Genomic DNA, 58999 nt, shown 5'->3' on the forward strand with positions numbered 1-58999 from the left:
CACCTCTGGGGTCCCTTCTTCTAAGGACATGGTTCTGTGGGATCAGGTCCCAGACTTACAGTCTTATTTTGGGGGGAGGGAGACACAATTCAGCCCTTAACGACCACTATCTAGTTCTAGAATCTTTTCATCATCCCCGGTGGGAACCCCAGACTCATTGGCAGTCACTTCCCATCCCACCCTCCCCCAGGCCCTGGCAACTGCTCACCTGCTTTCTTTCTCTATGAATTCGCCTATTCTGGGGATTTCATATAAATGGAACCATGCAAGACATATGATCTTCTGTGTCTGGCTTCCTTTACACAGGATCGGGTTTTCACAGGTCACCTGTGAGTCTCAGCTATTTTTAGAGCCCATTTGTACAGAGGAGACTGAGAACCCAGTGAACCGTAACGTCTCCTCTTAAAGCTTGAACCCTGGAGTCAGGGGACATTGTTAGCACTCTGCAAGGTTGAAAAATAAATGAGCAAATGACTCCCCTTTCTAGGACACATCCCTCCAAACTGGGGAAGGAGAATGTTAGGTCACCAACAGGCTCCCACGTGGTGTGGGTTGGGAGGCTGGGGGAGGGACTCAGGTGGGTGCAAGTGGCCCTGGCAGTCTCTGGGGGCAGCCTTAGCGTTTGAGGTTCCCCCAGCAGCAGTCTCAGCTTATTCTGAGGGGCTATACCGCCACCTGGTGGTCAGAAGCAAACCTGACATGAAACAGCCTGGGTGGCCTGTAGATTTCCTTGTAACTGCATGGAAGAGTGAGCTTTTTATGTGGAGCACCTGCCTTCTGCCCAGGACCCTTCACAAACAGCCTCAAACCGCAGTGGGTGTGATATGAGATGGGGACTCAGAGTGCTGGGGTCAACACATTTTTTGACAAGGAATGATACTTATGACTCATTGGAAAAGATCGTGGTGCTGGGAAAGACTGAAGGCAGGAGAAGGGGACGACGGAGGATGAGATGGTTGGATGGCATCACCAACTTGATGGACATGAGTTTGAGCAAGCTCCGGGAGTTGGTGACGGGACAGGGAAGCTAGGCGTGCTGCAGTCCACGGGGTTGTGAAGAGTCGGACACAACTGAATGACTGAACTGAACTGATGCTTATGACAATTTGTTTTGTGACAAGGCAAAAAGAAGAGTGTATGGTACAAACAGATCTTTAAAATGTCAATGTGTCTAAGTTCTGTTGTATCTGACTGCAGAGGAAACAAATGCAGGTGTAAACAGTGCTCAGCTTCCTCGGGTGTTGAAGGGGCTTAATGAGAAAATGCATGTGAAGTGCAGAGCAAAGGCTGGGCTGTCCAGCAGGTACCAGTTGCGGTCAGGACTAGAGTCACATTTGTCATCATTGTCAACATCACTGTCACCTCTGGGTGATGGAAATATTTTTCCTTTTCACTTCTTGTATTTTCTGATGTTTCTGTTTCATTCACTTAGAAAAAAGAAGAAATTAAAGAGAAGAGGGTGGGATGGGCCCCTGCAGAGGTGAGTTTTGTTTCAGGAGCAGGTTGGTCTCTGGAAGCCCATCAACCTCCTGGCAGATGAGCCCTGCATTCTGGGCTGGGTCTGATCCTAGTTTTGGGGTCAGTAACTCACCCGGAACCTTGGGACCCAACCTCCTGGCTGGGTGGAACTGGGCAAGTTCCTTGACCTCCCAAGGGGGTCCCTTTCCTCATCTGTAGATGGGGAGGATCGCAGGATCTCCTTGAGTGTGTCATGGAGTTTAAAAGAGTTGATGCTGGTAAAGCGTTTCCATTGTCCCTGGCACAGGACGAACACGAAGCTGCTGTTATTCCTGGGCACATCCCCTCCCAGCTCAGGGCGTCTATCCGATGAGGGATGCAGACTACAGCAGAGCGTCTTCAACTACTGTCCTGACAACCTGCCTGAGAATCACCTGGGAAACTTGATAAAATGCAGTTCCTAGGCCTTGGCCCTGACCAAGAATCAGATGTGGTCAATTTGATTTTGATAGCAGCAAAATGATAAAGATCTGCATTGTTAACAAGACTTCCCGTTGACCTCACAGAACTCGGAGACCCATATGGAAACAGGATATGATTCCTAAGGTCCCATCCAGCTCTAAGATGCTGGGGTGCTTCTGAAGACCTGCCCAATCTCTTGGCCTCTGCACTCCAACTTTGTAATGAAAGGCTGTTCTTGGCCCTGGAAGGATCTACAGGAGCCTAGTCATGAGCCATCTAGAGTGCTCACAGGGCAACAGAACCGTGGAGACCTCATCCTGTCGTCAGGATACTGAAGTCCAGAGAAGGGAGGGCATTTGTCACACGCCGGTGATGGAGCTGAGAACACAGTCCAGGCCTCCTGACTCTGGGGCCAGTGATGTGCACGTGCACATGTACACACATACACACACACACACACACACACAGGCACTCATTCGCGCCGTGGATGGCCATGTTATGTGTGTATCACAAAGTCAAGGCCTGGTGCACCGCAACATAATCCCCCACTTGAGGACACACTAGCAGGCTTCCGCACATTTCACCACTCCTGAGTTCTTCCTCATTTAGGTTAAGACTTTGGGGCAGAGTAGTAAGGGGAGAAAGAAAGAGGCAGGAAATATGAATTTTAAAGATTTGGTTTTCATTTTTTCCCTAAACTTTTATTTAGGTCAAACTATTGTCCCAGTCATGCAGATTTATTCAAGGATGGTTACCTTGGCCTCAGTCGCCTCCAACTCTGAGACCCCATGAACTGTAGCTCACCAGGTTCCTCAGTCCATGGGGATTCTCCAGGCAAGAATACTGGAGTGGGTTGCCATTCCCTTTGGCAGGGGATCTTCCTGACCCAGGGACTGAACCCGGGTCTCCTGCACTGCAGGTGGATTCTTTACCCGCTGAGCCCCCAGGGAAGCCCTACTTTGGCCTTGGCAAATCTTATTCTTTGGGCCTTGAGGACGGGGCAGGGAGGGGCAGAGGCTGGAGAGCACCATGAAGACAGAGGAAAAGTCATCCAGGAGAGCACAGGGCCTTGATCACCGAGGAAGGTGGCCAGACGGACCCCGACCTCACCAGGAGCGAGCTGTGTTAGAAACCAGAGGGCGGCTGCTCCCTGCCAGCCAGGCTCCGCGCCCTGTGTGCAGGAGCAGAGGGCAGGGCTCAGCAGGGAAGCTGGACAGAGAAGCTGGAGGGCGGACCAGAACACGTCAGCGCACGGGGTACAGCCTGGGAAGGAGGTGGACAGGAACACGAGGGGTGAGGCGCTGTGAGAAGATGAGCTCACCAACGGGCTGGAGGTTCTGGTGGGCATGAAGGGCTGCTGGGGCTGGCATACTAGGGAGGAGCTAGAAAGAGGTGGTGGGGATGAGAATGGGAACAAGCGAGGAGGCCCAGGGAGATGACCACCCATATGCGACTAGGGCTTCCCCCATGGCTCAGTGGTAAAGAATCTGCCTGCCATACAGGAGACGCAGGAGATGGGGGTTCGATCCCTGGGTTGGGAAGATCCCCTGGAGGAGGGCATGGCAACCCACTCCAGTATTCTTGCCTGGAGAATCCCCATGGACAGAGGAGCCTGGCGGGCTGCAGTCCATGGGGTTGCAGAGTTGGACATGACTGTGTGTGCTTGCTCGTTTGCACCAGAGGTCAAGTTTCAAGTTCACAGTCAGGCACGCCCCCCGCAAGGAGACCTGAGGCCTCAGTCTTACCAGCTACACGTCCTTGGGCAGGTCGCCAACCTCCCAAACCTCAGGCTCTCCCATCTGCAGGGCGGGGATGATGCATGCCGCTCCAGCCTTGCGGGACGGCGGTGCCCTTCAGGCTGGGGAGCGCCAGGAACTGAACCTGCACCTGACTTCAAGGCTGACTTCCTTGAAGTGTTTCCATGGAAATCCTCACCTAATGTATGTTTCTCTCTCAATGGCTGTATTTCCAAGCCAGCGCTGATGACGACAGTATTTGGAGGTGTCCTTACGAGCCCTAGTCCTTTGTGCGAGCAGCTCTAGAGGCCAGTGACTTCCACTGTCCACATGTGTAACTACAGTTTCACGCACTTGCTCTCACTCGGAAGCTCCCTAGACAGCACTACAAGGCAACTCACCCTGCGGGGGCCAGCGCGGCTCTGCCGGGCGGCTGAGAAGAAGGATGCATTCAGAAGCTGTCGACAGCCAGGCCCTGGGCAGGTGTTTTCAAGTGGATGAGGAGATCATTTGAGCCCTGTAAGACTACCGAAAGCTACTCACCTCGCACTACAGAAAAGTGGGAGAAGGCACTGGCAACCCACTCCAGTATTCTTGCCTGGAGAATCCCATGGACAGAGGAGCCTGTCAGGCTACAGTCCATGCAGTTGCAAGAATCGGACATGACTTAGTGACTAAACCACCACAGAAAAGTGAACCCACAGAAGTTTCTGGGAGATTGAGGAGCTTGCCCATGACCTGACTGGGATGTGGCAGCCAGGACCCAGGCTCTGATCTGTGGGTTCCTGAAGCCACTGTCCAGGATGACGGAAGAACTGAACCAGGTATTCATCCTCAGGGTGAGACCTCCTGGACGCTTTTTATTTATTTTTGGCTGCACCGGGTCTTTGTCGCTACACACGGGCGTTCTCTAGTTGCGGTGAGTGGGAGCTTCTCTCTGGTTGCGGTGTGTGGGCCTCTCATTGCAGTGGCTTCTCTTGTTGCAGAGCGCAGGCTCTAGGTGCACGGGCTTCAGTAGTTGTGGCCTGAGGGCTCAGTTGCATGTGGGATCCTCCCAGACCAGGGATTAAGTCCATGTCCCCTGTGCTGGCAGGTGGATTCTTAACCACAGGACCACCAGGGGAGTCCCTTTAAAAAAAAAAAAAAAAAAACTTTTTCTTTTAAGCTTTCAATTTATTTATTTGGTTCTGACAGGTCTTCGTTACACATGCAGAATCGGGGTGTGTGGCTTTTCTCTGGTGGCGGCAGGCAAGCTCTCTAGTTGTGGGGCACAGGCTCTGTAGTTTGGCTCAGTTGCCCTGAGGCATGTGAGATCTTAGTTTACAGACCAGGTATCCAACCTGTGTCCCCTGCATTGGAAGGTGAATTCTTAACCACTGGACCACCAGGGAAATCCTGATGTTTATTTTTATTCCACTATCGGAGAAGGCAATGGCACCCTACTCCAGTACTCTTGCCTGGAAAATCCCATGGGCGGAGGAGCCTGGTAGGCTGCAGTCATGGGGTCTCTAAGAGTCAGACACGACTGAGTGACTTCACTTTCACTTTCATGCATTGGAGGAGGAAATGGCAACCCACTCCAGTGTTCTTGCCTGAAGAATCCCAGGGACGGGGGAGCCTGGTGGGCTGCCGTCTATGAGGTCTCACAGAGTCGGACACGACTGATGTGACTTAGCAGCAGCAGCATGGTCTTTAGGTTAGGGCTTCCCTGGTGGCTCAGTCAGTAAAGAATCCACCTGCAAAGCAGGAGATCTGGGTTCCATCCCTGGGTCGGGAAGATCCCCTGGAGAAGGCAATGGCAACCCACTCCAATACTCTTGCCTGGTGGCCTACAGTCCATGGGGTCCACAAGGGTCAGACAGGACTTGGCAGCTAAACCACCACCGCCACATGGTCTTTAGGTTAATAAGAATGTTGGAGGAAACACAATAGTATGCAGAAAGGCAACTTCCATTTATTCAAATTAAATTATTGTATGAGTTCCCTATACAAATAAAACCTTTTTTGTAAATAAAAATACAAAATGCTACAAATTTCAACCATGTAAAAATGCAAAAATAGTATCTGGATTATTATAGATGTGTATTTTCCCTTTACCATGACCAAAATGTGCGGCGTTCCCCGCAGTCCATACCGCCCGGTCCATGAGCCTTGTTCAGTCCCACGTGCCCCTCCGCGAGGGGCCGGGAGGCTTTCTTCCGCACGCTGAGCTCAAGGTGCTGGGGCGCTCAGCCCCTCCAGGTCAGGATCGGGCTCTGTCTGGAGCTGGTGAGAAGGCGTCCTGCCCCGAAGCCCGGCCCCAGCGCCCGACGCTGAGTGAGACCCGACAGGGGCGTCATTGGTCTAGCTCGCTTTCGTTCTGCAGCGTCTTCATCGCCAGCCCCCAGAGGGTCATGCTAGAAAAGAACTGGCCCTCCGAGTTCCTGTAGGCGGGGGCAGCGGCGCGGCTGCCCAGGGGGTCGGTGCAGGGGGGGTGGTCCAGGGCCGCCAGGGACGATCGCAGGGCGGCCACGCCGTCGGCCTGCAGCGGCTCAGCGCCGGCTGGGGCGTCCACGTCCGGGTAGCCGTAGGCCTGGTGCTGCGCCGGCGGCACGTGCGGGGGCTTGGCCAGCTTCACCGGCTCCAGGCTGAGCTTCTCTGACTCACTCGGCCCGTGCTGGGGCTGAGCCACCGGCTGGAACTTACAGGGGCTGTCAAACCCCGCCACCGAGTCCTCATCCACCGGGTGCGCGGGGATTTTGACGGACACGGCGGGCATCAGAGGCACGGACACGTCCTGGGAGAAGGAGTCGGAGCTCTGGGACCGCTCCAGGTCCGGGGCTTCGATGGCCCGCGCGAGCGCCTCCAGGGCGCCCGGCCCCTCGTCACTCGCCCGGCAGTGCGTCTTCTTGTGCCTCCGCAGCACGGCCGAGCGTGTGAAGCACTTGTTGCACACGTCGCATGTGTACGGCTTCTCCCCGGTGTGCGTGCGCACGTGCCTGCGGAGGTCGCCCGACCCTCCGAAACACTTCCCTGCAGGGACAGACAGGGCGCTCTTCAGAGGAGGACGTTCGGGAGGATGTCCCCGCCGCCCCCAAGTGCCAAACGACCCCGCTTTCCTGTGAACTCGGCTGCGCCCTGCTGTCACCCACTCATGCCGGTTCCAGACCCTTCCACGCCCCTCCGCTGCAGCCCCCCAACCTGCAGCCTCGGTCTCCACGTGCCGTGTCACCTGAGGGCTCCGGAGCCCCATCCCCCTGTCCAGGAGCATCCCCTGGGGGGCTGGGCGCCTGCCTGACAGCCCACGCTGGGAAACCACATCAGGGCTATTCTGCTATCCCCAAATCGAACACAGCCAATCGCTACTTGAGAAGCATCTTTTCGAAAGTTACTTATACACTCCATTTTTAACGTAATTTTACGCTCCTTCTCCAGGTACTATTTCCTTTCTCTAGGTATAAGCTAGAGGTAGGTGATCTAAGGCCTACCATGAGGTCAGAACACCAGAAGAGAAAAACCAATACATAACCGTATAGAAGCCATTTACAAAGGACTGAAACAAACTATGCTTTGTTTGAAAAGACGCTTGCCCCTTGGAAGAAAAGTTATGACCAACCTAGACAGCTTATTAAAAAGCAAGGACATTACTTTGCCAACAAAGGTCCGTCTAATCAAAGCTATGGTTTTTCCAGTAGTCATGTATGGATATGAGAATTGGACTATCAAGAAAGCTGACGCCGAAGAACTGATGCTTTTGAACTGTGATGTTGGAGAAGACTCTTGAGAGTTCCTTGGACTGCAAGGAGATCCAACCAGTCTGTCCTAAAGGTGATCGGTCCTGAGTGTTCACTGGAAGGACTGATGCTGAAACTCCAATACTTTGGCCACCTGATGCAAAGAACTGATACACTGGAAAAGACCCTGATGCTGGGAAAGATTGAAGGTAGGAGGAGAAGGGGATGACAGAGAATGAGATGGTTGGATGGCATCACCAACTCAATGGACATGAGTCTGAGTGAACTCCGGGAGTTGGTGATGGACAGGGAGGCCTGGCGTGCTGTGGTCCATGGGGCTGCAGAGCCGGACACGACTGAGCAACTGAACTGAACTGAAACAAACTACATGATTTACATGGACACACCTTTCAGAACTTATCACGTAATCCTATGTCCCTGTATTTGAATTCTCAGCTATCCAGCCCTGGTCAAGCAATGGTGGGCTGTTTGGACTGCTTCCAACTGTTTGCTACTATACCTGAGGGTCAGCTCACATCATCCTTCCCCTTGTTTCCTTAAGATAAATTCTCAGTAGTGGACATTATGTGGCAAAAGGCGTCAAAGGATATAAATTTCATTTCAGCCACAGGAGAGTTCCCTAGAGAGGGGAAATGGGAGGAGGAGTCTTTCCTTTGTACAAGTCAAGACAGGGGCTTGATGCGGGTCCCTAGGAGGTCACAGTGGAGCAGCACCTGCCTCCGGCATGGGGAAAATGGAGACAGCTCGCTTACTGTATGGGCGGCAGACAGAGAGAGAGCAGACGGTCACCTCTTCACCCGCGTGGGCCTGCAGACCCCAGAGCACAGAACGTGAGTATTTCCACAGATCAGACGAGGGTCATGCTTGCAAGGAAGCCAGCCTCAGAACCTAAGAGGACTGCCCAGAGGGGCAATGGGACCCCAACAGAGAAAGCCTCCTCAGGATGAACGGCTACAAAACCGAGGGCTAAAGGAGAAAGTCCAGCCAGAAGAAAATGCACCTTTCCATCCTGCAAAGTGCAGCTAAGTGCTGGGGAAGGAGAACAGCATGTAAGGGGGAGGCTGTCTTACAAAGAAGGTGAAGGAGGAGGGAGGGAGGAAGAGGCAGAGAGGGCGGGAGGGGGAGGAGGAGGGAGGGAGGAAGAGGCAGAGAGGGCCCGGCTTTCAAGTCAGCAAAGCTCAGACTGTGAAGCCACCATGAAGTGGAAACTGTCTTTTGAATCCAAGAAAACGAAAACATACACCCACACATACACTTGCATGTGAATATTCCTAGCAGACGTGCTAAGTGAAACGAAGTCAGTTACAGAAGGCCACACATCACAGGATGCAATTTCTATGAACTGTCTGCAACAGGCAAACCTAGGGACGGAGAGCAGGCCAAGGGTTGCCGAAGGAGCGGGTGTGGAGTGACTGCCCGTGGGCACGGGGTTTCTTTTCTGGGGTGATGGAAATGTTCTAAGACCGTGGCGAGGGCAGCATAGCACTAATACACCCCAACTGCTGACATGTTCACTCCAAATGGGTAGGTCCCATAGACAGGACTCAACTCAGGAAAGCTGTTACTACAGATCCGAACCGGTCACACAGAATCACTCTCGCTCCCTTCTTCTCCCTGCTTTCCCCGAAAGCTGACCTCATCTGGGTCAGAAGCCTCAGGCAGTGAGCAGCGGGGAGGGGTGGAGATGAAGGACAGGGGGAGACAGAGGCCCGTTGCGCTGCCTCTCCTACAGGGTCATAGCGGGCAAAAGCAGGTCCTGGCTGGAAGGAAGAGAACAGTGAATCTGAGGTCAAGTTCACAGTCGTAATAATAATAACCGACATCCTACACTAGGGATTTGAGACTGCAACTGTGATTGAAAGTGATGCAATTTTATCCTCTAAGAGGGAGCAGACAAGTCACGGAGCTGCCGATACTGGTGTCCAGGGGATCTGACCCAGCTTAAGCGGGAGACATGAAGGAAGCTGCCTCCAGCCACGTCCCACATATCCTGCCCTATTTTAGGGACCAACCACAATGAGAACAGAGCCGCTCCGAGGATGCCCCAATTCCAGGCTCCCCACGGCCTGACTCTGAGCATTTTTCCTCTTTGTTCTAACCAGGTAATCATAAAAATGGTTACTCACTCATTCAGTCCACATTGCCAGTGGCACACATGTACACGTGTGCGCACGCGCGCGCGCGCACACGCACACACACACACACACACACACACGCCCTCCCCTAGTTCTTTAGAAGCTCCAACACTCTGTGATCACGGGTACTTAACTCGAAGCCCCAGTTCCCTGGCCTGTGAAGTGATGTGCCTGGAAACTGAGCCTCCCGATGACGTCACTGATGCACTAAATGCTGCAGAGGTGACCTTTGCTTTGTGACACGTGACACGATCTCAAGAAGCACCCCTCCCGAGCCCACTGTGTGCCCCCAATGCCCCGCAGGCCACTGTGCCCTGGCCCTGCAGCTGCACCGCACGCTCTCCCCCACTTTTCCCACTGCCAATGCCCCGTGGCACCTGGGACTCTGTTATCAGTCACCTTTGTATCTAGGGCAGTTGCCGAGACTTTGGGTAAATGCCACATGGACACAGATGAATCAAAGACCAAGGTGATCAAGAAATAGCAATCACTTCCATGCTACCCACGAGGAGAGGGGTGACTTATCTGAGCCCCCACTAATGACCAAGGACAGTGTGTGGGCACAGAGCCCGGCATCCTTCCCACGGGGAGGAGCAGGTGAGCACGGGGTCTGAGGTGGGCGGAAACTTACCACAGGCAGAGCAGCTGTAAGGCCGCTCGCCCGTGTGCCGGATTCTGTGCTTTACCAACTTCCTCTGCATGTTAAAAGACTTCCCGCACTCATCGCAGGTGAAGACTTTGTCAGCCGTGTGCGTCTTTTTGTGCTCCTTCAAATTACTGAAGTTACTGAACCCTAGAGGAGACCACACACTGGAGTTAGGCTGAGGGACGGAGAACATTTTAGTCGGAAATCTTCTGAAGGGAGACGCTCGGCCGTACCTCGACCACAGATGTCACACAAGTGTGGCTTTTCTCCTGAGTGGATGATAATGTGACGCTGGACATCTCCCGAGGCTGCAAACCTGCAAATGCAATTTGGAAAGTCAATTAAGAGCCTGCCTGCGTCACTGCAGACCTTTCTAACTCCAAGTCGCCCAGGGAGGAGACGAGCTGCTCCCTCGGAATGTGACCAGGAGTGGCCTGATTTCGTTTGAGATGCTCATTAGAAAAGAACATCTTTTTTTCCTCTTCTTTTTAAAGGAAGAGTAGAGAATGATCCTAATGTTTCATTTCTAAAACAGTTTTTCCCTACCTACTTGCGTTAACCTTTCTTCCTCAGAGGTGATCGCTAGGTGGGCTGGGGGGGTGGAGGGGCAATCCCAGCCCAACCCAAGCCCCGGTGTGGAGCTCAGTCCCTCTCTGTCCTGCCTCACTTGATCGCAGGACCACAGGTTGCATCTGGGAAGATGTATCTGGGAAGACTATAAACGCACGCTTTACTTCTAAATGGGAGTTCAGAAGGCTCACACTGAAAACACCCTGAGAAACAAGACTTTCAAGGACCCGCCCCCAGCGAAACAGCAGAGGGCCTGTGCTACAAGGCACCCAAGACAGGCAGGACCCGGGACCTGGGCGCTAAACCTGGCCTTTAGTGTCTGGGCAGCTGCAGAGACACTATCAGGCCAGGAAGCCTTTACTTCTCTGTTTTCTACCGTCTGCAGAGACAACTGCTTTTTCTGGAACTGAATCAAGGGTGCTGCCCTATCCCAGTAGAAGACTGTGACTATAACTGCCCCATATCATCCCACCCCCACCCCCGACTCCTGAATACGAACCTATCAGGGGCAGAAAATGTCAGTGTTCCCATCATAGCACTTTGCATATGCTGCTAAGTCACTTCAGTCGTGTCTGACTCTGTGCGACCCCACAGACAGCAGCCCATGAGGCTGCCCGGTCCCTGGGATTCTCCAGGCAAGAACACTGGAGTGGGTGCCATTTCCTTCTCCAATGCATGAAAGGGAAAAGTGAAAGTGAAGTCGCTCAGTCGTGTCCGACTCTTAGCGACCCCATGGATTGCGGCCCACCAGGCTGTTCATCCATGGGATTTTCCAGGCAAGAGTGCTGGAGTGGGGTGCCATTGCCTTCTCCGACTTAGCATATAGTAGGTGCCTAATAAATGCTAAATGGCTGAATGGTTAAATGGATGAAGAAAACACTAGTGACTGGTAGAGGCCTGGCTGTTGCCTCCTGTTGCCTCCTAGAACAACCAACCACCAGATGACGGAGGGAGTGGAATCCCGACAAACGCCCCCCAAGGGGCAGGGGGTACAGGCTGCAGGCCGGTATGCCCACAGGAGGGGGCACTTCCACCTCCAGGGGCAGACTGTGGTCTCCCAAGTGCTTGGCCTCCCTGGCCTGAGGCTCGCCCGTCCTTCCTATGGCTGCACTTTCAGCCTTCTCACGGGTCTGCGAGCAGGGCTGGCGTGTCCCCAGCCCCCCTCTCCTGATTCCAGGAATTGAGGCTGCCGAGTCTCATTTCCCTACCAGATGGTCACCTCCGTGGGACCAGTCATCTTTTAATAGACATTTCTGGAATGTATGGACATTTTAGCATAATTCTGTTTCCCGTAAAATCCCATTTCCTACGACTGCATCCTAGATTCCTTTTGATTAACATGTCCATCTCTTTCCACTGTTCTCATGTGTGTCACATGAAAGGCCAGCAGGTTTGGCTCTGCTGTGTTCCTGGGTGACAGCGGCCCCCTCGAGGCTCGGAGATGCCGAGACGGTTCCTCTCGGGCGGCTGACCGAGCCCTGCACTGACCTCTTCCCGCAGATCTCGCAGATGTATGGCTTCTCCCCAGAATGCCGACGTAAGTGAGTCTGCAAGTTACCCGCCTGTGGAAAAGGAAAAGAAAAAATATGCCAATAATGGAAAAAAAACTTTTTTAAGGGCACATACATTCCAAAGGGATACTGACAGATTTAGCCAGGTTCCAGTCCAACTTCCCAGTGAAGATCCCAGATGCACGACTCAGAAGCAGCCACGTGCAAGGAGATGGAGGCCCAGCCTGGTTCTGATTTAGGAGCGGCCCCTGCCTGGCAATGAACTGAACAGGGGGTGACTGATTTCAGCTCGGCTCCATGCCAGCCCCTGGCCCATCCCTCATCAGGGGTACAGGCCACCATGTCCCTGTAAAATGGGCCCGACGTTCTGTGGGGGCTGCTTTTAGGGTTGCTAAGCTTGTATTTTGAACAGCTGTTGATGTATTATATTTCTTGTTGTTTTTTTTTAACCTCGACCACCTACATGCAAACATCATTTGAAAAAAGGTAGTACTTGTACTTGGTCATTTCAGTATTCATTGTTTTTTTTTGAAAAACATGCTTTTGTTCATAAGGAAGGTAAGACATTTCCAAAAAGTATTTCCTCTGGTGGTACAGTTGCTCTTACTGACAGGTTGGTCATTTTTACTTCTGTGCAAAAAAAGCGAATCAGGAGATGCAGGGTGGTCCTTCAGCTGCAGGCCTTCTGTTTCTAATCTCTGAAACAGCAGGGCTTTACGAAGAGTAAGTGATTTAAATGGAGATCACAAAATAGATTTCCATGTGCTAATCAACAGGAAATCAACACTAAATTGCCTGAAGTACAGTGAAATTAAACCTGCAAAGGCCTGACATTACAAAAGCTACTGGCAAGAGTTTCAAATTGGGACTGGAAAACACAATCTTCCATCGCTGTACTGTACGTTAACAGTCTCAATCTGTCACTTCCCGACTTAATTTTTTATAGTGTTCTGCTATGAAAAACACTGAGGAGGACGAAGATATCCAGGGTAATAATGTGCAGGCCTTACGTACAAAATAAGCCAAAAATAGAATGAGCAATAATCTCCAACTCATAAATTTGGCTTCTAATTTTTTTTTTTTGGACAGGTAAGAAGTGGATTTATTTAGAGAGAAACACACAGACATTGTGGGCCACCTCAGAAGGCACGAGTGGCTGGCTTAAACTGTATTTTAGATGAAATTCAAAGACAGTTCATGGTTATAGGACTGAAAGTATAAAGAAAACTGTGGATTTTATGTTATGTGACAGAAGATTCTTTAGGTCTATCAGATTCTGAAACCACTGAGTTAGATACTATATTTCAAAATATGATAAATATGGCTTAAGGGAAAAAAGCTGGTTTATTTTAGGTAACCAAAGAGAAAGTATTTGGCAAAACAATGGGAAATAACTAGCTTTTAACTGAATGACTATTAATAGCAATAAAACAGCAAATGTCAACAGCAATAGACATTTGGTCTACTCACACATAACAAATTACCCTTAGAAACTGGTATATTGTCTCTGTTTTCTAGGTGTACAATTGAGATTCAGATAAATAAATCAGTTGCTCTGGTTACACAGTAGGCCAGAAATTAACGTTGGTTGATCTGAGCTTAAACTCTTGTCTTCCATGAGGGCCTGCAAGCTTCTGTGAATAAGCTAGCTTGGGCTGAATTCTCAGTATGCCAGTGACTGTGCTATCCAGGAAACAGCTCACTGGATTTAAGATAACACACATTTTAAATCAGTCACTTCCAACTTTCAGAAAAGTTGGTCATTTAAATAACAATTTGTATGGCACCATCTGCTCAATAGTTTAATTAGATCCTCAGTTTCAAGTTTTTATATAAACCATGTGTTATGGTTGAAATACATTCGGATTCAATTCTTAGCAATGGTGCATCTTTCCTTTTTAAATACAGCTTAACAATTACTTGTTTTCAAAGTAAATAAAACTGAATAGTCTTCTACTTAACATTACAGTGGTGGTGGTTGAGTAGCTAAGTTGTGTCTGACTCTTGGGACCCTATGGACTGTAGCCTACCAGGCTCATCTGTCCATGGAATTCTCCAGACAAGAATACTGGAGTGGGTTGCCATTTCCTTCTCTAGGGGATCGTCCCAACCCAGGAATCGAACCCAGGTCTCCCGGATTACAAGCAGATTCTTTACCGACTGAGTTACAAGGGAAGCTTAAATATTACAGTAAACAATAGTAAAACAAACTTTAAGATGTTTTCTTAGCTATTTAATACTGATAATGTATAATGAAAATAATTATCGTTCCCCCTGATAAAGAAGCATATATTAGTCTGATAAATGGCATAAAAGTAGATTAAATAATGGAAAGATTCAGGCAAAAAAAATTCAATCATGCATTCAGATAATGTATACCAAATTACATAGCAAATTGGGGCCCTGATTATTTGCCCTTTAGTCAAAAGTCTTTATTTTTAGTAAATTTTGCTATGCTCTGCGTGCTTGCATGCTAAGTCACTTCAGTCATGTCCGACTCTTTGTGATCCTATGAACTGTAGCCTGCCAGGCTCCTCTCTCCATGGGATTCTCCAGGCAAGAATACTGGAGTGGGTTGCCATGCCCTCCTTCAGGGGATCTTCCTGACTCAGGAGTTGAACACTAGGCTCTTGCATTGCAGGTGGATTCTCTACCACTGAGCCACCAGGTTACTAATTATATGCTAAGTACACAGACAACATCTTAGAAATTATCTATATACTGCTGGATCCATGAAAACTCCAGCAAGTGGTAAATACCAGTAGGTCTCCTTTGTTAAGAGTTTACTATGAGTGGAACACTTGGCTCACCAGTTACAAACTGACTTTCAGAGAATCCTCACAATGTCCTCATAAAGTGTAATTCACCAGCTCCAGGAGGTAAACAGAGGCCCTGGGAGGGGAGCAGCCATGGCCCCTACAGCTGGGACGGAACACTCCCCAATTCGACTTTGTCTGTGGACTCAGCTGTTGGGCTGAAAAATATTAGCAAAAAAGGAATTCTACCCTTTCTAAGTGGACACCACTTTAGTTTAGGACGGAGTTGTCAGAACTCAAAAACTCTGCTGCAGAAAAGAAGTTAACACCTGGTTTGTTGAATAATTTAAAAAACAAACTCCTTCCAATAGGCACCTGAACCTCAGCATTTAATCATGATCAAATCAAACACATGTTCTTAGGCAGAGTACTCTTCTAGTGGTGGGTGACTGTTTCTGTACAGAATAGGGAACTGTGAAACTTTAGAGACAAAAGAGAACTCAGATCTTAAAAGTCATCTTGAGAAGTTTTAAGACTATAAAACAGGAAAAAAAAAATCTGGAGATTAACATAAGGCTATCACCTAAGGAACAATGATTACTCCATTGATAAAAGGACATTTAACATCAAAAGCGTGGGAAATACCACCTCAGAGTTGAAGAATAATTTAGGTTCACTGAAGTATTATTTCTGGCACATTCACCACAGATGGGATGCAGCTTTGCGACCTCTGGCATGGGGCCGCATCAGCACCCTGGAACATGTGTAAGCAGCCTCCTAGGGATGCAGTGCCCTGTCAATCACACCCTGGACAAAGGAGACGCGGGGAGGGTACTGAACCTCTCAGAACCCGTCCTTCTGCAGCAGCTGTTCAGGGTCTCTATTCTGCTTCACTGGAGAGGCGAGGCAACCCCACTCCTCTCCCCCAAGACAGCTGAACACACCGGGTTTCCCTTTGCCTGTTTTTCTTGTGACAGGTATTCCCTACCTGCCATGGTCTTAGATTTCTCCTGTTTGCACTGAACAGCCGGGTTCTCCTGCACACGGGAGACACGTGGCTCCAAATGGGGCCTCGTGCATACTGTCAGCTCCTGCATGACTCTCACTTGCTGTCATCCAGGCAAGGGCCGAGTCCAAAATAGCATTAATACACGCAGAGCCGGCTGTCACAATCTAGGCTTATCACAGCTTTCCCAAAGCTGAGGTAAACTGTTTGCTGACTCATTATTAAGGTGGTGGCTATTTTAATTTTTTTTAAAGACTAACCAACCCTATTAAATACTACAATGAATAAAAAGTTAATTCTTATTGGTAGGTCTGCTTTCTGATTTCTGAATCTTCCAGAACGGAGGGTTATTTCCAGTCCACTGTAACCACATGTATTCCAGTTCATTTCAGAAATGAAGGACAGGTTACTAAAGTGTAAACACCGCCATTGCTCCCTCCGCCTGGAACGCCAGAGCCTCAGGCCCATCAAGGCCTCCCATCTTCAGGGCCCCGCCCCAGGGACACATCCCATGACCTCACCCACCCAAACATCACAACTTTCAGGTAGGAACGACCACTCCCCTCTTCACCCAAACTGTTCCCTGTAAAACAGCCATGGAAGTTCCACCGTTTCATTGTGCTTTACCACTTTATGCACCTGTTTCTTCCTCTAAACACAAAGCTCCTTGAAGCCTTATTCATCTTTGTGCCCCAGCGCAGGCAGAGCTCCTCAGACATTGTAGGTTTTTAATAAATATTTGTTGAAAGAGTCCTTATTCACAAAAACTTCATCATTAGGAGGTAAAACAGCGATATACATCTAAAAACCATAAATATATGGTTATGTTCATTAAAAAAAAAACCTTGATGTTTATAAAAGTCTGATAAAAACACAGACACCGATATAGAAGAGGATTTCTGTAGCGTCTATCAGACACGGCTGCCCTTGGTGGGACTCGAGAGGAACGTGTAGGACAGGTCTGAAGCAGAGGACAGGGTGCTATCAAAACCACTGTACTCAAACGCACCAACACTGAAGCCCCAGCCCCAACCAGCAGCGTCAGAATCTCTGAGGGTGAGCCCCGGCATTAACTCCAAGAGAGAAGGCTGAAGGCAGACTCAATGCCTCAATGTCTGGTTTCACTTTATTTGGCTAACAGTGAAAACCCATGGGATTCCGAGCAAGAAAAGGATAGAACCTAAACTGTTACCACAGTGTAAACGTATAAAGGACTTTCACGTCCATTTTTTTTCCATTTAATCTTCATAATATTCCCATGCGGTGGTATCATCTCTATTCTAAGAATTAGAAAAATGAGACCCAGAGAAGTTGTGATTGCTAACTATTAATGGCCATTAAGCCACTTTTTACGGCTTCCCATTACAGCAAAGCTGGAAAGATCAAAGTGGTGGGGGGTGGAGTGGGGGGGAGTGTGCCTTCGGAAGACTGGTCTGTAAGAGCAGAGAGGACAGAGAAATGAGAGGCAATGGCCACAGGAGAGGGACTACTGATGTGTCCTGAGGACTCACCACAGGCCAGGCGTGATGCTGAACATCTTTAGTTGCTCAGTTGTGTCTGACTCTTTGCGACCTCAGTCGTGTCTGACTCTTTGTGATCCCATGGACTGTAGCCCACCAGGCTTCTCTGTCCATGGGATTTCCCAGGAAAGAATACTGGAGTGGGTTGCCCTGTCCTTCTCCAGGGGATCTTTTCAACCCAGGGATCAGACACTCCTCTGCCTGCATTTGCAGGCAGATTCTATACCACGGAGCCACCTGGGAAGCTGACTGTCTTATAAACTCATTTACTCCTCACACACCACAGGGGTCAGTGGTCCCCCACCCCTGCTTCACAGATAAGGAAGCCAAAGTGCCAAACATGGAGCTTGTCCAAGGTCAAAGCAGAAAACCAGAGGCTGGATCCAAATCCACACTGTCTGGCTCTAGAGGCCAAGTTCTGACCTCCAGGGGAGGCTGGCTGGAAGCAGCACCGGCCTCAGCTCGAGTGCATGGCAGGTAGACCAGCAATCCCTCCACTCAGCTCAGCAGAAGCTTGGTGGGGTGCACAGCCCCTGACTGGACTGATAAGGCCACGGAACACACTGGGGCGTGGCGAGTTGTGGCTCACAGCCAGCAGGAAGAGTGAAAAGCAGCCAGACGGCAGGTCTGGGTACGTGGGAGACTGAAGAAGGGGACGTGTCAGCGCTGGGGCCACGCCTGCGGTTCCCGTGCTCCACGGGGTGAGGGGGTCCAGCTCCCCCACCAAGGCCCAGCCCCAGGGTCCTTCCCCAGTCAAGGAGCATCTGTACATGCTCTTACTCCATGATTACCATGCGAGTGTAGAAACGGTTGTGAACTGTTTCCTCTGGGCACTGGGCCTTGCGAGCAGCTTCTGGGAACAGCAACCTTCTGTCACAGAAGGATAAGCAGGTTCCCACAGCCATTCTACCGCGTTCAGAATTTCCTCCGAAACCTTCGCTCTCTCTGTCTGGCGCCCAGGTCAGTACAGAGCCTACAGGAGGACACAACACATACTGGCCAAGTGAGAGGACGTGTGCAAAGGCAGGGAATGCCAAGTGTGTGGTCTCTTCTCCAACACCCTAACACCTACAACCCCAATAAGAGTAAGAAGGCATCTGTCTTGGGTCCAGCCTGGCATAAACTGCAGCCCCCACGTGTGTGTTCAGTTGTTCAGACTCTTTGCGACCCCACGGAGTGTATCTCGCCAGGCTCCTCTGTCCACGAGATTCTCCAGGCAAGAATACTGGGTTGCCATTTCCTTCTCCAGGGGAATCTTACCCACCCAAGGATCAAACCCTTGTCTCCCATACTGCAGGCGGATTCTTTACCACTGAGCCTCCTAGGAATCCCGCAGCCCTCAAGTGGTGCTCAATATGGTTTATATCATGCACAGGAAGAGAAGAAATATATTCGAATTAGACCCATCGTTAATGAGGGAAAAGGTATTGTGAGAGTTCACAGTTATGTTTATAAAGAATGGTACCCCCCACAATGAGCTAGAAATTTTTTTTCTTGAAAATTATTTTCTCCTGATTTAGTCTGAAGTCTTTTAAGTTACAGATATCATCAGAGTCTTCTCTCACAAGTTCCAAAATTATGTGTCATCTGTAATAAAAATAAACACTGGTTTTCAGGTTTTTGATTATTAACAATAAATAAAAGTATTCCCACCTGAGAGAAGTGTTTCCCACAAATGCTACATTCAAAAGGTTTCTCACCTAAAACAAAAGAAAACAACAGCGGGTAAAATCATTAGTAATACCTGCACGACAGTTTTCCACTTACAATGTTTAAACTGCCTTCTGTGTCCCACCATTCAAAACAGCATATAATACTTCATCATCAGGGTACGAACATGGGGAGCCTCTGTCCTCACCATCTCTCTCACCCTCAGATACAGGCAGAGATGATAAAAGTGAGATCTATATCTGCGTGTGTGTGTGTGCTCAGTCACGTCTGACTCTGTGACCCCATGGACTGTAGCCCGCCAGGCTCCTCTGTCCATGGGATTTTCCAGCAAGAATACTGAAGGGGTTGCCATTTCCTCCTCCAGGGGATCTTCCTGATCAAACCCGAGTCTCCTGCATTGGCAGGCGGATTCTTTACCACTGAGCCACCTGGGAAGTCCCAATCTATATTTACTTCTCTCTTAAAAAAAAAAAAAAAAAGGTTCTTCAAATTTAAACCCGTATTTAAATCAAACATATTTATCTGCACTCAAAAGTATACTGGGGCTTTGGACACAGATTTCCCCTTCAGTTGAAAATCAAATGTGAGTTTTCTTGCTGAACAGCACAAACCCATCTTTTAGCCTGGCTCCTGCACTGACCACAGGTGAGTCCTAACAGAACCAGGGGGACTCATCCAAACAGAGCAGGACCTCCTGAGCGTGTGCTGGGAAAAAGCCCCTCCCCACTGCCTTTTAGCCTTGGTTGAAACGTGCCAACAGGGGAAAAGAAGATTCCACCATGGGACGTGTTCCCTTGCTGACTGCTTGGCCCCTCTGATTTCAGCAACTTTGAATGACCACATTTTGGGACAGAACAGATGTAGAGAATGGAACTCTACTACAAAGAAACCACAACGGTTCTGAAGACAGTCTCCAGAAAATGGTCTGTTTAAAGACATACTTCAGGTACTGCCTTTAACCTATAGAACCCTAATAAACAAACAGACCCCATGAAGGCCAAGAACCTTTCACTTTCCCCATTCCCCTCAAATCAAGTGCTTTCATTAAGATCCCTTCTAAAAAATAATGTTTCCCCTCCTATTGTGTTGCTGGAGTTGGCTAGCTTTCTGGACTTCTGCTAAAGGACTTTTGATCTTATCCTCAAACTGTTTAATGGCTTCCCCAAGGACGAGTGGGGAGCTCCTGACCACAAGTACTGGTGACCCTTGAAGCGCAAGGTTTTAACTGTGCAAGTCCACACACACATGGGTTTTTTACAATAGTAAGTATTACAGTAGTACATCATGGAGGTTGGCTGAATCTGCAGATGTGCAGGGACGGGTACATGGAGGACCAACTATAAGTTATACCAGGACCTGACCGCTCAGATGGTCAGCATCCCTAAGCCTCGAGTTGTTCAAGGCTAACTGTAATTATAATCACATGGATACGGCATTTTGAACTACATTTATGTCTGAAGATAAGGGAGATAACAGATAATGTTACATTAAAGCCCCCACTATGAGATACGAGAGTCTGAAAAAAGAGGTTACTAGTTCCTAAGAGTCTCAGGTGACCAGGGTTAATAACCCTTCACCAGTGGTTCTCACACTTTTTGCTCTCAGGACCCCTTCACACTCTTAACAGTTGAGGACCCTAAAGAGCTTTTCCTTACGTGGGCCATATCTGAAGGTACAGTCTGTATTAGAAATCAAAACGGAATGATTTTTTAAAGGAACGGCTAGACATTTTTCATTGGCCAGCAGGTGAAGCCCTCATCCCACATCCTGCAGCCTTGAGCCGACTCCACCGTACACTTGCTCTGAAGGAGGAAACGGCACCCTGCTCCAGTCTTCTTGCCTGGAAAATTCCAGGGGCAGAGGAGCCTGGAGAGAGACAGTCCGTGGGGCCACAAGGAGTCAGACACGACTGAGGGACTGAGCACTGTACACTTGTTGGGGGAGCAGGAGGGAAGGAGGAGCATCCTACATGAGGATACAAATAGTTCTGGCCTCATTGACCCCTGAAAGGCTTCCCCAAACCATGCTTTGAGAACTGCTGCCCTTCTCGATCTGTTTATGTCCCAGGAAGCAACTGTGCCACAGAACTGTCTGACGGCTATTATCCAAAGACGTTCTTGCAGAATAAAAATAATTCTTGTTTCCTTTAAAGCTAAAACAAGTAAGTTTCTCAAATAAAAATTATACTGATCTTTAGGCTCCAGAAAATTACAGAATGATCTAAATTAAGCTTTTTCAGGGCAAAATTTAGTCAATGGACTGTCTTTGTATGGAATAATTTTGAGCAACTAGTAAAAATAACGATAGTATTTTATATTCAAATACAACAAAATTTATAGAAGGCTTTCATAAATATTAATTCAGTCTCAACAATGCAATAAGGAAGTGAATACCTAAGCAAATGGGGAATCAGGAGTGATAACAGGACATTACACCAATAGTCACAATCACACAAGCACCTTGAAAGCAGTTACTTTAGAAGCCTCCAGAACATACTCCTTCTCATACCTCGAAGATAACTGCCAATAATGTGTGTACTAGGGTCATTAGGCTTAAGTGCAAGAAAGAAAGTAATATACACGTATTATATTACATACTGTATAAATATTGTTTAGCACTTTTTCAAAAGCTTTGGAAAAAATAAATATTTTGGAATGGGGAAGAGGTATAAGCTAAGGTAACAGAACTCTGAAAATTCAGTGTTCAAATGGAAGAATTTTTCACTTGAAAATACCAAATGGTTAAAGCTGATCCTCTTTCAAAAGTTAGCCTCCTGCCTCCCAAATCACAATTTTTAAAATCTGACATTCAAAGAGGGAGGGGACATGTACACCTATGGCTAAGTCATGTTGATGTATGGCAGAAATGAAACCAATATTGTAAAGCAATTCTCCTTCAATTAAAAATAAATAAATTTTAAAAAACACATTAAAAACAAACAAAAAAATTGGACATTCAAATTACTTTTCAAAGCTTTCAGAATTACTCAAACTAAACTACTTTGGTCTGAATTAACCAACATCATGCTTAAAAAAAAAAAAATCTAATTCTAAAGAAAGAACTAAATATTGCTTATCTGTTTTAGAATTAATTTGAAAATCTGAGTGAATCAAAAGAATCTGCCATACTTTGAGATGGAAATCTTCTCAAAGAAAACCACAATTAAAAGATGAAAAGTGCACCATGTTTTTAAAATGGCTCTATGAAAGCTTTTACTAACTTAAGATTATTCTTTAAAAGACATCACCAAAAACACGAGGCAGGAGATAGCGAACACTCTCTGATTTTGGGGGTAAATATCAATGACATCATCAAGCAATAGCAAAACTTCTTACAAAAACGGAAGCAGGCAGTGGTGTCTGATCGTCTGGTATTATTTCCTTTCCTTCTGCCTGCAGGGACCAAATCAGTGTACCTGTATGAGACCGTCTGTGTAGCTCCAAATTGCTGGGGTGTTTAAAAGGTTTCCCGCACAATTCGCACGCGTACTGTCTCTGGGACTGCGGCAACTGGGTCTGGTCTTCCAGGGCCGCGGGGTCTTCGGGCCTCTCTGTCTCACTCACGCCATTAAAGTTCTCAGAATTGCTGAGTTCCTCGCTTTCCTTTTCTTCGGCGCTGGGGCTGTTCACTTTCTCCACACCGTGTTCCCGGGCAGCTTCTAGCCGCATGGTTAAACTGTCATCGGGTTTTGGTTCAGAGGTTTGCTCTGCAGATTTCTGTGACTTTAGGAAGTTGAGCTTCTTAAGGTGAATGGCCTTCTTGAGCCTCATCTGCCGGGTAGGCTGTTGGCCGGCGTGGTCGGACGCGGGGTCTGGGGCATTTTCACCCAAAGGCTGGGCCAGGAAGTTGGAAGGCAGGTGCTGGGAGGACTCCAGGACACATTCGGTGTGGCCGACCGCATAGGGCCGGCGATCCTCGGCGTGAAGGTCTGCGGAGGCGCTGAAGGTGAAAGGCTGCTCGGTCACTCGCTCATGACTGGGACAGCTGGCATGTTTATAGTACTGCTTACTGTACAAGTTTCTGAGCTTATAGTAACAATTGGGCTGTTTGAAAGGCAGTTCTGTGCAGCTGCCATCGAACGGGTCGGGGGCTTGTTTGGAGGTTTCGGCTGTGGGCGGATGAAGGCCGACTGAGGGTGGGGCGTGCGAGAGTGACCCGTCCACGGCCCTACACTGCTGGGCGCCCGCGGAGCACTCCGGCAGCAAGTGAGGTGGGTAGTTTTCACTGAGGACACAGTTCGTGTCGGGAGTCAGGGTGCTCTGCAGGGAGAAGGTGCCGTGACAGGGCAGGCCTGGAGGCTGGTCAATGGTGGCTGACTTCAAAAAGGTGTGACACAGACTGAGGACGTTCTGAACCTGCAAACACTGGGCCGTGTCCAGCATGACTTGTATGTTGTCCTGGTTAAGATCCAGATGCGACGTGTACATGAAGTCCAGGATCTGCCCGATGCCACTCACATTCTTAATATCCAAATGAAAAACATCATTCTTCTGGCCTGAAGAGTTCTGAAAGAGGCTCCTGATAAAAGAAAGGATATCTGCTTACAGGGTTAACAAACCATACATTCTGATAGCTTTTTCTTTTAAGTAATATGCATGCTAATGTTCAAAATGACTATCCTTTGATAAATGCTAAGATTAAAAATTAAGTATGCTTTTGAGAATTCCACGGACAGAGGAGCCTGGTGGGCTACAGTCCATGGGGTCGCAGAGTCAGACATAACTGAGTGACTGACACTTTCACACTTCTATCTGCAATAGCTCGGACCTGGAAGCAGGGCTTCCCAGGTGGTGCTAGTAAAGAACCTGCCTATAATGCAGGAGACGCAGGTTTGATCCCTGGGTTGGGAAGATCCCCTGGAGGAGGAAATGGCAACCCACTCCAGTATTCTTGCCTAGAGAATCCCATGGACAGAGGAGACTGGCAGGCTACAGTCCATAGGGTCGCATGGAGTCAGACACAAGTAAAGCAACTTAGCACAGCACAGGACATGGAAGCAACCTAGATGACCACTGGCAGATGAATGGATAAAGAAGTGTGGTACACATACACGGTAGACTATTACTCAGCTATGAAAAGAAATGCATTTGAGTCCATTCTAATGAGGTGGGTGAACCTAGAGCCTATTATACAGAGTGAAGTCAGTCAAAAAGAGAAAGACAAATACCATGTATTAATCCATTATATGGAATCTAGAAAGATAGTATCAACGATGCTATGTGCAGGGCAGCAAAGGAGACGCAGACACAAAGAAGAGACTTTGGGACACAGTGGGAGAAGGAGAGGGAGGGACGATTTGGGAGAACAGCATTGAAACATATACACCCCCATATGTAAAAACAGATAGCCAGTGGGAGTTTGATGTGTGACGTAGGGAACCCAAAGTTGGTGCTCCGTGACAATCTAGAGGGATGAGGTGGGGAGGGAGGAGGGAGGTGGGGTTCAGGAGGGAGGGGACACATGTATGCCTATGGACGATTTATGCTGATGTATGGCAGAGGCCATCACATTACTGTGAAGTAACTATCCTCCAATTAAAATGAATAAATAGAAAAAAGCTAACAGTTGCTATGCGACGTGAATAAGTGCCAGATCTGCTACACAACACAGCGCCTGTAGTTAACAGCACTGTGCCGCACACTTAAACACGTGTTAGGCGTTCTTACCACAGTGAAAAATGTCAAGTCTGTCAATTCCGAGTCAAGATCTAGGTGTGTTTGTGATATTATTGATTCTCAATGTTTTTCAGTATTTTTCTAATCACTCAAAATAAAACATGTCCTTTTTAAAAGCAAAAAAAAAAAAAATTAAATATGCTTCAATCCTTTAAGAAGTTTTTGCAAGCTATTCAATAAAGCAATTTGGATTAATTGAATTCATAAGCTGAATATCCAAACTTCCAAGGAAATCTCAACATAAGATTTAAAAATATACTCATTGTTCTTTTTTTTTCCAAAATGTAATTATACATATGCATTATTCATTGCATACAGACAAATTACAGAAAACTAAAGAACACACTTTTCAATATTTCATGTTTAGTCTGAAAATTAACTACCTCAAACCATAAAACACATACAAAAATACTTCCGTATCTTAAGTGTCTTAAAAACATCTGAAAATGAAAATAGCTATAATAAACCAACTCTAGATACAGTTCAGATACACACTCTTTTAAAAAAGGTTTTTAATTTGTTAATCATGGCCGAATACACAAAATGTCAAACAGCTGGCTATGTGGTTCATATGATAAATTCAGTGGCACTGTGTGCATTCGCATTGTTGTGTAACCACCACCACTACCCAGTTCCAGAACCTTTTCATCATCCCAAACAGCAACTCTATCCATTGAACAATAACCCCCATTATCCCCAGCCCCTCAGCCCCTGGCAACCACCCTTCCACTTTCCGTCTCGGTCAATCTGACTGATCTTGGTATCTGATGCTTCTCAGCAACCCAATGGTCCATAAACCAGCAGTGAGAGAGCCCTGTAAGTTAATGCAGGGAAAAGGCACCATAAGGCCCAGGTCCTTTGTTCTGGGCCTAAGTCAGGTTCACAGGTGAATGAATTTGTCTCCTGTAAAAATACTGAGTCAGGTAAGTTGTCCTGTAAGTTTGTTAAAGACATTTTATCAAATAAACTAGCCAATGTATCATAACATATAGACCTAACTGTCCTGGAAAGACAGAAGAAACAGGCAAAGCCCAAGCAGGGGACCATTTTGCACATGGGCAGAATGCTGCCTCAGGGAGTCAATCCACTAGAATACGACTTGCAGCACATATGACAGCTGAGACTTAATTTGATGATTCAGGATTATCAAGGAAAGAGTAAATACTGTTCCATGTATCATTTACTAGAGTAGTAAAACAGTATATATTTAAGGGGGAAAAGTTCTGAAAAAGTGCTTGTGTGTGTGTGTGTTAGTCGCTCAGTCGTGTCCGACTCTTGCAACCCCACAGGCTGTAGCCTGCCAGGCTTCTCTGTCCATGGGATTCTCCAGACAAGAATACTGGAGTGGGTTGCCATTCCCTTCTCCAGAGGATCTTCTCGACCCAGAGATCGAACCCTGGTCTCCTGCATCGCAGGCAGATTCTTTACCTTTAGAGCTACAAGGCAGTCCTGAAAAAGTGCTTCAGGACAGATTATTCCAGTTAACCAGAAAATGTGTGTAGAATACTTAAATGAAATACTATTGCTTGATCTTATTGTTTATAAGTAAATCTTTCACTGAGGCAAAAACAATTATAGGGATAAGTAAATTGAGTTCAAATCTGTTTTCTTAGAATGGTAAAATGTGAAAAAAAAAAGAAAATGTTTTAATTAAAAAAAAAAAGGCAAATAGGATGTTTTCCCCTCTCAGATTTCTTATTACAGAAATGTTCTTATCAGAAACTCTATTCCTCAATCTTTTTACCTGGAAAGGACAAGAAATGTATACAGAAGCCTGATATTAATTACAACTCAAAAATCAAAGACAAAGTGCCAAGTTACTTTCATGGCCCTAAATATATTTTAGTTAAAAAGACTCTTCTTCTCATGTGTGCTCAGTCGCTTCAGTTGTGTCCGACTCTTTGTGACCCCATAGACTGCAGCCCACCAGGCTCCTCTGTCCATGGGAGTCTCCAGGCAAGAATACTTGAGTGGGTTGCCATTTCCTCCTCCAGGGGATCTTCTGCTCAGGTTACTCTAAATACAAAAACGAAAAAGCCCACAATGTGCTACAAAAGATAAGGAGAATGAAATTGAGGAGAAAATAAAATTTAGACAAAAGAATTCCATTCCAGAAAAGCTTTCTCTCTGTACAATTAGAACAGTCTAAAACACGTACCTAAAGTACTGGCTGAAAGCTGCTAGAACGTTCTTATGAGCTTTAAAGCAGACTCCTTTCACCACCAACATACAGTCGCAGAGCAGGCCTTGAATCCGCTGCTCGTGCAGCTGCTGGAGAAGGTGGCAGCTGTGGGCGGCAACTGGGTCCATGCTCCACCATCCAGGAGACCTAGGACAAAGGACGCTGATAAGCAGTGATCCTTGATGCTATGACCGGACACGAAAGGGCACCCAAACCGACTGACTGATCTGTGCTTCACTGTCATGACTTCCTGTGCAACACGAACGCAGAAAGGCAAGCATTATGTCAGATGGCACGGCGCGGTCCACAGTGCCGAATCCTCAAGGGTGCTGAATGTCCAAATGACTGAGTGACCGGTTACCTACCCTTGCCCCAATGGTTGCCTGAAAAGAAAAGCCATCTTGGTTTATTATTATTATTAGCTATCATTTACTGACTAATATAGACTGGGCACTGTGCTAGGAACATTCCAGCCATTAACTCAAATAATGCTAGAAGAACCCTTTGATCACCATTTTACAAGCAAGGAAATTAAGAAACGAGGAGTTAAAGTAACGTGGCCATGATAAGAAAACTGTTATATTCCAAAGCCAGGACTTAAATCCTGGTTCCTAAACCCTGAAGTCCATGCTCCTATGCCCATGAGAAAAGGGACAGGAGAAACACAACACAGAACTTTCCTCCAAAGACTTAAATGCTAAGATACAGCATTTAATATCCTGAATCTACATCAGACATTCTCTGGCTATACAGAAGTGACACGGAAAGTTATGAAACATCCCACAATTTGACTATAAAAACTGTAACTATTTTTATGTTACTTAGCATAGTTCTCTAACTGCTTCATGATATCCATCCTGTACCTTCCCAAATAAGATTATAAAAAGCTCCAGAAAGAGAATTTGCATCTTACATTTCTTATGTGTCTTACAAATAACCGCCACAAATCATAATGTATCACATACCTCATAAGGATAATCATGGTATTTACCCAATGTTTCCTTTACGTCAGGCACTATTCTATCTAAGCCCTCTACACATATTAACTCATTCAGTTCTCAGAATAGCTGTAAGAGAGATACCACATACCATTAGCCTTACTTTACAGACAGATGAGGACAATGAAGCACATGGCAGATTAAAGATGGCCACAACATCCGTGACTCAAGAGGAGGTGGGATCTAGGTCTCCTCTCCTTGACTTGGGGCAGCCTCTATTTCAATCAACAGAACAGGTGAAAGGAAGGGTGTACAGCTGTGCTCTTTTCTGGGCCGAGGCCTTTGAGCCGACAGCTCCCACCTTCCATCTTCCGGACAATGGCTCCAGAAGGCCTGCGTTGCCAACAGGCCTGTAAGACGCCCAGCTGGAGCCAGTATATGGGGCAGGAGAAGGGCTCTGCTGAACCCAGACTTCCAGTCATCCCTTCCAAGGGACCAGACATGAGAGCAAAGTCACGCTGAAGGCTCCAGACCGGCCCCACTGCCAGTTGAACCCCATTCCCCACCCACACCACTGCAGGGCTGAAGAACCACCGGCAGAACCCTGCCTGAATTTCTGACTCACAAAACTGTGAGATAAAACAAAACAGTTTTTAAGTTACCAAGTTTTAGGGTAGTTTGTCACAAAGCAAATAGATAACCTGACCAGAGTTAGAGAGGACCGACGTGGCTAATAATAATAGGTTATCAATAAGGGCAGAGTTGGGATTTAAACCCGGGGAAAGCCCAAAGCCCACATGCTTAACTACTACTCCAAGTTACGTGAAATAGCTCCAAGGCCTTCCTTGGAATCCAGTCAGCACCCTCTTCAGTCTATTACCAACGCCTGACTGTCCAGGTGACCCCACAGATAAGCACCGAAGTAAAGCACAACACACATGAGGACGAATGTGTGCAACACAGGCTTTGTGCTATGATACAAGGAGCACAGTGTGTTGTCTTTGCGGCTCACTTTTTGACAAGTAACAAAAATCTACTGTCTTATCGATTAGCATATCTTTGGTATCCAGAAGAGTGCCTTGGACATAGTAGGTGCTCAATACATGGTTTTAAGATGGATGGAGACTCTGGTTCTTGGTGTTTTAATCTGTAAAAATAGAGGGTCCCCTATTGGGTTAGATAATCTCTAAGGTATCTTCCTGTTCTAAATCTACATTGAGAATGTGACGGTGGACTGAATGGCATCCAAAGGAAGGGAAATATGGGAAAGGAGAAAAAGGGAAACATAAGAAAAAGCTTAGATACATGCGAACGAAGAGGTGCTTCTACTGGGAATAAGAACCAGAACAGAATTTTATCCTGTAGCGACAGTTCCTAGAGCAAAGGCCCTTCGGTTCCATGAGGTGATTGATCAATTGGCCAAACACCACAGGAAAGAATTTGGGAAGTCTGTTCAGTGGGGCCACTGAAAGATTACTTCTCCAAGTGTCTGAGGTTCACACACACACTTGCCTTGGAGTGCCTCTCTTCCTCTCTGGCCATCATGCTTCTCAAGCGGCTTGGTCCCCAGCCCCCTAATCCAACCCTAATGACAAAAGCACTGGCCACGTGCACACAAGCCTAGACTCCGGTCTTAGCTCTACAATGACTCTATGATGCTACGGAGACCAATTGAGTTAAGCTGTTATGTGCCTAATACATGGCAAGATATTGTGGTGAGGATGGAAAGCTGATAAACTCAGGATGGAATGCTCCCTGCCCTCCACAGGCTGTGTCTCAGTTTGAGTCACTCAAACTTCACAGAGTGCGCACTATACACCAGGCACTGAGATGAGATGGTAAACAACTCAGATATAGTCATCCTATGCTTTCACGAAAAGTCAGTTCAGTGAAAGAAACACAAATAGGGCTGTACTGGAGATATTAAATGGGGAAGGTACAAATTCATTTGGGGGACAAGGCTCAGAAGAAAACCTTCTGGAGGAAAGACATCTATGCTGAAACCTGAAGGTTAAGTCTGCCAGAGAAAGAGCAAAGAGAATTCACCCTGAGTTTTCAGGGAGAGCAAACAAACAAACAAAAACGTGCAGAAGAGCACAAACAAGGAAGAGACTCACACATGTGCTCTGCACACAAACCCACCTCGAGTATCCAGCTTTTAAACCTGGGCAACCTGTCACTTCTGTTGGAGAATATTTCCCTCTCTGTCCATCCAACAAATTCTTTTGTGGGCTGAATTGTGTTTCCCTCCAAATCCATATGTTGAAGACTATATTTGGAGATTGGGCCTTAGGAGGTAATTAAGTTAAAATGGTAGTTAAGGTAGATCCTAATCCAATCTGATTGCTGTTCTTATAGAAAAAGAGGAAAGCTGGACATATACACCAGGGATGCTGTGCACAGAGGCAAGATCACCAGAAGGCATGGCCAGAAGGTGTGCGGCTGGGAGCCAAGAAGAGCAGCCTTGGGAGCAAACAAACCTGCTGACACCTTATCTTGGACTTCTAGCTCCCAGGACTGTGAGGAAAATATATGTCTGTTGTTCAGGCCCTCCAGGTTATGGCATTTTGCTACTGGAGCCCTTGCATACACCCTCTATTCCATTCCTGACACTGCTCACCTCCAGAGGGAAACCCTCCTTATAACCCCCACACCCGCACCCTAGTCCTAATTTAGCTTCTCACAGTTCTCTGTTCACACTGGGTTCAACCTTCATTTGCTCACCGAAGCCCCACAGTGACCACCACTGCTATTTAAGGGACCTGTCTTAAGGGTTGAAGTGAAAGTTGCTCATTTGAGTCCGACTCTTTGCGACCCCATGAACTATACAGTCCATGGAATTCTCTCCAGGCCAGAATACTGGAGTGGGCAGCCTATCCCTTCTCCAGCGCATCTTCCCGACCCAGGGATCGAACCCAGGTCTCCCGCATTGCAGGCGGATTCTTTACCAGCTAAGCCACCAGGAAGCCCAAGAATACTGGAATGGGTAGCCTCTCTCTTCTCCAGCGGATCTTCCCGACCCAGGAATCCAACGGGGTTCTCCTGCACCGCAGGTGGATTGTTTACCAACTGAACTTTGGAGCTGAAGTCGGGGCTCCCACATTTCAGGCAAACTCCTTAGCATTGCGGGATGACTCTTTACCATCTCAGCCACCAGGGAAGCCCCAAAGTGAAAATGAAAGTTGCTCAGTCGCGTCTGACTCTTCGCGACCCCATGTCCATGGAATTTCCCAGGCCAGAATACTGGAGTGGACAGCCTTGCCCTTCTCCAGGGGATCTTCCCAACCCAGGGATCGAACCCAGGTCTACCTCACTGCAGGCGGCTTCTTCACCAGCTGAGTCACCAGGGAAGCCCGAGAATACTGGAGTTGGGTAGCCTATCCCTTCAGCGGATCTTCCCGATCCCAGGAATTGAACCGGGGTCTCCTGCATTGCAGGCGGATTCTCGACCAATTGAGCTACCAGGGAAGCCCCTTAAGGGTTGAGAAGAGCAGATAAGCACTCTACTGAGTGCTTTGCAGGAAATCCTACAATAATCTTATCGAGTTAAGCACAGCAGTGTAACACGCGTTTACAGACGCGGATCCGAGGCATGGAGAGGTCGCACGGCCACGAGACTGGGCTGGGCTATAGGAGCTCTAGGGTCTTCAGCGCTAACTCTCTCAACTTTACACGGCGATGGAGGGAGCCGGAGAGAGGAGTGGGGACCCGCGGCTGCCCGCGGGCGGTGCCCCGGGCGGCCGGGAGGGGAAAGCGGGTGCGGCGTCCAGGCCGAAGGTGCTGCACACGCCGTGAAGGACGCGCTCAGGAGCCCGGCCTGGTCGTCGCGTCTCCTAGCCGAAGCACCTCACGGCCGCCGGCAGACACGCCCGACCCAGCAGCAGCTCTACGGCCCCTCCAGGCGCCAGAGGGATGCGCCGGGCGGCTGCCGGTCCCTGCCCTGCCCTACCCGGCCCGGCCCTTCGGGCGCCCAGCCCGGGGTTCCGGGCCGTTTCCATCGCCCTCAGACCCGCACGCTCTCGTGAGGCCGGCCTACCAGTCCGGCAACCCCCACCTTACCCTCAGAGACCGCTCCCTGCCCCGTCGCCTCTTCTTCACCTGCAGCCGCCACCTCCGCCCTCAGCGCTCCTGACCCGGCTCAGCCGGCAGCGGAACCATCGCGACAACACCGCTCCTCCCACAGCATTGGGTCGGCGGCACCCGCCCTCTGGCTTCCGGTTGCGTCACTTCCGCCAGGAGGTGTGGTCGCGGCGGGCAGGCGCGCGGGGCGCCTCCGAAGCGAATTCTGCGCGCGGAAGCCCTGGAGGGAGGTGCAGGTTATAGAGCCTTGCGGGAAACCGCGATTCCACGTGCTCCTTTCTCGGCGGGTTGAAACCGTTGGCGGGCGCTGGCTGAGAGGTGAGGGGCGGTGGCCCAGAGGTCCGACCTGTGGGGCTGGAGCTCAAGCTGTGGGGCGGGGGGTGGAGCGGGGTAGGGTGGGCGTAGTGGCCGTTGCCTGCGTTTCCACCGTTAGAGAGTCTTTCCTTTGGCTTAAACTCATGGAAGAAAGAAATGCATTCAAGTTTCATTCGTGCTCTGGGGGAAATGGAAGGAGTCCTGGAGTTAGAATGACCAGTTCCTCAGGGTTTTAAAATGGAAAAGTCGTGCCGGGAACCCGTAGAGGGGGTTCCAGCCGGGATGGTTGGTTGGTTCCCCCACCGGACTGCGTTGTGCAGGCTTGCGGCATATTGGGGACGAGGCACTTGCCTTCTTTGAGTCTTGGGGAGCTCGATCCCCAAGGAGGAGGCCCTTAGGGCATGGTTGAGAGCGCGGGGCTTTAGGGCCGGGAGTAGCTGCGTTGTGAATCCAGGTTTGCCACCAACTGCACGTGTAGCTTGTTGACAGTTATTGAACCCCTTTGTGCCTGGTCTGTCAAAAGGAAATAATAATAGAACCTACCTAACTCAGAGGATTCTTGTGAGTATTACAGGAGCCAGAGCTTGGCACATAGTAGATGATCCGTCAATGTCCGGATTTTCTGCAGCCCCTGCCTTTGTGGAGAGGTTAGAGGCATGAGGTGGAGTTTGAGTGCTTGCAAGCCTACCATTCTCGCAGAGTGCCTACCTGGGATTTATTCACATAGCACCCTCAGTCCCCCCGGTGCCTAACGTAGTGCCTGACGTGTCGGCTTCCACAGGTAGTTATTACACCAGTGAACAGATGCTGTTTAAACCACTGCTGTTGATGTAGTATGTGGGGAGGGTGTGATACTGGAACTTGGGGTTTGAGAGACACCACTCAGCTTCTGTGGGCCTTGGCTCATCTGTCAAGTGGAGATGGATGTACCTTCCTTGAGAGTCTTTGCAGAGCAAGGGAGAGATCCTGCCTGACTGTATACCCTGCAGTCAGGAGCTTCTGCGTGATGGTGTACAGTGTGTGCTTGTCTGTCTTTCCCTTTCACCATGCCCCTGGTTTCTTGGAGTTTTCCTCTTAGGAGGAGCTCAGAGCTAGCCTAGTTGGCCTAATGCATTGTTTCACAGCCTGAAGAACTTAAGTCCCTAGGGGACAATGACTTGCTTCAGGTCTCAGGGCTCACTGGAGGCTGTTGACAGGTTGGCCCTTAAGGTGGGCAGTTTTGGTGGTGATGATGTCAGTGGGGTTTAGGTCTGTGTGTATATGTTTGTGAAGGAATTTTTTTTTAAGAATAGTAAGACCATTCAGGTATGACCTAAATCAAATCCCTTATGATTATACAGTGGAAGTGAGAAATAGATTTTAGGGACTAGATCTGATAGAATGCCTGATGAACTATGGACTGAGGTTCCTGACATTATACAGGAGATAGGGATCAAGAACATCTCCATGGAAAAGAAATGCAAAAAAGCAAAATGGCTGTCTGAGGAGGCCTTACAAATAGCTGTGAAAAGCAAAGGAGAAAAGGTAAGATACACGCATCTGAATGCAGAGTTCCAAAGAATAGCAAGAAGAGATAAGAAAGCCTTCCTCAGCGATCAATGCAAAGAAATAGAGGAAAATAACAGAATGGGAAAGACTAGAGATCTCTCCAAGAAAATTAGAGTTACCAAGGGAACATTTCATGCAAAGATGGGCTCGATAAAGGACAGAAATGGTATGGACCTAACAGAAGCAGAAGATATTAAGAAGAGGTGGCAAGAATACACAGAAGAATTACACGAAAAAGATCTTCATGACCCAGATAATCACGATGGTATGATCACTCACTTAGAGCCAGATATGCTGGAATGTGAAGTCAAGTGGGCCTTAGAAGGCACCACTACGAACAAAGCTAGTGGAGGTGATGGAATTCCAGTTGAGCTATTTCAAATCCTGGAAGATGATGCTGTGAAAGTGTTGCACTCAATATGGCAGCAAATTTGGAAAACTCAGCAGTGGCCACAGGACTGGAAAAGGTCAGTTTTCATTCCAATCCCAAAGAAAGGCAATGCCAAAGAATGCTCAGACTACCACACAATTGCACTCACCTCACACGCTAGTAAAGTAATGCTCAAAATTCTCCAAGCCAGGCTTCAGCAATATGTGAACCGTGAACTTCCAGATGTTCAAGCTGGTTTTAGAAAAGGCAGAGGAACCAGAGACCAAATTGCCAACATCCGCTGGATCATGGAAAAAGCAAGAGAGTTCCAGAAAAACATCTATTTCTGCTTTATTGACTATGCCAAAGCCTTTGACTGTGTGGATCACAATAAACTGTCGGAAATTCTGAAAGAGATGGGACTACCAGACCACCTGACCTGCCTCTTGAGAAACCTGTATGAAGGTCAGGAAGCAACAGTTAGAACTGGACATGGAACAACAGACTTGTTCCAAATAGGAAAAGGAGTTCGTCAAGGCTGTATATTGTCACCCTGCTTATTTAACTTCTATGCAGAGTACATCATGAGAAACGCTGGGCTGGAAGAAGCCCAAGCTGGAATCAAGGTTGCCGGGAGAAATATCAATCACCTCAGATATGCAGATGACACCACCCTTATGGCAGAAAGTGAAGAGGAACTCAAAGGCCTCTTGATGAAAGTGAAAGAGGAGAGTGAAAAAGTTGGCTTAAAGCTCAACATTCAGAAAACAAAGATCATGGCATCTGGTCCCATCACTTCATGGCAAATAGATGGGGAAACAGTGTCAGACTTTATCTTTTTGGGCTCCAAAATCACTACAGATGGTGAGTGCAGCCATGAAATTAAAAGACGCTTACTCCTGGGAAGGAAAGTTATGACCAACCTAGATAGCATATTGAAAAGCACAGACATCACTTTGCCAACAAAGGTCCGTCTAGTCAAGGCTATGGTTTTTCCAGTGGTCATGTATAGATGCGAGTGTTGGACTGTGAAGAAGGCTGAGAGCCGAAGAATTGATGCTTTTGAACTGTGGTGTTGGAGAAGACTCTTGAGAGTCCCTTGGACTACAAGGAGATCCAACCAGTCCATTCTGAAGGAGATCAGCCCTGGGATTTCTTTGGAAGGAATGATGCTAAAGCTGAAACTCCAGTACTTTGGCCACCTCATGCGAAGAGTTGACTCATTGGAAAAGACTCTGATGCTGGGAGGGATTGGGGGCAGGAGGAGAAGGGGACGACAGAGGATGAGATGGCTGGATGGCATCACCGACTCGATAGACGTGAGTTTGAGTGAACTCCGGGAGATGGTGATGGACAGGGAGGCCTGGCATGCTGCGATTCATGGGGTTGGAAAGAGTCAGGCACGACTGAGCAATTGAACTGTACTGAAGACAATACAAAAATATGTAAAGAGGAAGGTTAAAAAATAAATAAAATCACTCCAAATACAAGCTTCCCTGGTGACTCAGATGGTAAAGAATCTGCCTGTAATGCAGAAGACCCGAGTTGGATCCCTGGGTCAGGAAGATCCCCTGGAGAAGGGAATGGCAACCCACTCCAATATTCTGGCCTGGAGAATTCCACAGACAGAGGAGCTTGGCGTGCTACTGCCCGTGGGATCGCAGAGTCAGACACAAACGAGCGACTTACATGTTCACTTCACAATCCCAGAACCAATTTGAGTTCATGTTATCAGGGAACAGGGTGGTAGTGTAGGCACCCAGCGGATGGGGAGCCAGCAGAGACTGGGGTGAGTTTATGAAGATGGGTAGATTGAGGATCATATTTAAAGAAGCAGTGTTTGGAGGGGACTGGGAGCAATATCACTGATGTGCAAGTAAATAGACCACAAGAAATTCTACCATTGAGTAAGGATTTATCTTTCAAATCTGGTATCTTTAATTTTCCACACAATACTGTGTGGTATTAGACCCATTTTATAGATAAACAGATTCTGAGAAGCTTAGGTATCCAGGTCATTTAGTTTTTAATTGGCGGACGCAGACTCCAGCTCAGATCTTCTGGCCCTGAGTCCAGGCCCAGGTCAACAGAAGGTGGCCACCAGCTTGATAAGAGGAGACTTAGGTGCTTGAATTGCTTCACAGGTTCCCAGCTCCTAGGCATGCTGTCTGCTACCCATCAGCTCAGCAGTGCTGTTCAATACCCATCATCCTCTGCTGTGACATGGGTGGTCTCCTTGTCCAGGGTGGCCTAGCTTAAGAATAAAAGACTTAGGGTCGTAATATTTTTAAATGAATGGTCATGAGACACGGCACTTAGACGGTATATAGGTGTCATGAAAGTCTTAATGCAACATGGTTTTAGCTTTTCCAACTTGTGAAGTCCAAATGTTACAAATTTACCAAGACATCATTTGAAAATGAGACTTTAAATTTCTTTCACATTTATTGAGTCCTGTGAAGTTTGAATGAGTTGTCTTTTGTGTGTAGGAGGTGCTTGCTGTTTTCAGTTGGAGGGGTGTCTTTTTGTAAATTCAGAAGCATGTCCACTTCTGAAATTGTCAAACCTGCTCTAGGATTTGCCACACTTGAGTCTGCTGTGCAGTTTGGATGGTTTTGATCTTGGGGTTGTTTGTAGTCCCTTCCTCCCACCACAGACACACATACCACTGTTTACCGCACAGAAGCAAGGTACTTCCCTGGAGGCCTGGGTGAAGAGGGACGGGTAAGCTCCTTACAGAGCTTATCTCCTTAGCAAGCAGGCGGCCACACTGCCCGCGGTGCAGATTAAGGGTCAGTATGCAGTTGTGGCTCTAAAACTCCAGAGGAAGGCCCTGGGAGAATGAGTTCCAGCTTACTATGCAAGCAACCCATTCTATCTTTGAAAAAACCCCAACAGATTTCTGAATGTGAACATATGCCACAAAAGACCAAATGAAAACGATTGGAGAGGTATCTTTCCGATCTACATGTGACCAAAATCTAATTCTCTCCTGAATTGATGTTTACTCTGTCTGTGTCTAATCACTAGAGAGAAGACGTGTTTTGCACAGATATGCTGAGCACCTTTTTTTGTCAGCATCACTGGCTTCATTCAGTAGAGAAATTTTGTCTCCAGCCGTCCTTCCCAGGCCTTTTAATTCCTGACCTTCCATGGCAGGCTGCATCTCTCAGCTGTATCTCAAAGCTTGGCGAAGCCTTCCTCCCCTCCCCTCTCTGCCTCAAACAAGATACAGAATAGACCTTAAAAATGATGGTTGGAAAGCTGTAGGCCATAGCTGCAGTTTGCGGGGGTTCTTTTTTTCATGGTCGAATCTCACTGAAAGTACTTTCAACATTGTCAGCAGGTACTTGAGTTTGTTCCACCTGTGTGTAAGGTGGCAGTCCATCTCTTGGTGACTGTGGTTTACTCTCATTTTGAGACTGAGACCACAGTGCCCTTGTGTGCATGTGCGTTCAGTAGTCTGCCAACTCTTGCAACTCCATGGACTGTACCCCGACAGGCTTCTCTGTCCATAGAATTCTCCAGGTAAGAATACTGGAGTGGGTTAGCCATTTCCTTCTTCAGGGCATCTTCTTGACCCAGGGACCAAAGCTGCTTTGCAGGTAGATTCTTTACCACTGAGCCACCAGGGAAGCCTGGCTGCTTTTGTTGCCTGCCAGCAACCTGGTCGTCATCCTGCTGAGAGCAGAATGCTGGCTTCGGGGGAGTGGATCACAGTCCGCATGAGACCAGCTCCCCCGGACCTGTGGCTGTTTCATACGTCTTTGACCGTAACCAGGTGAGAAGATGCTCTTGGTTGGTGCACGTCCCAGAACAGTCAGTCTTTCTTTCCTTTGGATTTGCTGCTCGGCTGTAACTGACCCCATGTAACCCTGATGGAGAGCTGAAGAAGGGGGTCTCTGGGCCAGGGGCCCACGTTTTATGAGCACATTAAGCAAACTGCAGGGCAAGAGACCTCTAAGAGAGACCAGCTGAGCCTCTGTAAACCCTGGAGTTGCAGCCAGGATGTACATTTTCATTTGAGGCTGAATGGATGGGCGTAGCCCTGCTCCTTTCTTAGGTTTGTCCTCTCTAGCGGTGACTCAGAAGGTGGGAGTACAGGAGAGATGCTGATCTCGTGCATGAGAATTTCCCATGAACCAGGAGTAGTCTCATTTGTGCCAGAGGAGTCTCAGATGAAGTCTTACCTGAAAAAACTGTATCAGTGTGCTTGACCTTACCTTCATGATGAGAAAGAACATGCTGGGTTAAACATTTGTTCTCAGTATTTTTGCTGTGAAACTTATTTATAATGTAAAATGACAATCTAGTGATTAAAAAAATCAAGATCTTAATGACCGAGATAGCCACAGTGGTGTTATTACTCACCTAGAACCAGACATCCTGGAATGTGAAGTCAAGTGGGCCTTAGGAAGCATCACTAAGAACAAAGCTAATGGAGGTGATGGAATTCCAGCTGAGCTGTTTCAAATGCTAAAAGATGATGCTGTGAAAGTGCTGCATTCAATTGCCAGCCAATTTGGAAAACGCAGCAGTGGCTACAGGACTGGAAAAAGTCAGTTTTCATTCTAATCCCAAAGAAAGGCAATGCCAAAGAATGCTAAAACTACTGCACAATTCTACTCATCTCACATACTAGTAAAGTAATGCTCAAAATTCTCCAAACATGTCTTCAACAGTATGTGAATTGAGAACTTCCAAATGTTCCAGCTGGATTTAGAAAAGGCAGAGGAACCAGAGATCAAATTGCCCACATACTTTGGATCATTGAAAAAGCAAGAGAGTTCCAGAAAAACATCTACTTCTGCTTTATTGACTATGCCAAAGTCTTTGACTGTGTGGATCACATCAAACTGGAAAATTCTTCAAGAGATGGGAGTACCAGACCACCTTACCTGCCTCCTGAGAAATCTGTATGCAGGTCAAGAAGCAACAGTTAGAACCGGACATGGAACAATGGACTGGTTCTAAATTGGGAAGGTAGTATGTCGAGGCTATATATTGTCACTGTGCTTATTTAACTTATATGCAGAGTACATCATGCAAAATGGTGGGCTGGATGAAGCACAAGCTGGAATCAGGATTGCTGGGAGAAATATCAATAACCTCAAAAATGCAGATGACGTCACCCTTATGGCAGAAAGTGAAGAGGAACTGAAGAACCTCTTGATGAAGGTGAAAGAGGAAAGTGAAAAGGCTGGCTTAAAACTCAACATTCAAAAAACCAAGATCATGGCATTGAATCCCATCACTTCATGGCAAGTAGATGGGAAAATAGTGGAAACAGTGACAAACTTTTTTTCCTTGGCTCCAAAAATCTCTGCCGATGGTGACTGCAGCCATGAGATTAAAAGATGCTTGTTCCTTGAAAGGAAAGCTATGACCAACCTAGATAGCATATTAAAAAGCAGAGACATTACTTTGCCAACAAAGGTCCTTCTAGTCAAAGCTATGGTTTTTCCAGTCGTCATGTATGGATGTGAGAGTTGGACTATAAAGAAAGCTGAGTGCCAAAGAACTGATGCTTTTGAACTGTGGTGTTGAAGAAGACTCTTTTTTTTTTTTTTTTGAAGAAGAAGACTCTTGAGAGTCTCTTGGACTGCAGGGAGATCAAACCAGTCAATCCTAAAGGAAATCAGTCCTGAATATTCATTGGAAGGATTGATGCTAAAGCTCCAATATTTTGGCCACCTGATGTGAAGAAGTTACTTATAGAAAAAGACCTTGATGCTGGGAAAGATTGAAGGTGGGAGCAGAAGTGGGTGACAGAGAATGAGATGGTTGGATGGTATCACCTACTCGATGGACATGAGTTTGAGCAAGCTCCAGGAGTTGGTGATGGCAGGGAAGCCTGGTGTGCTGCAGTCCATGGGGTTGCAAAGAGTCGGACACAACTGAGCAACTGAACTGAATCTTGGAAAGTTACAGTGATTTCTAGCACACTTTTAAATGAATTTGTGTTTTGTTGAGGGCAGTAGCACCTCCATGAACTTTTTAAATGGTAGTTATGTGTAGGTATGGACCCACTGAATCACGGGGCAGTGCTCCAGACGCCTGGGTTTGGGAGCCCACTCCAGTAGTTCAGCACCCAGCATTGGGACACCTGGAAGGGTTCTGTGGTTTCTGATTGAGCCAACAGGGGACCACATCTGCTCCTGTCTGCTGAAACTGATGCGCACATCTGCATTTTTAACACCTGTGGATACACGGTTATGCCTGTATGAGTGCTGTTTGTGCTTATAGGAATGAGTTTTAGGTCTCTTCTCCACTTTGTGAACTTTCCATGATTCCCCTTTGGCTGTGTTCTTATTGTATTTGGAAACTTGGAGTACTTTTAAGTGCTCACCTAGAGGCAGTAGAGAGAAAGAGACTGCATGTGTGCACTTAAAGTTATTGGAAAAAGTAGGATATTGCACATGACATCCCCAAACTTCATCTCTAGAGCCAGCCTGCCAAGTTTAAATCCTGGTTCTGCTACTGCGTGACTTTGGACAGTTTCCTTAGTCTGAGTCCCAATACCACGAGTAACTTGTGAACGACGAGAGTCCTTCCCTCATAGGGTTGCTGTGAGGGTTAATGAAGTCCATAGACGTAAAGCTTTTAGAATAAAGCCCAGCGCATGGTGAGCACACACTCAACCAGTTTTCAGCCGTGTGAATATTGTTGAATACAGTTTTACTTAGATGATGGTAAAGGTTAATGTAGATTACGAATCAGCTTTGATTCTATTGTGTTATTTTCATGTGAAGAGTTAGTTGTCTGAGTCATATATTTGGAAAAGAAGTTTCACATTACAATGATAATTATCTTTTTTCCTTTTTAATTTTTTTTTAGGACAGGGCTTAAAACCCATCTTGGGTAAAAAAAAATATTTAATCATTTAGCTAAAAATGGTATTTTTTACATGCAATGCATGTGGTGAATCAGTGAAGAAGGTACAAGTGGAAAAGCACGTGGCTCTTTGCCGAAACTGCGAATGTCTTTCCTGCATCGACTGTGGCAAAGACTTCTGGTAAGTCCGTATGGATCTGTACTAAATGTCCAGACCAGTTATGGGATCGTTGGTTCCACAAAGCATTTTAAAAAAAAAAGAGCAAGAGGCAAATTTGAGGAAAGAAAATTAAGAAAAAAATGTAGTGCCTGCCAGGACCATTTGCTCTTTAAAACTGATGCAAAGAGAAGACTCAGAAAAAAAGGAAGTTGCGGGTTTGGTCATAATCTGATGAGTCCGTGGCACTTGCTGACCTGTCCTTGGCACCATTACCGGAGCCAGGGAGGTGAGCATGCAGAGCAGGGTTTCCGGGTGTGCTGTGCTGATCACAGGGAAGCGATGGATTTACAGACCCGAAAATGAAGTTATGCATTCACAGTGGAGATCCCTCGGAGAAGAGACTCGTCCTCCCCCAGAAAATCAGAGGTGACGGGGGGAGTGAAGCCCCTGGCCCCGAGTGAGGCAGGTGCTTCCAGTGAAGGGGTCTCTGGAGAGGGGAGGACTGAGGAGACGGGGCAGGGTGGGTCCTGCCCATCCAGTGTTTCTCAGGGAGGGTTGTCTGCAGTTGGCTACCCTCATTCTTGCACTGATTGCCTTCAGCTTCAGAGGGTTCAGCTTTTGGCACGTGGGCCCTACTGGCCTCTGTAGCATTTGAGAGATATTTGCAAACAGTCCCTTTTAATTTCATTCTAAAGCAGTGATTAAAAAAAAAAAAAATGTTTGGAAGGTGGTAAAGTCTTTTTTCGTACCTAATCCTAGGAGGAAGGATATACAGAACAGGTGAAAATTGGGCTGTTTCTCCTTAAGGGACTTTGCCCCTGACTTCTTCCCAGTGTTTCCCTGAGGACCCTGTAGAGCTTCAAACGATCATATAAGACAGAATCGAGTGTCCTTTTTTTCCAAGACTCCCAAGATCCAGAACTTTCTCATGACCTGATAACTACCATTTTATACCACCTTTTAACTTAGTCTACAGCTGATGATTGATTGTTCGCTATATATTACCAGGAAACCCTACAGGTTTTGTAACTTAAAGACACCCTGTTGCAGAGAATTCTTTTTTATTTATGACTATTCCCTTATGACTTAAAAAAAAATACTGTGTATCAATATGATTTTAAGACATTTGTATATAAAAATGGGTGGAAAGTTTGGTGGTGGGATTTGAACAGTTGGGAGGAAGGAAATGTGATGTGACCAGGAGGTTATCAGCGTAGTAAGTGAAAGGGGTGGGGTGGCCGTGCAGAGCACAGATGGGAAGGTAAGTGTGGACTGTATGCTAGCTTTGCACAGATTCCGATTTGGGAATCATTCTAACGGTGGAACTTTCTCACTTTAAGGGGCGATGACTATAAAAACCATGTGAAATGCATAAGTGAAGATCAGAAGTATGGTGGCAAAGGGTATGAAGGTAAAACCCACAAAGGCGATGTTAAACAGCAGGCTTGGATTCAGGTAAGGTCTTCCTAATTCATCAAGCAGTTTCATCTGTCACCTGCCTTCTTGAGTAGCCTGGGAAGACAAAAATAAATGTATCCCATGCAACCAAGTACATTCACAGTGTTGTACAGCCATCACCACCATCCATCTCCAGGACTGTTTCATCTTTTGATAGAGGTTACATCTGAACCTGTAGCTCTCTTTGAATAGTATTGACATTTTAATATTGTCTTCAGTTCTTGGACATGGGATGTCTTTCTGTTTCCTTGTATCTTCTTTAATTTCTCTCAGCAGTGTTTTTTAGTTTTCAGTATATATGTATTTTACCTCGTCGGTTAGTTAAGTTTATCCCTAAGTATTTTATTCTTTTTGATAGTATTAGATAGTATTATAAGTGGAATTGTTTATTAATTTCCTCTCCAATTTGTTCTTTATTAGTGTAGAGAAATGCAGCTTGATTTTTGAGTGTTGATTTTTTTGTATCCTGCAACCGCTGAACTTAGTCCTAAAGATTCTTTCTGTGAAATCTTTTGGGTTTTTGACATGTAAGACCATGTTGTCTGGGAACAGAGATCATTTTACTTCTTTCTTTCCAGTGTGGATGCCTTTTATTTCTTGCCTTAGTCTCGGGGAGATAGTGAAGCAGAGGGAAGCCTGGCGGGCTGCGGTCCATGGGGTCACCAAAAGTCAGACATGGCTTAGCAACTGAACAGCAACAATAAATGGCTCTGGCCTTTGAGCACTCTGTTGAATCTGTAAACATAGACATTAACCCAGAATCTGGACTTGAGGTGTGAACTCAGCAGTTTGACTTTCATGAAACTCATCTGTCGATTGTTTATTGCTTTTATCTTCCTTTTCTGTAGAAAATTCATGAATTAATAAAAAGACCCAATGTCAGCCCCAAAGTGAGGGAACTATTAGAGCAAATTAGTGGTTTTGACAACGTTCCCAGGAAAAGGGCAAAATTTCAGGTATGTGTTTGACTGGACTTCCCTGATGGAGGGGATATGGGCACCTCAGTGACAGCTTATGTGTCCCTCTCCGCATATGGGATAAGTGGGTTTTTTTCTTTTTTCTTTTTCACCCATACAGAATTGGATGAAGAACAGTTTAAAAGTTCATAATGAATCTATCCTGGAGCAGGTGTGGAATATCTTTTCCGAAGCTTCCAGCAGTGTAAGTCCAATCTCACTCTAGACTTGCAGTGTGGCAAAAGTGGTTAGTAAAAATGAAACGGGAATGTCTTATCTTTGGAGGTCAAGACAGCCTTCTTTTTCAGAGAGCCTCTTTGTGCCTTCATTAATGGGAAGGAATACACTGAGTGCATTGCAGAGAAGATTTCCTTATTGTGCAGAGAAAGATATTTAATCCCGATCTTTGATAACAGTTCCAGCTGACTAGACTTGATCGGCTTAGACAAGTAGTGGGATGATTGGAAAAGAACAGGGGCTTTGGGTTTCTGACAAACCCGATTTGAATCCCTACTTTGCTATTTGCCAGGCGTTTGCTCTTGGGCATTTTATTTAACCTCTCTGAGCCTTCGTTTCCTTGTCTTAAATAGAGGTGGGTCGTTAGACTAAGTAGGGGCTTCCCAGATGGCTCAGTGGAAAGAATCTGCCTGCGGTACGGGAGACCTGGGTTGGATCCCTGGGTCGGGACGATCCCCTGGAGGAGGGTATGGCAATCCACTCCAGTATCCTTGCCTGGGAAATCCCGTGGACAGAGGAGCCTGGTGGGCTACACAGTCCATGGGGTCGCAAAAGAGTCGGACGTGACTTAGCAACTAAGCGACAACACAAAAGACTCAGTACTTACTGTGCCCAATACGAGTCAGGCCCTGAACAAAAAACAGAAAAACATCTCAGGTGGGTGATCGTGGCAGGAAGGAAAAATAAACAGGGTGAGAACAAGAGAGGGTGACCAGGTATTCTGGTAGGTGTGGGGTGAGGGATTGTGTCCTAGTATTAAAGCAGATGAGGGAGTACAAGCCTCCCAGCTCGTGCCCAGCAGGGCGTGGGCGCTCGGTAGGTGCTGGTCTCCTTCCTTCCAGTGGCCAGAGGGATTGCTTGGAACACATCAGTAGACCACCTTCCGAGAAGATGCTTTGATTCGAGAGGCCCCAGATGTGGAATACACCTGCAGAAAGTTGTGGTGTGACGTCTTGTAGGCATGTCCTTGCTTCCGTTGTTCAACATTTTTTCTCATTAACTCACTTGCACTTTGCCCCTACTTGGAGCTTATATCCCATCTGAAGACATCATTAGTGTTTCAAAACAACAGTGGGGTCCAACTGGGCTTCTATTCTCCTCACAGTTGTCAGCTGTTGATGTGCTTTATGCAGAGAGAATAGTTGTGACCACAAATTGGGATAAAAAATGAAACTTTCTCTTGGCAGTGCATCTAGCATTTGTCTCTAAACACACGAATGGGCCCTTGAAACCTTGTAACCAATCATTCAATTGGCACTTATGTGGCACCTATTTTTTTAAAGGTTATTTCCATTATTTGGGGCTTCCCTTGTGGCTCAGCTGGTAAAGAATCCGCCTGCAATGGGGGAGACCTGGCTTCGATTCCTGGGTTGGGAAGATCCCCTGGAGAAGGGAAAGGCTACCCACTCCAGTATTCTGGCCTGGAGAATTCCACGGACTGTATAGTCCATGGGGTTGCAAAGGGTTGGACGTGACTGAGTGACTTTCACTTTCACTTCCATTATTTTAGCTAACAGTCATAAAAGTCTGTGGTTATTTAGCTTAACTCCAGAGTTCAAAAAATAGAGTTTTCCAATTTCATTTTTGAAGCTGTGAATATATAAGAATTAAATAAGATAACCAGTAAGCAGCTCGTGGTAAACTCTGAGCTCTGTAAAATGCAGCTTGTCATTGCTTTTGGGCAGTGAATGTCCCAGCATGTCCTGGAGTTGGAGGTGGAGATGGTGCCAAGGCCCTGGGGGTGCTGGGCTGGAGGCTTTGTATCCTTCTCAGGTGAAACACTCACTGCCCCAGTGCACAGCGGCACCTGGTAACTGTGGACCCAGCCATCCTTGGACCTGGGTCCCTCCCTCCAGAGCTGCATTCTGGCAGGAGAGACCGACAGCTGCTCTAAGAGCTGATGCTGTGATGTCAGGTGGTGACACAGGCCAGGAAGAAATGGGAGGCAGAGGACAGGGCAGAGAGTGAAGGAGGGGAGAGTCTCGCTGTCAGGACAGAGGCAGTGAAATCGTGTCTAAGGAGACCACGTTGGAGGAGAGTCTGGAACGAAGTAGGAAGCTGGTGGGATGTGAGTTTGTTCACTCATTGATTGAGTGGCTGCTGGGTGGGTGAGTGTGTGTCTCCCTCCCTCCTTCCTTCCCTCCCTCCTGTCTCCCCTCTCTCCCAGAAGCTGGAGTGCAGGGGGCGGACTTGGTTAGGAAGTGGAGGCAGGGCAGCAGCTGGAGACTGGGCTGAAGGGGTCAGGCCTGGGGCTGCGGTGCTCTGACCCTGGTGGGTTGCTGCTCACAACACACTGTACCATAGGACGGAACTTGTAGGACAGGGCGAGGTGTCCTGGTCCCCCTTCCTCTTGAGTCCTTTCTGAGCTCATCGCCTGCCTCCCCGGCATGTGCCTGGATGATTTGATCTCTGAATTCTTACTGAAAAAACTCCAGTTGTTTAGTCTCAATACCCAAATACTACTCTTTGAGCCTATGACTGGGTCTCACGGGCCACGTGACCTCAGCAGAGTGCTTGTACAGGAGTGAAAGCCAGTCCTCCTCCATTTGGTCCCCTCGTGACCTCACCTTTGAAAGGAGGAGGACTACCACCTGGCCAGTTACTTAACAGAGATGGAGCTTGACCATGAGTCCCGGGGTTTGCAGGACCCCTGCAGCGGCCCCAGCCCTGCAGATGCATCAGGGCTTGCGGAGCAGTTCAGTGAATTGCTCCACGTCCTCTCTTAGGAAGGGGCAGGCGTGGAAGCCGTAGCATATTTATAGTCAGAGTGCAGCAGGCAGTGGGGCTGGCTGTGCTGAAGTCACTCGGTTTGAGTCAGGTGGGGCAGTAAATAGGAAGTTTGTCTTATTCCAGCGCGTATTTCCATGGTTCCTTACTTACCATTCTTGACATTCCGCCCAGGTGTCCCTCCCTGACATTCCTCTCAGGGTAGCCATCCATCTGAACAGTGATGGTGATAAGGGCACCTCTGTCTAGTACTCAGGAGTTTATAAAACTCTTCCTGTACATCCAGCTGCTTTCTCAAGCTTAGCTTTTCTCATTTTATTTGTACATAAACTGTGTTAGGTAGGTGTCACTACCTTTTTGTTTATAGATGAGGAAATAGGTTTGAAGCAGATAAATAACTTGCTCTGAGTCACCTGGCTAGTGAACAGAGCTGGAACTTGAACCCAGGCCTGCAGATGCATAAATCTGGTGGTTTCTGCCACACCTACATGCCTGTCTTCTACGTAACAGGCGGCTAGTGAGCCAGAATTAAAGGTCTGACTTTTCCGTGACATAGAGATCCTTCATTTTTCTAGTGGAATGAAAATATCTGTTAAAGGCAGAGAGGAATGTGGGCTGGGGGTAGTTTTATTCATTTTGTGTATTAACTGCTACATGTGAGCAATGGGGCGGGGGTGAGGGTCGCAGTTATAAAATGGTAAGTAATAACAGTTTCCTTAGAGGAATTTATTCAGTAGATACACACAATGATATGTGTCTGGAATGAGTATTTATGTGTGTCTTGGTTTTGCTTAATAATAAGGAACCTGTTGGTAAGGGGCCAGATCAGCAGCCGCCAGAGCCAGTGACCAAGCCGTGTGCAGAGAACAATGCCGACGTCCCGTCCTCCAAAGCAAACAGCAGCACCGAAGAGCCAGCAGAGGCCAAGAAGAATAAGAGAGAAAGGAAGGCAGAACGGCAGAAGAATACGAAAAAAGAAAAGAAAGAACTAAGACTAGAAAACCACCAGGAGGACGCAAAGAGTCAGAAGCCTAAAAAGCGCAAAGCAGCACAGGAGGCCGAGCAGGAGGCAGCCGACGGCTCCTCAGGGACGAAGAGCCAGAGGAAGAAGAGCAAGGCCGAGCGCGCCCAGGATGGGGCGGTGGATGGAGGCGCCAAGGTGGGGGAGCAGGCAGACGCCGGTCCAGGGAAAAGAAAGCGCAAGCACTCGGAAGGTTTGTGGCTCACTTACGCTCCAAGGGTTTGTTAGGTTTGTGGCTCACTTACGCTCCAAGGGTTTGTTAAAGAATGTTTGAGTTGTGAGTTGGGGATGGATAAAAATATGTCAGACCTTACTGTTTGAAACCACTCGCGGCAAAGAGCATAAGGTTTGGGAGCAGGCCAACCTGGGCTTAGTCCGGGGCAGGCGACACCACCTCTCGACTGCCCATTTTGTCATCTGCCTTGGAGGAGAAACCCCACGCCTCGGGACTGGGGTGCCTGGGGGCATGAGCAAGGTGATGGGTTTTTTTTTTTAGGGGCTTGGCCCTGTAGGCCTCTCATTAAACAGTAGGTGCTGTTATAAATGTGAAATCTGTTTTTTTTTTTTTAATCTTCCTAATGACTTAGTTGAAGCAAATTCTAAGAAGAAAAAGATTAAGCCCCCAGAAAATTCTGAGGATGGAGAACCGGAAAACCATGAGGCTCCTGCAAAAGGTACGGCTACTGTGCTTTGCAGCTCTGCCCTCTCTAGGTTGAGGGAGAAGGGGAAGGGTTGGGCCCGTCAGGTGGGTCGTGCCCTCTGGATGTACAGGAAAGAGTCTGGAGCAAAACCCATACTCCAAGGTGTGACTTCAGAGTAATAGTGAGTACTCTGTCAGTCAGTCTCACAAGGGTCTCTCCAGCTGTAAGGATAGAATGTAGAGCCGTCTGGATTGGAGACATGTATGGTCTTTGGAGCTTAAAGTAAGCCCCTTCTTGTTCCTAACTCTTATCACTCCCATAGATGTACCCTGAAGTCCAAGGTACAGGAACAGGCTTGACTGTTTCTCCTCCTGTCTCTGGGTCTGTCCCTGGTATCCCCTTGCTTGGAGCCCAACAGCCACCATCTCTTTCAGCCAGAATGTGTACTTGTCAGACTCCAAAGTGAAAGTGTAAGTCACTCAGTCTTGTCCGACTCTTTAAGACCCTATGGACTATACAGTCCATGGAATTCTCCAGGCCAGAATACTGGAGTGGGTAGCCTTTCCCTTCTCCAGGGGATCTTCCCAACCCAGGGATCGAACATTGCAGGTGAATTCTTTATCAGCTGAGCCACAAGTGAAACCCAAGAATACTGGAGTGGGTAGCCTTTCCCTTCTCTGGGGGATCTTACTCAGGGATCGAACCCAGGTCTCCCACATCGCAGGCAGATTCTTTACCAGCTGAGCCACCTGGGAAGTCCAGGGCTCCTGTTAAATGCTGTCTTCTCCACAGAGCTGTTCCTACTGGTCAGACCGGGAACACTCCCCCAGGCCTGCCACTAAGAACAGGCCCAAGGGCCCAAATGGGATTTGAGGCTTTATTCACGGAAGTTCAGTAACTGCCCAAGTGTAGTTAGATTTCTTAGCTTATAACTTTGTATATGTGAAGTTTTTTTTTTTTTAACTTAAAATTTTTAGGTCTGAGATAATTGTAGATTCACGTGCATTTTTAAGAAATAATTAGACTTCAGGGATCCTTCTGTGGCCTTACCCAGTTTCCTCTGCGGCTGAGACCTCCCACAACCGTAGGACAAAACTTCCCTGGGTGCTGACCCTAAACTGTCAAGAGACAAACATTAGACAAACATTCCTGTCCCCGAAGGGAATGCTCCCACTGCCCTCTTATAGCCACGCCCACCCTCCTCTCGCCCCATCCCCCCTCTGCCCCAGAGGTCAGCCTATCCCTTACTTCCATGTAGCTCTCCGTTTTCCTCTCCATTTCGGAATTGTGTCATTTCAGAATGTGACATAAATGGCATCATTTACTGTGTAATGGGCTTCCCTGATAGCTCTGTTGGTAAAGAATCCGCCTGCAATGCATAAGACCTGGGTTGGGAAGATCCCCTGGAGAAGGGAAAGGCTACCCACTCCAGTATTCTGGCCTGGAGAATTCCATGGACAGTATAGTCCATCAGGTTGCAAAGAGTCGGCCACAACTGAGCGACTTTCACTTCACACTGTGTAACCTTTTGAGATTGGCCCTTTTCACTCAGCCTTATTCTAGGGAGATTCATCCAGGTGGCTGCACATCTCAGTAGTCCATTCCTCTGCACTGTGAGCAGTGGTCTGTGGTGTGAGTGTCCCACGGCTTGGTTATCCATTCATCTGTTGACGGACATCTGGGTTATTTCCGGTTCGTGGTCCTGATGAATAAAGTGGCTGTAAGCCCTCACGTAGAGGTTTTCCTGTGTCCTGTTTTCTGGAAGAAGTGTTCAGGAGGTGCAGTGGCTGTGTGGGACGTTACTTGCATGTTTAGTTTTTTAAGAAACAGCCAGGTTTTTCAAGAGTAGCTGTACCATGTTGTATCCCCACCAGCAGTGTGTGAGAGATCCAGTCTCGCTACACCCTGGTCAGCATTTGGTGGCGGTACTGCATTTGTAGAGCAAGTTTTTGGTCTTGATGAAGCCTCGTTTGTCAGTTTTTCCTTTAAGAGATGATACTTCTGAAGTCATCTGAGAACTCTTTGCCAGCCTTAAATCCATGGAGGTTTTTTTTTTTTTTTTTTTCTGTTTCTTTCTTAAAGGTCTTATAGTTGCATATTTTACACTCAAGTCCATGATGCATTTTGAATTAATTTTTATGAGATGTGAAACTTGGTTGAAGGTTTATTTCTTTGCTCATCAATGTCTAGTGGGTCCACACCATTTAAAAAGGCTGTCTTTTCTCAGTGAAGTGCCTTTCTCCAGCATCGGTGTGGGTCTGTTCTGGGTTCTCTCTCGTTGGTGTGTGTCCGTCCATCCACCACACACTCTTGACTCGAGTAGGTATATCCAAAGTCTTGAAAAGGGGTAGGCTTATTCTCACTTTATTCTGTTGCAAAATTAGAAGATTTATAATAATCTTGCCTATATCTATAAAAAGTCTTGCTGTGATGATAGAGGAATTGGATCAGTTTGGGGAGAATCAATCACTTTATTTACTGTGTTGTCTTCCAAGCCATGAACATGGCATGTCTGTTGATTTAAATCTTTGATTTCTTTCATTTCATCAGAATTATGTACCTTCTGCATACTCGTCTTCATCTTCCCAGAAGTAAAGGTTCCCTAGATGAGTCCTAGCCTGCTGTCAATCTTTGCTTTGTTTACTGTGTTTACACAGCCCCTTGATCTTAGCTATGACCAGTGCATTTTCTTGGCAAAACTCTATTAGCCTTTGCCCTGCTTCATTCCATATTCCAAGGCCAAATTTGCCTGTTACTCCAGGTGTTTCTTGACTTCCTACTTTTGCATTCCAGTCCCCTATAATGAAAAGGACATCTTTTTTGGGTGTTAGTTCTAAAAGGTCTTGTAGGTCTTCATAGAACCTTTCAACTTCAGCTTCTTCAGCGTTACTGGTTGGGGCATAGACTTGGATTACTGTGATATTGAATGGTTTGCCTTGGAAACGAACAGAGATCATTCTGTTGTTTTTGAGATTGCATCCAAGTACTGCATTTCGAACTCTTTTGTTTGGCCACCTCATGCGAAGAGTTGACTCATTGGAAAAGACTCTGATGCTGGGAGGGATTGGGGGCAGGAGGAGAAGGGGATGACAGAGGATGAGATGGCTGGATGGCATCACTGACTTGATGGACGTGAGTCTGAGTGAACTCCGGGAGTTGGTGATAGACAGGGAGGCCTGGCGTGCTGTGATTCATGGGGTCGCAAAGAGTCGGACACGACTGAGTGACTGAATTGAACCGACTGAACTGATCTTAGCAGATCCTTAGTAAATCTTGAGTTCATTAGAAATAACTCATGTCTTTCTACAGGAATTTGTAGGATGGTGGTACTTAACGATACTTAGTTTTTCTGCTCATTTTGAGAATGAGTATTATAGACGAGAGTCAGTGCCTCTCGGCCACTGTGATTAGACAGGTCAGGTGCCTGCTACGCAGAACTGTGGCATCCTGTTCATTCTGGTCTTGTTCATATCCTGCGTAGCAAATAGGTGGTGGAGAAATGAGGCTTCATCAAGACCAAAAACTTGCTCTACAAACGTCGTACCACTACCAAATGTTGACTGGGGTGTAGGGAGACTGGATCTCTCACACACAGCTGTTTCTTAACCCTTTTTGTAGTACCACAAAACACAGTATTTTACATATTATTTTCTACATTGTAGGTAAATTCAACTGGAAGGGAACTATTAAAGCAGTTCTGAAACAGGCCCCAGACAATGAAATAACAATCAAGAAGCTAAGGAAAAAGGTATGAAGGGTGCGAATCAGGTATATAATGCTGGGGAGAATCAGTTCTTTATTTTAAAATGTATAATTCTGTTCTGTTTTTCTACATCTGAAACACTGTAAACTTGAGTGTATATATACACACGCTGTAAACATAGGTGTGTGTATGTCTCAGTGACATTCCAGCTTCTCCTTTTTAGCCGTTCAGGGTGCGGATGGGGATGGCGTCACCCCCCCCCCACCCACACCTCCTCAGCCAGAGCAGCGTCGGTGTTAAATCTGAAAATTACTGCTCTAGATGTGTTACTGTCTTTCGATTACTCCAGAACAGTGTTTTTTTTCCCTCTTTGTAATTTTTTTTTGCTGGTGTCTGACACAGGCGGCCACGTGTCACACGTGTGCAGCTGTGTGAATTGCCACAAGCAGGACACCCCCATGTAACCAGCACCTGGGTTCTTTGATTTGTCACTGTCTGCTGTGTTGGGGGCCAGAGAACCAACACTCCTAAATTTTCAGGACTAATACCTATTTGACCACTGTCTTTCTTTGTGAAGGTTTTAGCTCAGTATTATGCAGTGACAAATGAACATCACAAATCTGAAGAGGAACTCCTGGTCATCTTCAACAAGAAAATCAGCAAGAACCCCACCCTGAAGTTGTTAAAGGACAAGGTCAAGCTTGTAAAATGAACATCTTTATATTTAATAATTGAGTCCATTCTGTTGACCTCTTTCCTTTCATAGTTGTTTGTAAAACATGTAACAAATTGTAACAACTCGAATTTTGCTTTCCAAAGTCGTATTTTTAAGTTAAGAAAAAAGTATATTTTTGGTAGAACTTCTATGAGAAAATAAAATATATTCTTATCCCAAGTTCTAATTCTGTGGCAGTGAAAATTATTTTACTTAAAATATTCTTGTATGGGAAATAGTACCAACTGTGACAAGTCAAAAAGTAACTTGATCAGACTAGAAAGCGTTTGTTTTTATCACGTCATTTTCTAAACATTTAGAGGGTTTACGGGCATTAATTTTTGGTGTGGTTTAAATGTATGTTTAAAGTTGTGGTGTTTCACCCAGGAGCGGTCGAAACAGTTGTTTATGTGTAGTAACCCTTGCCCAGCCAGTTCTGCTCTTCAGTCAGGGTTTCTATGTAAGTCTGACCCATCCACTCTGACCCAGTTCATCTTCAGCCAAAGACAGATTGATCGGTGACTGGATTTGGGGGTGTGTGGCCTGTGACCAAATACAGGGAACCAGCCGTATTAACAATACAGCTAATCCATTGTTTAGCTGTATTACCGTTTCAGTGCCCTGCTTAGATGGTCTCAGCCCTCGTTCACTGTGCAAGAGGAGAGCCAGGCCACTTTCTGATACCTGAGTAGGTTTTGCCCATGAGTCCCTCAACAGCTGGTACGTGTGGTAAGAATCACTCCTTTGGGACGTCCCTGGTAGTCCAGTGGCTAAGACCCTGCACTCCCGGTGCAGGTGAGCTGGGCTCCATCCATGGTCAGGGAACCGGATCACACATTCCCGCACGCTGCAACGAAGATCGAAGATCGTGCATGCTGCGACTAAAACCCGGCACAGCCAAGTAAATAAAAAAGAAAAAAAACTTAAATAATAGAATAAAATTTAAAAGAAAAGAATCTCCCCTTTAACCAGTGTTAACTAGCATCTTTAATACCTCTTGCTAGAGGTGAAAGCAAGAGTGGGACGTGGAACAAGTGTTGGAAGGATTAGGCCAGGGGGGATTAACAGGAGGAAGGGCAGCGGGGTAGATGGAGATATGCTGTGGGCCTCTAAGTCTCAGATGGGCCAGCTTACCCCAGACCTTCCCCACATTCTGGTCTGATTGGGGACAAGCTGCTGTGTCGTGGCTGGATGCAGGGGCACTGTGTCCAGAGGAAGGAAGACTCCTGGGAATCAGGCCTGGAGTCAGGCCCTGGCTTGGTCTCTCCATTGTTAACCTCTTTGAACCTCACTCTCTTCATCCAGACATTGAAACAGTAAAGGGTGTTCTCTGGTTGTGATTGAAGGACCTAATTTGTGAAAAACTGACAGCACCATACCTGGAGGCCAGAGGCATCCGTTCAGTGGTTGCCATCACTGCTGTTAGCAAGAACAACTTCTGAGCCATGAGCGGCTTTAGACATTTTGGAAGTAAAGGGGAAAAAGTGGGAAAGTGAAGCTTGACCTAGAACACGTGCAGGTGTGCTAAGTCGCTTCAGTCATGTCCGACTGTTTGCAACCCTTTGGACTGTAGCCCACCAGGCTCCTCTGTCCATAGGATCCTCCAGGCAAGAATAGAGTGGGTTGCCATTCTCTTTTCCAGGAGATCTTCCCAACCCAAGGACTGAACCCGCATTTCTTACACCTTCTGCATTGGCAGGCAGGTTCTTTACCACCAGCACCACCTGAGAAAACCCAGGACACAGTTAGGGGCAAAGCAGAGCCCTGCGTCCAGCCCAGGACGTCTTCCTGTCTCGGGGCTGCAAGGAGCAGAAGCAAGTGACACTGTCCGCCCTGGGGCGGGGTGGGTATGCAGCACTATCTGTGCGTACGAGCACCACAGTACTTCAGGATTTGTGTGGATTTCTATTCTTTGTCAGTTTTGCTGTCTTGCCTTTAAGGCAGAGTTTGGAAATGTGACAGAAAACACATACTTGAACTGGGGTGGGTCCTCGCTTCTGCCTTCCGTGTCAGCCGTCACCCGCGAGTCTCCGGCATTACAACTTGCTGGCAGCACAGCACGCGGGGTTGGCTGTGTCGGAATGCCGGAGAGCAGCGGGCTGGAGAAGGCAGTGAAGCAAGGCCAGCAGACAGCGATTCTGACGGTCAGAGTCATGGCCACGCGTCTCTTCATTGGAAATTGCAGCTGGCGAGAATGGCTCCTGTGTCTGCTGTTGCCTCATGGCTCTAACTGCAAAGCACAACCCACAGATGCTTCCCGTGGTCTTAGCTCGGAGACCACCCTTTGGTCAGTTGCCGGCTTGACTTGAACTCAAACACACATGATATTGGAGCTCCGGGAACTTCGGAACCAGTCTAATGTTTGTTTTGGGCTTTACAGCTTTGTTTCGTCTAAGTTGAGAGTAAGATTGAATTCTATGTTCTGCTGTCCCCTTGGTCTGATGGGTCTGGTACTTGGCTTTCCCCAAATCTGCCAGGGATGTATTTTGACACATCATTAAATTTTTTTTAAATTCATTTCTTTCTAGTATTCCTGGTTTTGTCAGCTGGCCTTTTTCTGTGATGCTGTTTACAAACAGCATTTGAGAGAAGATGGGGTGTATTCTGCCCAATGTCAGACACACCAGGCATCTTGCAGTCTCAGGAGGAAACTGAGGCTCAGAACAGTGAAGGGAGGCCACATAGGAGTGAACCCGGGACTACCCTTGCCTCTGATGTGTTGTAGCAGCCAGACTCAGGTAATGCAGAAGTCTAAAAATTCAAGCAGCTGATGACAGGGGGCATTGAGGTGGAGAAAGTTTAAAAATTGCAAAAGCACTGGAGTTTCCCCAGGTTCATTTTGCTTCAGGCAGGTGTAAGTGACTTGTTACCTTGGTGTGAAGTAAGACGACCCCTCTGAGGAAAGAGGCTTTCAAGGACCCTGTTCCTAGTTCTCGGTTTAAACCCACCTCCACGGGGTGATTACAAGAATAAGATAATAAAAGTCAAGATTAATAACATTGTTACAGATCTGCAGATTTTATGAATATCCTTAAAAAATTCCTAGTATCCTTCAAAACATGTCATTTTTCTTTTGAAGTTAAAACTTGAACTGACCAATTCCTATTAAAACAATTTATTTTGATACTATCAAAGCAGCCTAAAATTACTTGTTTCCCCCCAAAATTTCTAGGAGTAAGAAAAAGATTAGCAGTCTTTGATATAGACTGTTTTCTTTTAGAGAGCACTTTTGCAGTTGAATAAGGAAAGTTTTAAGAAATCAGTGGTTTTATTAGTGAAAGCACATTAATAGTGTATCTTAGTTCTTTATTCCACCACTGAAAACTGATCTTCCTAGCTTTTTTTTGTTTGTTTTTGTGTGTTTTTGTTGTAGGGTTTTTTGGTCTCAGTGATGAACCTGGGCTCAGCATAAGTAATTTTACATCACTAACTTTTACCTCAATACAGAACCATGATGCCATAGCACTCTAAAGATTATAACTCCTTCCCTGTGGAAGGAAATTAGAGATCAATTATTATGCTCATTCACATGAAAGAAAAGACATATATATTTACCAGTACTTTGTGGTAACTGGAGGGGCTTTCCTGGTGACTCAGATAGTAAAGAATCTGCCTGCAGTGTAAGACCCAGGTTCAATCCCTGGGTCAGGAAGATCCCCTGGAGAAGGGAATGGCAACTACTCCAGTATTCTTGCCTGGAGAATTCCATGGACAGAGGAGCCTGTCAGGCTACAGTCCATGAGGTCGCCAGGAGTCCAACAGGACTGAGCAGCAGTATATATTCAGCCTTTATCCCTTCTAATTAAGCATTCAAGATGGCTAGAATAGGGCTTATAAGTTTCTATTCTCCTTAGTGAGCCAAGAAGAGCACATTGTATTTCTCATTTACACTGGAACAGAAGTGTTACTTTATATTGATTCCTACACTGCACCTGGGCAGGAGGCTGGTTATGTAGTTCATCCTTGTTCTCTCTCCAGTAAGCTGGTTTTTAGCATCTTTCTACTAAAGAGAACTAAGATTCTCTCTCCAGAAAAGCTGGTCCATGTGAGAACCTTGCCCCTTTCAGCTTCAGACAAGAAATTGTTGATCATAAGCATGTAGTGGGATTTTCCTTGAAGAGATCCTGTTGGGAAGTTGTCTTGTATACACTGATTTTTGCTTTTCCTCACAAACATGTTTGGACCTGAATCCTCCAGTACCGGACCTGTGGTTCTGCTCTAAACTGTCTTGTTGTTGAAGTCATTCTAAATTACAGGAACTAATAAGATAATTCCAGAGTGTCCACCCTGGACTGGGCTGTGTGCTGTCTTTAGGGAGAAGGAGACAGAAGACCCTGAGGCAATCTCAGAAGTCCTGGAGGCAAACTGGTTGTAGGGTGCACTCAGGGAGGGATGGAGTCATGCTGCCTAGCGTGAGGATAGAATGGTTGGGTTATTACCAGCCCTCTGGATTAAGTGATGGGTATTTATTAACTACTTGCAGTATGGGGTCGTCTTTCTCTTCTGCCACCTCACTGTAACCGAGCAGGACCCTTGAGGCCTTCCCTGAATAGAACCCCCCACCACCCATGCCCTCCACCTGCCTTTTGTCTGTAGAAAAACTTAGGCAAAGAATAAATTTTAATCAGAGGAGTGAGAAAATGTCAAATAAGACAGAATAATCATACTTTAGCCATTAAACAAAGTCAGGGACCTTTAGTTCTTCCTCAAGGACTATAGATAATATTCTGAGCCATGTCTTTTGCGCTGTTTTGCAGATACTAAGACCCCCGCCAGGTGGAAAAGGTTAACTTCATGCTGACCATAAGCACATAGACCCCAGTCCAGTTGGAAGATGGTTAATGATACTGACTCCTGGTGACCTCAACCACCAACCAATCAGAATGTCCATGAGTTGACCACGCCCTGCTCCCTGAACACTGTAAAACTCTTCACTAACCCCTCCAGTTGGGGACACGCAGTTTTGAGGACATTAGCCCACTGTGGGCCCCTTTGCCTGGCAAAGCAATAAAACTGTTCTTTCCTGAAAGTGAAAGTTGCTCAGTCGTGTCCGACTGAATTCTCCAGGCCAGAATACTGGAGTGGGTAGCCTTTCCTTTCTCCAGGGGATCTTCCCAATCTAGGGATCGGCAAAGCAATAAAACCATTCTTTTCTACTTCACCCAAAACTCTGTCTCTGAGTTCCTATTTGGTACCTGTGAACAGAGGCAGAATTTTAGCAACATCACTTACCTTTCACCTGACACCCATTCCTACATACATGGGAGACAGCAGGAGGTGATAAACTCTGAACAGTTTACTTTGCCCCAATTGCACTGAAACTAAATTTCATCTCTGTATCTTCATGTATGCATGCTGTCATGTCCGACTCTTTGCGACCCCATGGACTATAGCCTGCCAGTCTCTTCTGTCCATGGGATTCTCCAGGCAATAATACTGGAGTGGGTTGCCATTTCCTTCTCCAGGAGATTTTCCTGACCCAGGGATTGAACTTGCATCTCCTGCATTGACAGGTGGATTCTTTACCACTGTGCCACCTGGAAAGCTCATCTCTGTATCTAGCTCCTCAAAATAGCTGTATAATCTCTGGGGTTTACCACTAGGTTATAAAACTGGAAAACATCATCTCCAAGTTTTCACAGATTTCAGTCTTGAATGATGTTAAAGATAAATCAGAATAATAATTTCCCTCAGTTAAAAAAAAAAAAGACATCTACTTATTAATAGATACTCTGAGACTGTCCTTTTAGATTTTATATTTTTTAACTTCTGTAATTTGGGGCTGAACCTTCCTTCTAACTCTCCATCTTGCTTTCAAACAGTGAGGATTTCTGAGAAAAGCTGTGTGCCCCAGTGAAAAAAGAGGTTTCTTTGACCGCAAAGGCTAGTTGAGCTCTTTTTGTTCTGGGATCCAGGGAAGCTTTAATTTATTCCCTTTGATAAAAGTGATTAAACTGCCCCTTTAGTAGCTTAAGTTGTAATTGCTGAGAAAATATATACATTTGTCAAGAGTTGAAAGGTCAGACATTGATGGGAAGGTCAGCCATTGTTTGTCCACAGAGAAGGTATTGTGAGCCGCTGAAATATGACCTTTGCTGCTGCGCCTTCCTGGTGACCTGTTGGAGGCCTGTGGTCATCCATATATTAGATTTCTCCATTGTAGATCAAAGGTAGGTAAAGACTCAGTTCTGTTGGATAGTTTGAACAACACTGCTCTTGAGATCTGGCATCACA

At 46.9% G+C, this 58999-nt stretch overlaps 2 protein-coding genes across 7 annotated transcripts; one reads left to right on the forward strand and one right to left on the reverse strand.

Moving 5' to 3' along the window:
* Positions 1-5588: 5588 nt before the first annotated feature.
* Positions 5589-32199, reverse strand: ZBTB49 (zinc finger and BTB domain containing 49). 5 transcript variants are annotated; one of them, XM_019963089.2, is made up of 8 exons: positions 32060-32199; positions 27039-27209; positions 22621-23723; positions 19188-19234; positions 12230-12303; positions 10405-10487; positions 10157-10318; positions 5589-6668 (listed from the first exon to the last, which is right to left on the reverse strand). In XM_019963089.2, exons 2-8 carry the CDS (start codon positions 27188-27190, stop codon positions 5992-5994), a joined length of 2298 nt encoding a protein of 765 aa, XP_019818648.2. In that variant the 5' UTR covers positions 27191-27209; positions 32060-32199; the 3' UTR covers positions 5589-5991. The 5 variants fall into 5 exon arrangements, with proteins under 5 accessions (XP_019818648.2, XP_019818649.2, XP_070647896.1 ...); XM_019963090.2 differs by having other exon boundaries at positions 32099-32175; XM_070791795.1 differs by lacking the exon at positions 32060-32199 and adding an exon at positions 26702-26896 and having other exon boundaries at positions 27039-27178.
* Positions 32200-32237: 38 nt separating this feature from the next.
* On the forward strand, positions 32238-52945 carry LYAR (Ly1 antibody reactive). 2 transcript variants are annotated; one of them, XM_019963092.2, is made up of 9 exons: positions 32238-32398; positions 41151-41328; positions 42648-42762; positions 43614-43721; positions 43843-43926; positions 47488-47899; positions 48294-48380; positions 52010-52095; positions 52628-52945. In XM_019963092.2, the coding sequence occupies exons 2-9, from the start codon at positions 41207-41209 to the stop codon at positions 52760-52762; spliced, it is 1149 nt and encodes a 382-aa protein (XP_019818651.1). In that variant the 5' UTR covers positions 32238-32398; positions 41151-41206; the 3' UTR covers positions 52763-52945. The 2 variants fall into 2 exon arrangements, with proteins under 2 accessions (XP_019818651.1, XP_070647898.1); XM_070791797.1 differs by lacking the exon at positions 32238-32398 and adding an exon at positions 37881-38094.
* The last annotated feature ends 6054 nt before the right edge of the window (positions 52946-58999 follow it).

This window comes from Bos indicus, chromosome 6 (genome assembly GCF_029378745.1).
Source record: "Bos indicus isolate NIAB-ARS_2022 breed Sahiwal x Tharparkar chromosome 6, NIAB-ARS_B.indTharparkar_mat_pri_1.0, whole genome shotgun sequence".
NCBI classification, from domain to species: Eukaryota; Metazoa; Chordata; class Mammalia; order Artiodactyla; family Bovidae; genus Bos; species Bos indicus.

Bases quoted from the DNA above. Each gene is read 5' to 3' on its own strand.
- LYAR (XM_019963092.2), top strand. From the start codon at position 41,207: ATGGTATTTTTTACATGCAATGCATGTGGTGAATCAGTGAAGAAGGTA. The intron at 41,329-42,647 runs GTAAGTCCGTAT...TCTCACTTTAAG, and splicing joins GACTGTGGCAAAGACTTCTG to GGGCGATGACTATAAAAACC. The intron at 43,722-43,842 runs GTATGTGTTTGA...TCACCCATACAG, and splicing joins GGAAAAGGGCAAAATTTCAG to AATTGGATGAAGAACAGTTT.
- ZBTB49 (XM_019963089.2), bottom strand. From the start codon at position 27,190: ATGGACCCAGTTGCCGCCCACAGCTGCCACCTTCTCCAGCAGCTGCAC. The intron at 12,304-19,187 runs GTGGGAATACTT...CCTTTTCCACAG, and splicing joins GTGGGAAACACTTCTCTCAG to GCGGGTAACTTGCAGACTCA. The intron at 6,669-10,156 runs GTAAGTTTCCGC...CTGTCCCTGCAG, and splicing joins TTACAGCTGCTCTGCCTGTG to GGAAGTGTTTCGGAGGGTCG.